Here is a 60,948-nt window from a genome sequence, read left to right as displayed (position 1 = left end):
TCATTGCAAAGTTCAAAAAGTTTAGCCCTAGGCACATTCAAGGTTAGATGGCAAAACATCCTTATACAGTGGTACCTTGGGTTAAGAACTTAATTCGTTCTGGAGGTCCGTTCTTAAAAAAACAAAAAAACTGGAGGAGAGTAGTGACACATAGCCATAGAATGCTAGAATTGTGGAATCATAGAATTGTAGAGCTGAAAGAGTCCCGATGGTCATCTAGTCCAACCCCCTGCACTGCAGGAATCTCCATGGAAGCATTCCTGACAGATCATGGTGGGAGCCACCACCAAGAAGCCTCCCTCCTTAGAAACTCCTTGATTTGCAATTACACCCCTGCCCTTGCTAATAATACAGTGGTACCTCTGGTTACGAACTTAATTCATTCCGGAGGTCCGTTCTTAACCTGAAACTGTTCTTAACCAGAGGTACCACTTTAGCTAATGGGGCGTCCTGTTGCGGCCAGAGCACAATTTCTGTTCTCATCCTGAAGCAAAGTTCTTAACCCGAGGTACTATTTCTGGGTTAGCGGAGTCTGTAACCTGAAGCGTCTGTAACCCGAGGTACCACTGTATTTTAACAGTCCTTGTGGCGGTTGTGTCTCTTGACCAAATTAATGCCTTTAGGAACATAAAGTTCTGTGGGATCATATCAAATGCTCCATCTAATGCGGCATTTGCCAACCATGTGCCTCCAAGAAGCCCACAAGCAAGACTTGAAGGTAATTGTTTAGACTGAGATAAACTACCTCTGAACCTGGAGGTTCTATTTAGTCAACATGGTTAACAGCTATTAAGAGGGCTATCTTCCTTCATCCCCTTTCTTTCTGATTCAAGTCTTCCCAGGCACAAAAGGAAAGCATCAGCAAACTCAGGATAATCCCAGGACTTCATAACATTTAGAGCAGCGGTGAAGAAACTCTGGCCCTCCAGATATTGCTGAACTCCTGTCCAGCCCAGCGTCAGGGATGAGTTCATGTAGCATCTGGAGGTACAAAGGTTCCTTGTCCCTTAGAGGGGAAAAAATGCCAAAGTAGGAAACCGTCTCCCACCCACTCACCCAGGGAGACTAGAATGGGGCAAGGGATGCACACAGATACAAAAAGGGTGCAGACAAGTATCCAGTTGTCTGGATAGGTCATTTCCAGGTTCATACTGAGGAGACCTATTTAGATATCCCCCGAGACAGAAGTGAGAGTTGTCCAAAGAAAGCAAAGGAGAAATCCAGGATTTTAATGTAGCTGGGAACAGATACAAGTATGCCCACAGAAACACACCCGAAATTGGAGAAGGCACCCCACTACAAACAGGTCATGCTCAGTGGGCACAAAATGCTAACTGTTGGGAGGAAATGGGGAGATAGAATGGAGTGGCTGGAAGCCTGAACAGCAGTCCATCACTGCAACCTTTTGCTGCAGGTAAAGGTAAAGGTAAAGGGACCCCTGACCATTAGGCCCAGTCGTGACCGACTCTGGGGTTGCTGCGCTCATCTCGCTTTATTGGCCGAGGGAGCCGGCGTACAGCTTCCGGGTCATGGGGCCAGCATGACTAAGCCGCTTCTGGCGAACCAGAGCAGCACACGGAAACGCTGTTTACCTTCCCGCTGCAGCAGTACCTATTTATCTACTTGCACTTTGACATGCTTTTGAACTGCTAGGTTGGCAGGAGCAGGGACTGAGCAGCGGGAGCTCATCCGTCGCGGGGATTCGAACCGCCGACCTTCTGATCAGCAAGTCCTAGGCTCTGTGGTTTAACCCACAGTACCACTTACTAATTTGTCTCAGATCCCTCTAAAAGCTACCTAAGCCTGCAAGTAGCCACCCACCAGAGCTGGGGGCAGCACATCACATAACCATTTTTGTGTTACTTCTTACATTTACATACCACATTTTTCTTCCAAAGAGCTCCAGTTGGGGCACATGATTCTCCTCCATTTCATCCTCACAATAACCCTGTGAGGTAGGTTAGGCTGAGACAGGGTGACTGGCCCGAGGTCACCCAGTGAGCTTCATGGCTGGGTGGGGATTCGAACCCTGGCCTCCCAGGCCCTAGTCCAGCACTCTAACCATTATGCCAGAGGTTCTTCCTTTTTATGTGTCCTGGGTAACCCCCCCAAAAGAAATATCCATCCATCTGTAGCATGTACATAATTTGATTTACAAGCCTCTTATCGTGTTCCCCCTCCCACACACAAACTCACCTGTTTGCTGTTGCAGGTTAGGAAGGATTCAACTCTCTCTGCATTAAGGTACAATACATTTCGGTATGTATGATTACAGTGTTGTTCTCTTTGATGTTTGTGCACGCTATTGGCCTCCTCTCACCACAAAACTTAGTAGGTATGTTTACAACCGGGCTTCAAAATAACGAGACCCCCAGACAACCGATTCTTAAGGCAGCTGCATGCATGCCAAAACTCTTTTTTTCTACTTCAGGGATGGACTGAAAGTCGATACGAAATGAAATGGTACTTTGGGTTTGATTTGTTGCGCAGCAAATGCTTCCTGTCAGCCTTGCCAGCCGCCAGCAAATCTGCATCAGTTCAAGAGCTGCTTTAGGAAACTTAATAAATTATCCTGAGGCAGCTGCCACAGTAGCAGGAGGGTCTCTTGCAGAGGGGACCCCCCCCCCAAAGAAAGCTTTACTATTAGGAAAGATAAATGGAAGAGTTTGTCTGGGTGCTTTTAGATAAGCTCTTTGCAGGATCATTGACCAGATTAATCCTGCCTATTCTAAAAACCACACCTTATTTCTAGGGCACTAGTGCCAAAACTGCTGTAGACAAACAAGTCCAAAATTGAACCTTGAAAATTTAGTGAAATGTGCTTGTGTGGTTTCTGAAATGAACGGTTTTTTTTTCTTTTCCTTTTTAAAGGGACATGGATATTAATGAAGCAAGCTTGCCATGTCCTTTTGGAGACACTCCTAGAAACATATGCAACTTCCAATCCTGTCCACTCATGTACCACAGCAATGATTATTTTTCTTAGCTTCTTAAAAACTTTTTTTAGGCTTCCCTCAGAATTTCAGGATGAAATGCTACTGTGTGCTGCCTTAAGCTAAGAGAGTGACTAGCCCAATGTCAAAAACCCAGTGAGATTTGTGGCTTTGTATGGATTTCAATCTGAGCCTGCCTGGTCCAAACCTGTAACACTAACCACTATATGGCACTGCCTTTCAGCTAACAGGCAGCAATCAGGAGGAAATGCTTCCCCATGTGAGTTGTCTCCATGCTGGGATGTACTTTATCCAGTGCTTTTTTTTTGTGAATCTAAGTTTGGCCTCATTGAGGGGCAGTATTTCAGTATGAGTAGGAAAATGAGAGTACCCCTAAACATTTTTTTAGAAAACAGCACTGATTTTATCTAAGAGATGCTGAACCCGTGTCCCTTCAGATGCTCTATTTATAAAAAAACATTTCAGGTATTTATATACTGCTTAATATTCAGAATTTCTAAGCAGTGTGCATAATGTATTAGATAATCATGCAAATAACAATTAAAATGCAACACAGGAACAGAAAACTATCTTAAAATGCCTTTGCTCCATCTAATCTCAGTTGGGAGTGAGTTCCCATCTACAATCAGCCCCAGCTAGCATGATGAATGGTTAGGGATGCTGGGAGCTGCAGTCTAACAACCCCTTGAGGGGTAAAGGTTAGCCACCTGTGCTTTATTCTGTTTAACTTCTGAAACTTGATCCAAGAACTTCACAGCCTGAACAAAGTGACAAGAGATGTGCAACACCAGCCCCTGTGATTGGCAAGAAGCACAGTGCCTCGATAGATGCATTCTTCAAGTTGTTTCTCAAAGTATCTGGGTAGCAGTGCTAATTCCATTAATTTCTCATTAATGTGATGGAAAATGGGTTATAATTTTCAGTCTCAAAAGAAAAACCCCCACATACCTTGGGGGAACAGAGAAACAAAACTGCTCAGGTAGGTAAAGTCTTTTTTATAACAACAACAACAAAACAACAGCATTTAAGGAGTAAGATTTAAAAGAGGACACCATTGCCGATTAATAGAAAAAGTACCCATTTATTCAAGGTATGACAAGTGTATTTACAGTATTTTTTTCCCCCAGGACAAGATTCTCATGTGATTCTTAAAGCAGCAATAAAGACTTACATTTAAATGTGAGAAAATGTATTTTGTTGTTACAGATTGTTTTTTCTGCAAAAGAGTACAACACATGCAGCCCAATCCTATGCATGCCATACTTGAAAGTAAGCCCCACGGAGTTCAGTGTGCTTACTCCCAAGTAAAAGACATAGGATAGTGGCCTTAAGGCTAAGGAGTCGTTCTGACCTCTATCATAATACCAACTTTGCACAAATTTATTTTGACCTCTATCATAATACCAACATCACAAAATATATATATTTTGTATCTGCCAAGGAACATTACCTTGGAAATTGCAGGTGTTATCTCTGCTCACAACCCACCTCTGCTACCAATTACAAGTCAAAGCCTTGAGAAGCTTCAGGATGTTGCCCCAACATAGATCTTCGGAATCCTCTGAACTCAGCGTATTAGTCAGAAGGGAGCTAACTTTTGAAGAACTTTCCATTTCGCTGAAGGGCAGTGAGAGAGGTACTACCCAGTCTTAAAGTCTTGCAACAATTTTTGTGCGCAGAAGTAATCTGCTTGCCTTTCTAATCATACAGGGCTGTGGGAAGTCAAAACAAGAATTGTACTGGGTGTTTGTGTCTTGACCACTTTTGCCCATGCTGTCTGTTTAAAGAGGTGCTTAAAGATTAATGCAACGCTCGCCACAAAACGGCAGGATTTCTATCAAATCGGGCCATTTTAAGAAGTCAATTGTCTTCGATTTTACTTTCTAGAGGACTACAGTGCTACCACCCTTCACTATTTAACAACATAGGTCCGTCCTACTTGCAAGGAAACCAGAAACCAGAGCCATGAGAACATGACATGGGCATGATTAATCTAAGGGTGCATTTAGACAGTATTTCTCTATGAAATTGTACCCAGTAGGAGCATTTTCCTCCTGTTCCCCTGGCTACAGGAAGAAAGGAGGAAAATTTGGCATTTATCTGAACATAGGAGCTCCCTAACTTGGTAATACCTGGCTGAATCAGGAGCATAGATGGTTCTCCTCTGTTCATTTAGATCCTACTCCTCATAAGTGAGGGGCAAGGAAGAGAACACAGAAATCTGTGACCCGCTCCAGAACTCTTCCTAGGTAGAATCCCAAAGTCAAAGCAACATCTGAACAGGCCCCTATTACAACTCTAGGAATGATGAATGAATTGCTCAGTTGCTCCAAAGCTTAAGCATATCCCTTGGAGCCCCAAATATGGGTTAATGGATTTCAGATACAGGAATGACTCACGAAGGCACTCCTGTGCAGTTAAACCTGGATGTGGGGATTATCAAGCATATGCCAGAGGTGTTCTGCTTAAACAGTAGTGCATACACAGCACCAGGAAAAAAGTTTGAGCTGCAAAACCTTACTTCATGAGCGTGTCCCATTTGATTCAACAGGATTTGCAATTTTTATTTTTTTCAGAATTGCAGCTGGAACCCAGGAACCATCACTTTTTTTTACAGGCAGCAACATCTGTCACAGTGAGATTGATATGGGGGTACACAAATGGCTTCAGGACTGAAGAAAACCAATTTCAGCGCTTTTTGGCAAAAAACGAAACTCTATTGCATTTCCTAAGAGACAGTTTTCTTTCTTCAAGAGGAAACCAGCAAAATGGGGAAGCTCATGCAAAGTTTGCTCTTTCAACCAGAAGCATCAATTACTTTTTCAAAGTTTTTTTTATTAAAAAAAACTGGCTTACCACAACTAAAAATGTCTATTTAAATAATCACTCATTCAATTAAAATGGCTACTTCTGTCAGGCATTAGCAGACAAGAGTGGTTTTATACCGGTGTTTCAAAATCAGTCTGCATCAACACAAACGCTCACGCAAGTCAGATGATAGATGTTCATCTTGATGGGGGCTTATATGCAGCTTTGCCTACAAACACCAGTTTGAACTAGGTATTTGTACAAGAGCCACAATCAGACATTCCACAGACGTGGTGGGAAGCAGAAATAGCTGTGCTTCCTTTCCGTTATACGTCTGCATCTTCTTGGGAGCAATGGGGACAAAGCAAGTTCTGTCCCAGTGTAAGTCAATTCACACTTCCACACTGGCCACTTTGGTGGAATGCCTGAAGTGGCCTAGAAACTCTTCAGGTGCTGGAATATGCATCCTTCCTAAATGCTGGGATAGGAAAAAATTAAGCCACAGCAATAAAAAATGGCCTTGAGATGTGGCACTTGATCAATGCTGCTATAATACAATTCTCCAAGACTTCCTCCCAGCATACTTAATATTTTTTTTACTTAGTTTTCCGAAAAAGTTATTTACATAATAAATTAGCTTTGTAACATGCTCTCCTAAAACAAGGATAGGATGCCCAAATCTTAGTGCCTTTACGGCATAACCAGGTGCTTTGCCAGTGTACAAAAGAGGATGTTACATGCTGCAGGATGTTACACTGGCTGCAGACAAGAGAGGACGAATATTCAGGAATGGAGTGTCTTTTCAGAGGTTCGGCTAGCTGAGCAGGTCCGAGTTCATAAAATGTGCTGAGCACCTTAAAACAAGTCATTTCAGGAGCTAAACATGATGCACACAAAACGTATTCAGTAAGAAAGGGTTCTATCCTTTTTATGAAAGATGTAACATGTATCTAGGAGAACCAGTCAAAAAGGAGTGTAAAATTGGTTCCCATAATCCCTGCCAAACTAAATGGATATTAAACTAAATGGATATTAAAACCAAGAGTGGTTTAAGACTGAAGTACAAAAAATCATTAGTTTTTGCATATTCCAAAAGGTAAATACACACCTAATCAGAATTTACCTTTGGCTTTAAACATTTTCCTACAAAGCAGTATTTCAGCCACACATTGATATGGTTTATACGGCATGTTCGTGCAGTGGAATCCTTTGCTATCGCACACAGTTAAAGACGACAATCCATCTTAAAACACACTGTGCATCATGCTTATGGGAACTCTTGCTTTCAGCAGAAGAAAAAATGTAGGAAGGGGTGATTTACCTTCTTTCAAGAGAGGGGAGGAGTTTGGCAGGAAGAAAGAGAGAAGGGTGACTCCTATTTGCTCTGCTACACCTTCAGAAGTAGGAGGTAAAAGTTACAGGCACTGTTAGTTCCATGGGGGAAGTTGCTGCATTTAGCTCATATCCCAAAAGCATTAAGTAGTCTTGAACAGTTTTAATACCACGGGATTCCCCATGACTTTTTCTTCAGTTCAATTCACAGAATTCCTGGTGCTTAAAGTCCTGGCTGCACACTTGCTCTTTGCTAAAAATGTATTTTGCAGACTATGGTGTAAATTAAAAACTTACGTCAAGACCGTTACAAACTCTGCCTCTGTACACAAGAGAATCTTTGTGCTGATCTTTTCTTCAGAAGGACCTTATAAATAATATAAGTTTAGAATCAGTCTTCGGCACACTTGCCATTATACCATGCTGTTGCTTTCTCCAACTTTATCTACAAGCTGCCAGGAAAAGAGAGAAAGGGGGTGGGAGCAGAGGAGAGAGAGAGTAATTAAGGTGCAAACTACTTCAAACAACATGTAGGCATTGCTGAGTTTTTAAGTAGATGGCCAGGTGTGATCATATTTAAATAGTACGCACCAAGGTCTCACGGGAGACCTTGTAATGCAATTCGCATTGCAACAGTGTTTAGGCGTGGTATGTTTTTATGTTGACACAGAGCAACATGAAGATGCAACAGAATGGGGAAAAAAATCCGAAAGAAATGCAAATATAAAAAACTGTTAGCTCAATAACCCAAAGAAAAAATAAAAACATCAGCCATTCATGCATTAATAGACTGAATATGATATTTTCAACTAACCATTACTGGGGACTGTCTCCTGAGCCTACGCAGGCTTTGAAGAAAACATCAACAATTAACTTTTCAATAAGGATTTAACTCCATGAAAACCGATTTATAAATGATATTCGTAAAGACCGAGAATGAGAAAGATGTAAAGCCAGATTATCAAGGGACTGAACACAACAATGGTTAAATAGATGTAACATGAGGAAAAAAATCCATCTATATTAATTAGGCTTTTGTATCAACCCTACAAATTACGGCATTGGCAAGGAAGTGTTTAGGGTGGGGATGCTGAGACTACTGCGTCAGCATAAGCTGGATGCACAAGCTATGAAAGGGCACACTACCAGGCGGAGAAAGGACATCATGGAGCAGAGATAGAATTGCTTCTGCCCCACCCTAAAGGCCATTGTGGCCACAATGAAGTCAGAAGTCCCTGTGCAATCTCATACTCCATACGTTTAGCACTGTCAGTTTATACTGAGTTGCCTATGATCAAATTCCAGCCACTGTGCTTATGATACCACATATGTTCAAGCATGCATAATGCAAAAACAAAAGCCGGCCATTACAGGCACAAACAAATACGGCAGCACCCACAAGGAGGACACCATGTTTGTTTACATGAATGGGCCTTTTAAAAAAGTATGTGCTATAACATAATGAACATCATGGCCAAAACAGGGGCTGAGTGGCTGGCAGGAGCAGTCAGTGAGCCACAGAGATGATGGTCCTCAACAGCTTCTCAGGAGATGGGCCTGCCCTCTTCCTTTAATTCAACATTGAACTGCCTAAACATTGAACAATACAACTATGGTGTTTGCTCAGTTTTAATGTGGTGTACACATAAAACTAGCTTTCAAAATTCAGTTATCAATATTAAAACTACTGGATCCAAATGTGAAGTGTCCATGAATACAACAGTTATCTGAGTGTCTATTGCAAAGGACTTTAGGGATTGTTCTGGAGTGCGCAACAGGGGCTCTTAATCATCCTGAGTGAACAGAGCATCCTAGAAGATACCCCAAACTTCTTTGCAGTGGCACACCACAAGGGAAGAGAAGTAGTGGTGGGTAAGGTGTCTTGTGGAAAAGCTTCCCTGATCTTTTAACTGGGAAGTCTGAAAGCCACTAACGTAAGACATGCTCAACATGGTGCCCTCTGGGATTTTTGGACTACAATTCCCATCAGCTCCACCCAGGGATGATGGGAGGTGTAGTTCAAAACATCTGGAGGGTAGTAGTGGCTTTCAGATTGCATCTTGGGAAAACTTACAGTTCCTCAGAGCATTAGTGTTGGAAGCTTAACATTTAGTCAGGTTTGGGGTGAAATCGCATTTTTTTAAAAAAAACAGTTTAGCAGATGGCAAATATTTTGTATTGGCATAGGTCACCTGGACAGGTGCTTATAAATGACATGATAACCTGTGGGTACCAACATGTTCATGTCGGAAATACAAGAGCCAAACAATTTATTTACTAAAACTGGTATTAAACTGAAGCTCCAAAACCAAATTCAGCTAATGGTGTAAGAAACAATGATTCATTGTGCCTAAGGAGCACGATAAAATAACACTCATTCTCTACAAGTCACAGGTGGAGTTGCCAAATTATTTGGCAACATATATTGAAGGCAAGGGAAATCTGTGTCTGTAAGTGGGATGAGATTGAAAAGGCAGATCCCAAAGACAGACAAATTGTTATTGAATCATCCTCTACTAATGTTTGGAAATCATGATGTATCATGAAGATTTGGCTAATACTGTGTTGCATTTGGTACGGAACCAGCATAATTTAGAATTCCACTCATATTTTTAGGTACAGAGTCACATATGCTACACATTCAGGTATGTGATAGCTCATATGTTGAATACATGTCTTTGCACAAAATAACAAGAAGGCAATACACCTCCCACTACCCCAGATTCTTTTAAAAGAGGTGTTCAACTTTTTTTAAATAAATAAATAAATAAATAATAATAATAGATGCTCTTCAGGACATTAATTAAAATATTTTAAGATATTTGCACAATCAAAATATTAAAAAGCCAATTATTGTATCTCTGCTGCATTTCACCTCCTACAGTCTACAGATGAAGTGGGCTGGCAAACAGGACAAACAACTTAGGAACTTTAGAGCAGGGATCCCAAAGCTTATGTGAATTAGTTTTAATACTTACTGAGCTAATGCCAGGTAAATTCAAGAGATAACCAAGGACTGGCACTCTTCTAATAAAACCAACCACCACAGGGAAAAAGCCCCTTTAAATAAAGAAAGTGTCACAGGTTAGATATGGCAGCATTACAACCCAAACTGATCATGTTTTGTACCAAAAAATGCACTCTCTCTCATACGGCATTTGCTCCTCCACCCTTTCTGGGTAAGTAATATACTCTTAACAAAATCCTTATACATTTCAGGCAACTTCAAATGTCAATAGACTTCCTACATGGAAACAGCTCCTTATAGGAAATGAATGAAAGCCATATATAGATGGCATAAATATACGGTAATTTGGTTACTTGGTTTGGTTACTTGTGTACAGTACAGTGGTGCCTCGCAAGACGAAAATAATCCGTTCTGTGATTCTCTTCATCTAGCGGTTTTTTCGTCTTGCGAAGCAACCCTATTAGCGGCTAAGCGGATTAGCGCTATTAGCGGCTTAGCGGCTATTAGCGGCTTAGCTGCTAAAAGGCTATTAGCGGCTTAGAAAAAGGGGGGGGGAGTGGGGGAAAAATCGCAAGACTAGCAAGACGTTTCGTCTTGCGAAGCAAGCCCATAGGGAAAATCGTCTTGCGAAGCAACTCAGAAACGGAAAACCCTTTCGTCTAGCGGGTTTTCCGTCTTGCGAGGCATTCGTCTTGCGGGGCACCACTGTATATGCAGTATACCTGCATATACTGTACACAAGTAACCAAACAAACCCCTGTGTTGCAAAGAGAACGTCAGCAATGTCTAGGCAACACGATGGCTATGTACATACACAATAGACAATCTTTTATAGAATTCCTTCAAACCATAACAAGTCCAAAATGAAATCTTAGTCTCAAAGTCTCTGAAAGTCTTTAAATGAAGCGAGGTACCAGACTTTGTACGATGAAAGACAAGCTGTAAATCTTTGTGTATTCAGCAAATATGATGTCCAACACTGAACAGTGATTCCGGATATAGACTACTATATCTGTAGCCAAAGAAGCATGGTTATGTGAGAAATAAGTTATGTGCAAGAATCCAATTCAAGTACAACTTTCTAGGTTCTTTTCCTTTATATGGAAAAGCAATTGCTGTGTAAAGAGCATGAGAGGTAAAATATCAAATCAAGTAGAGTAAGATTAATAACTGGTAGGAATCCTAAGGCAAACCTATGTATCTGCCATCGATGCATCCCTTACAAAGAAGGATTAAGGGATTCATGTGAAGGCTTTTGTTCTGGTTAACCTCTGTTGGGATTCCCATACATGCTCATCATTTGATGTCTGCAGCATCAAGTGTCAGCTTGTGTGAATGAGCCATCACATATGCAATCAAGATGCAACGACTCTGATTCATATGCTTCTGTCCCTGTGTTGAGAATCTCCCCTTGCTGACCTGAGCCATACATACTACCTCTAACTAACAGTAGTTGGCATTTACCAGGCTCCTGGTTAACAAACCAGTTTCAAACCCTGTTTCCAATTCCTGCTGAAGAGGAAATTCTGGTTACAATTGCACCGGTGTCAATGAAAACTGTTAAAGACTGGATAGTGAATTTTGAAGGGAAAGGGACAATTTCCTCAAGTGTTCTGCTTGATGAATCTCTCTCTCTCTCTCTCTCTCTCTCTCTCTCTCTCTCTCTCTCTCTCACACACACACACACACACACACACACGTCAAAACTATTTTTTCATTGACTGCCAAAAGCACTCCACCTTAGAAAAAATCATTACTGCCCCAAACAAAAGCAAAGACCAGCAAAGAAATCTTACCTGAATAAGAGGAAGAAGCCATAAATTTCAAGGACCATTCCTATCAAGGGCCAGCCAATAAGAACTATAAGTACACCACCCAGAAAGAAGCCTGTGGCTTTCATTTTGTGTTTCTGGAAGAAGAATCTGAATGTCCTTTCTAAACCAATCACAAAAGCCAGGCCAGCCACAAATAAAACCTACAAAAAAATAATTTCATAATGAATAAAAAAGTATTTGAGCACACCTTCAGAAATTTTAAAGGGGGCAATAGACTATATTTTACTAAAAGTAGATTGTTGAAATTAATGACCCTGACTTAGTCATATTCATTTCAATTTTTCAATGGGTTTATGTTGGGTAAGACTTAGCTGAATTCCACCCTGGGTATTCATAGAACATTAAAAAAAAAAAAAAAAAAAAAAAAAACAAGAGATGTCCAAAACCAGAATGCAGTCTCTTGTTACCACTATGACACTAATTAACTCTGGAAGGAAACATGAATGTGTCAAAGGGATTTTTCACAATGCTGGCACAATACAAAAGCAGACTTCATTGCAGCAAATAAATTAATTTGTAAGCACTTAATGTGAGTGGTAGTAGCATGACTTTAAGAACAATTTGTGCTGGAAAACGGGCATTACATTGAAAAAAAGTTTCTGTTTTAATCAAGCGGGGGGGGGGGGGGGGGCTGATGTACCTGGACTTCATCAAGGCGTCCAGCCAAGTCCCAAACAACTGTACTGTAAGCTTACAAAACAACTACAGGGTGGTAATTAACTATGTTGAAACATGGTAGTAAGAAGGGTAACAATAAAGTAATGATAGTCTAACTGGGTCAAAGGATCTACTGCCATTCTGCAGGGTCAATCCTGGTACCATTTTTTGAAACCCAAATTACTGGCCAGGTTCTGGAATAGCAGAAATCCATATTGAATAGGGAGTTCTCATCAGTTTGATCAATCCTATATTTATTCCAACAAAATATGCACTTTTATTGTGAGTGCATCCTCGTGATAAAGAAGGACAGCTAGAACCATAGAATCATAGAATAGAATCATAGAATCATAGAGTTGGAAGAGACCACAAGGGCCATCGAGTCCAACCCCCTGCCAAGCAGGAAACACCATCAGAGCACTCCTGACATATGGTTGTCAAGCCTCTGCTTAAAGACCTCCAAAGAAGGAGACTCCACCACACTCCTTGGCAGCAAATTCCACTGTCGAACAGCTCTTACTGTCAGGAAGTTCTTCCTAATGTTTAGGTGGAATCTTCTTTCTTGTAGTTTGGATCCATTGCTCCGTGTCCGCTTCTCTGGAGCAGCAGAAGACAGCCTTTCTCCCTCCTCTATGTGACATCCTTTTATATATTTGAACATGGCTATCATATCACCCCTTAACCTCCTCTTCTCCAGGCTAAACATGCCCAGCTCCCTTAGCCGTTCCTCATAAGGCATCGTTTCCAGGCCTTTGACCATTTTGGTTGCCCTCCTCTGGACACGTTCCAGTTTGTCAGTGTCCTTCTTGAACTGTGGTGCCCAGAACTGGACACAGTACTCCAGGTGAGGTCTGACCAGAGCAGAATACAGTGGCACTATTACTTCCCTTGATCTAGATGCTATACTCCTATTGATGCAGCCCAGAATTGCATTGGCTTTTTTAGCTGCCGCGTCACACTGTTGGCTCATGTCAAGTTTGTGGTCAACCAAGACTCCTAGATCCTTTTCACATGTACTGCTCTCAAGCCAGGTGTCACCCATCTTGTATTTGTGCCTCTCATTTTTTTTTGCCCAAGTGCAATACTTTACATTTCTCCCTGTTAAAATTCATCTTGTTTGTTTTGGCCCAGTTCTCTAATCTGTCAAGGTCATTTTGAAGTGTGATCCTGTCCTCTGGGGTGTTAGCCACCCCTCCCAGTTTGGTGTCATCTGCAAATTTGATCAGGATGCCCTTGAGTCCATCATCCAAGTCGTTGATAAAGATGTTGAATAAGACCGGGCCCAAGACAGAACCCTGTGGCACCCCACTAGTCACTCTTCTCCAGGATGAAGAGGAACCATTGATGAGCACCCTTTGGGTTCGGTCAGTCAGCCAGTTACAAATCCACTGAGTGGTAGCATAGTCAAGACCGCATTTTACCAGCTTCTTTACAAGAATATCATGGGGCACCTTGTCAAATGCCTTCCAAAGACTTATCTAGAAATGAGTTTCTGGCATATGGGAGCTACACCAACTGCCAAGTGGAAATAAGCCTTTTGACTATAGAGACTTTTAATTCACTACCTCTAGCTATTTGTAGAAATTAAATATTTACAGGACTAATTAATGTGGCTAACTCATTAGGTGGCAGGCTGGTGCTTAAGGCTCCATAACCTAATGTTCTACTCAGTTACAATGAGATAAATTGGTGTTGCTGCTCCTGGGTGCTTTATAACAGTAACCCGCTTATGGAATGCCCTTCTTTGTGAAGTGTGTCTGTCCCACTCATTCATTTTTAGGCAGCATTTTAAAACGTTATTGTTCATCAAAGTGTTTGGTGGTTTAAAGTAATTTTTTTCTACAGACTTAGACAATATTAGTTCTGAGGATGTTTGCTTTGTTTTCAGATGTTTTAAACATTTAGAATTGTTAGATACCACCCAGGGTACAAAGCTGCTGACTGTTCAACGTTTTTGGAGAGGAAAGGCATTAACCAAGCTACAACACCATCCTCAACTATATATGGTCAAGGTGATCCTATGATTCTCTAGTGTGCCCTAGACGAGGTGTTCCTCAAGATTTAACTCCCCCCCCCAAGGTTATCCATCCCACTACACTGTATATTCAGAGAGAAGCACATTCGCAATTCATGTAAATATCACTCATGTAAAATATCACTTACATTCCCAATAGCCAAAAGTGCTTTGTCAAAAAATAGGATCATCCCAAAGAAAAGGAAAAACACTCCAAAACCTGTGAGACCCATTCCAATTTCTGCAATAAAAAAGGAGAGAGTTAGTATTATGTAGGCGCCCCCCCCCCCAAGCACATAATAATTAAATACACAGAACTTTCTTTTGCAAGCTACGGTCACAACATTCGCCGATGTGTATTTAAAACCAGCTCTCCCCCACAGCTGCACATGACATTTGCCCTCTTTCAGGCAGGAAACATGCAATGATGCAGGGAGCTGCTTCATAACATAAGAGTTTTCTTGCTGGATCTAAGGGTCCATCAGGTATTGTACTCTGGGCTCATCCAGACTTCCTTTTGCGCAATGTATCTAGGTGCAGCTCTGTGTTTTAAAGCTCTCCATCTGAGTGCTTTGCTTTCTTTAGCCCTGGTGCTTTCCCCGTGAATATCCACTCTTTACCACTGAATCCACAAAAGAAAAAGTACTCGGACACTGAGCTTTAAAGTAAGAACTTGTGCCTAGAAAGTGCAGGGCAAAAGGTACGTGTAGATGAGCAAACACATTGGGTTAGAGATTCAGCTGTAATCATATTTTTTCTTATATTTTCTGCTTCACACAAACACCATTAATTTAATATGTTCGGTAACTGTATTATGATCTCTTCAGGAGAGTAACTAGGATGCAGTTTATACATGATTGAAGTAAAAAGAGATCATCCAGTGCATTCTCTTTCAAAATAGAATTGACAATATCTTGTTTAAAGAAAAAGTGCCATGTCTTCTCTTCTCTCTCAAAGCCCTGCGAAATGCACAATACTACTAGTTAATTTGAGAAGCTTGTTTCAAACTGCTGCGTTTTCTGGAAACAAAAAGGCTGCACTATTAGGGACGTTGGCAACAAGTAGAAGGGATTTTTCCCCCAGAAGATTAGTGTCAAGTGTATTTATGTACCTGCCCACAGCAAAATGGAAATAGTCCTTACTGAATAAGCTGAGTAACTTATAAGTATCAGTTTCACCAGAAAGCTAAATCTCCGTTTAAAAGAAATTGGTTTTCATTTTCAGCCAGAGATTATTTTTGCAAGTTTCATTCAGTCCAAATACTCTACAGGATAAATTCAAAGCCTCTGCAGTCACTATCTCATCTAAACAGCTGTACAATGACACTGTCAAGAACTAGGTTTTTAAAAATTATTAATGAATTGCTCTATGAATCACAACAAAAACAAGATGGATCCTGTCTTCTGTCTTGGAAAAGTTATAAACAGCTCTTAAGAGAGGGTCTGGACCAATACCCTAAGAAAAAATTTAAACTATTTTGATTTTTCCAATAAAAAAAATCTAAATGGAAAAAATATGCCCTGCAAACAGAAGTCTGACTTCTTAACACATAATGTATGTGTTAAAACAGACATAGTTCAAACAGTTCAAACAAGATATATGATAAATTTTGTATTCAACGATTACCGTCTTTTTCCATATATAAGACTATATTTTTTCCTAAATTTTTGAAGTTTAAAATAAGGTGTCGTCTTATACACAAATAGTGCATGGTGCATTTTCTTAAATATGGTATATCTTATTAAGGAGTCCTCAGTTGATCAATATATTACACAAAACAGCAGTGCTGAAATCATGGAAGAAAGGTAAGCAAGCCCCTGACGGAACCCGTAAGTCCTAACCCAAAGTACCCAAAATTTTAGTAAAATCACAGTTCTGCTGAAAGCTAAAAACAGTGATTAAGGGGGTAATCATAAGTGGTAAGGGATGCAAACCTTCTCTGACCCATGTATTAGAGCAATGCAGAAAGATATGTTTTTGAGGTGTACCCCAAAATTTAAATTAAAAAACAAAACCCACTGTGATCCCATGAGGCCAGAAGGTTTTGTTTCCGCCTCCCCACCCTCATGCCTTACTTTTTTTTAAAAAAAAGCAGCCATAAGATCTCCTGTTCCTAAACTCTTAATGCCAAAAGTGTTTGCATCCCCCAAATTGTGTTCATTTTAAAAATAAATAAATGACCACACCCACTTTTACACTTCAGCTTGAGGATTAGCTGTGGGTCAGTATGGCCGTTGGCCCAAAAAAGGTCAGCCACCCCTGAGCTAGGCAGTGCTTTGAGGATATTATTTTTCTATGCAGCAAAAGTACATACACTATTCCAACATTCTTTGCCATCCACAAATAACCAACTACAATTAAAGTTAAGCTTATACACTTTCATCTCTGAGGATCACCCCATCCTTAGTGGCATCAACCAACTAGCGTTCTACAAGAAACCTAAATTACTGCTGTACCATAAAAAGCAACCCAATGCTTATAATCTCCCCTCAGGCAAAAAGCCAACATTTAAATACTGTATAAGGAAAATGGTCATGTTTTTGTGCATTGTTAGAAGACTATACAAATGCTTCTGAACACTCCTTTAGTTCTCACATGACTATGCAAGATATTTGTGCAGAAATAAAGCATACAAAGATGCCTCTATGGTAATTGTGCATAATTTTAAATCTTGGCTTTAACTGGCACAACAAAGCAGATGCTGGCTTGGGCTTTCATATTCATATTCCTTTCAACATGTCTCAACTGTGTCATTGCATCACAAGTCTCACCACTTTCACATTAATAGTGTACGCCTCCTAATTATGCAACATCTATGAGTAATAATGGGATAGATTTATTTTAAAATAAATCATCAACCAATGCAGTACTAGTTTGTTTAACTGAGAGAATCACACACTGCACAGAAAAGGTTGCTCCTCTGAAGTTTTTCAAACTGCGGGCAGTGTAAAATATATGTCTACTCAGAAACACACCCCATTTAGTTCAGTAGGGATTATTCCCAAGTCAGGGTGTACTGAAGTACAGCCAAATAAACCTACACCAATCATTCTACTTGGAAATGGCCTTGGAGAAAATTCAGAAGTATGGTGAACAGGTAACTACAGCAGTTTCGCTGGAAGCTATAATGAAATCTTCTAAAAATCTCTCCCCTAGTATGTGTCAGAGAATGTAGCGTTGGAAAGGACCCCAAGGTTCAAAACAATTAAAAACTTTATCAAGAATATGTATATCCCACTCTGAGTTGCTAGTATTTTTATAGCTTTGATGTTTTTGATTCTAACAGACCTGAACCTCTGATGTCACAATACTAAAGCTTGATCACTAACTTGGGAAGACCAGGGTTATTACTGTCCTCTGGGCAAATGAATTCCCACAAACTTCACACATGAGAAATTGCCCATTCTGTTAATCTGACAATCCATACTGCAGTACAACTCCCAAACTACATTTCATTTGTCAGAGTAGACTTCCAAACCACAACTATGCTCCAGGCAGACATTCCTAAAACTCCCAAATTCTTACACTCCTCTGCCCCTTCATTCTACCTTCCCCAAAGCATTCTATGCCAGATCCCTGCCCTAAAGATTTTTCTCCAAAGGCATTTAACTTCTAAATGAATGTGGCATTTGCTCACATTCTTATCAACTGAACTTTCTCTTTCTTTTCCCACTTAGTTCCACTTACCATTTTCCAGCTACCTGAACATGTAAAATATATTGAGATGTTTATTGTTCCAAAACAAAAATAGTAAAATACAGCAAGAAGTTACTTTCTCAAGCTTTCTTTTTTTAAAAATGTTGTTGCTGCCGTTTTTGTAGGGACATCTATTGGCACCCTGTATTTAAGCACTAGCTTGGCAGTCACAGGTGACAAGGAACTTCATGCAGGTGAGGGAGAAGGCTGGCAGAGAATGGTCAGAGGACTCCATCCCTCCCAAGTGCTCAGTTTAAAAACTAAGCAGGCTGGAAACAAGCAATGGGCATTTCTCCCATCATGGAACCCAAGCTGGCATACATGGGGCAAAGCACCGAGCAGACCCAGATCTGCTTAGCTTCCCTGGGCTGATAATCTTAGGGAACTTCATGACAGTGTGGTGCAGCGGTTACAGAGTGCTGGACTAGGACCTGGGAGACCCGTGTTCAAATCCCCCACTCAGCCATGAAGTGTGATGCTGTGCCTGTCACTCGCTCTCAACCTAACCTCCCTCACAGGGCTCTTGTGAGGCTAAGGTGGGCTGAGGAACTACATTGGCTACTCTGAGCTCCTTGTAGGAAAGGTGGGATATAATGCAATTAATAACCACGGAATCCTACGATTGTAGAGTTGAAAGGGACCCCCAAGGATCTTCTAGTCTTTGCAATGCAGGAATAGGCAGGTGGCCCATTTGGGTGACAGGGAACTAATAAATCTATTAATAAAAATAATAAACAGTATGTGTAACAAACCCACCCACCACAAATCAGCACCATGCTCTAATCATCGGAGCTAACTGGCGTGACCTACTGTATAATAGCAGTAACAGCACAGTAATTCAAACTGCTTTATTCCACAAACCCAAACACATGTCCTATTGCTATCTTTCAACAGCATCCCTACTTGCAAGGCTCCTCTATTCCCCAAACCTGAGAATATCAAGTTATATTTCTCTCTCTCTCTCTCTCTGGAACAGCAGCGATGTTTGCTCAAAGCGTGTGCTTTGGGTTTGCTGAGGAGAGGGGCGGTCCCCCCCCCTCCTGAACTCCCCCTACCCAAGTGGCCCTAGTAATAGTACTGTAATGGCACTACTGGTGGGCGACTCATTGGCTGAAGGGTCTCCCCAGCCCCCTCCTCCCCGGCCCGTGACATAACTCTGCGCCCGTCCCCCTCAAAGCCAACGGTAACTCTTCCTTCCCCTCCCCTCCCCCCACGCCCCCCCTCCACACACCCCTTCACCCACTCTGAGTGTCCGTGAGGGAAATCATGGCGACGGCGGGAGCAGCGCGGAGTGCGCGCTGACAGGACTCTTAGCGGGAGAGGCGGGAGCCGCAGGCGGAAGAGCGAGCGGAGCGAACGGAGCCGCCTCAGTAGCGAGCAGCGGTAGCAGCAGCCGCCACGTCTTCCGGAAACACGCAGCCCCGCCTCGCCTCCCTTCCCTCAGCTCAGGCTGCCGGACCCTCCCGGCTGCCGCTCCTGCCGCCGCCGCCGCCAACGAACCAAAGCGCCGTCCCATTGGGCAGGGCGCGCTGAGCCAATCAGCGCCCGGCTTATTTCCTATCTCCCCGCCTCCGCCACCTCAGAGCCACCGAGATGAGGATGACGACGGAGGAGTAGTGAGAGCGCGCGCGTGGCAGCGGCTAAGGGTGGGAAGGGGCGGAGCGGGGCCGCCTCGGGCCAATCCGGAGAGACCGCGGCTCGCCGGCGATTGGGTTGGCTGCGCCGGAAGTGGGCGTTCGAGAAGGGAGGGAGTGGGCGGGGCGAAGGTGGAAGCCGGTTGGAGCTTCCGGAAAGGAGAGCCCTCAGTGTCTTGAGGAGAAGGAGAGAGGCAGGAGTGAGGAATGCTTGTTCCTGGGTAGGTAGATGCGGGCGGAGGGAGTCGCTGGGAAGGGCCGCGTCCTTATGGGTGGAGTGGTCTGAGGGAGGGGCGGAGCGCCTGCTCTGCCTGTGGAAGGTAGTAAGGCAGCTTCCTATGTTTCTAGACTAGTGTTGTTTCTCTTCGTTTCGCTTTCCATGGAATTGCAGGGTTGAAAGGGACCACGAGGGCCATCTAGTCCAGGAATTATTATTTTTTTTGCCCAGTGTGGGACTTGAACTCACGACCCTGAAATTAAGAGTCTCATGCTCTACTGACTGAGCTATTGGTGTGCCTCGTGCCTCTTCTATTGTTGTTGTTTTATTAAAAAAAATTAGTATTTTTTATTAGTTTTCAATTACATTCCAATAATAGCCTCATTATATAACAATACCAGTTTAATGCTGTATTGTTTTTAACACTCGATTGGGAGCCGCCCAGAGTGGCTGGGGAAACTTGGCCAGATGGGCGGGGTATAAATAAATAATAATAATAATAATAATTTATTATCACAATACCAAATTATCGTGTCTCTTCTATTGTTAAGCCTGTGGACGTGGGTTCCTTCTGTGTATTGGTGATACACGAGCCGCTTTAGGAGATGTTAGCTGGGCCTAAAGTGTTCCCTTCCATTGTAAAGAGGGCTAGAGGGAAGAAAGTGGAAAGAAACTCAGCCCAGTCCGGGAATTCGGAGGGCACCAGGTTAGCGAAGGGTGATCCAGCAGGACAATTGATTCAAAACTCCCTGCGGGGATATGTTGGAAAACTGGGTGCTGGAAAGACTTTTGGTTTCATGAATGGCGAGTTCTTATTAGGAAAGTATTTCACATATAGCAGGGATGGGGATCCTGTGCCGCCTCTGATGTTTTTGCACTCCAACTCCCATCATCCCTAATGATGGTGGCCCCCTTGACAGTTGCCTGATGTCACCTGTCAATCATGTGACATCCCTGTCCCTGCAAACTCTGCTTTTTTGCCCAGGCAGCTTGAAATCAAAACACACTGAGGAGTAACAAATTTATTACGGGATAAGTTTCTCTATATAAATGATAAATAATTTATAGAATAAATAGTACAACAGGAGGTTTTATTATGCAGTCGAAGATGTAAAATAAATAGCAATGTAACATGAATAATGTACTAAATAACAAATTTATTAGTCTCTAAGATGTAGCAAGACACTCTTGTTCTTTTGTGTAAGAGGACAAGTCCTACATAAAACATGTCAATTAAAAAAAATCCTTGCTTAACTACGGGTCTCTATGTGTGATGCCCTCTAGTGGCTAAAATATATTCCATAAAGATAAGACAATTTTATATCTGTGGGCTAAGCAAATCCAAGTATAAATGGGCAAAAATAGTTGAAAGCAAAAATCTGCAAAAGGCACCTTGAAGGCATTTTGTCCCTGAGCTCAGGGCAGTATAAATTTTGCTCGTAATAAATTAAATTATGAGTGACTGGCCCTAGATCATAAGCAATACAATCCGATGCATGTTGATACTCTAAGTTTAATGGGGCTGAACTCCAAGATAAGCATACATGGCATTGCAGACTCAATGGGTGAGTGGCAATTTGAACATGAGCCTATCCTATACATACATAAGAAAAAAAATGTGACTATAGTCCATAGAAATAGAAATGGGAGGTGGACAATAATGACATATTGAGTGTGGTTCCATATTGGAGTGGGATCTTAGCGTGGCTCTTTCTAGTACAGATGAAAGTGTTTATTTCTCTGTTTAAAGGCTGCATTTTCTGTTGCATGGCTGCTGTTACATCCCAAAGAGATTTATATGGTGCTAATGAGCACAGGGGGGGACGCGGGTGGCGCTGTGGGTAAAAGCCTCAGTGCCTAGGACTTGCCGATCGAAAGGTCGGCGATTCGAATCCCTGTGGCGGGGTGCGCTCCCGTCGCTCGGTCCCAGCGCCTGCCAACCTAGCAGTTCGAAAGCAAACCCGGGTGCAAGTAGATAAATAGGGACCGCTTACTAGCGGGAAGGTAAACGGCGTTCCGTGTGCTGCGCTGGCTCGCCAGATGCAGCTTGTCACGCTGGCCACGTGACCCGGAAGTGTCTGCGGACAGCGCTGGCTCCCGGCCTATAGAGTGAGATGAGCGCACAACCCCAGAGTCTGTCAAGACTGGCCCGTACGGGAAGGGGTACCTTTACCTTTAATGAGCACAGAGGTTCTGCAATAGAAGCTATTCTGCTTGCCTGCAGGCTTTCATAAAATTAATAATATGCTTTCAAAATTACCTTTACAGAAAGAAATTATTAGAAAATTGCTTTGGTCAATATTTTACCAAGTGAGGTGCCTTTCTAACTTTGAAGATGACAACAACACTGTCAGGTAACCAGATCTTTGGCTACAGTTTATTTGTTCCATTAGCAATAAACCTATGTTGTTCCTCTGATATCCTCCCCCATTTATTTTCTGGATAAAACCTGTGTGCATGGGCCATTTTGCTTGTTGTTCTGGCTGTATAACAAATTGCTTGAATACGAAGGCAGTGCTTGGGGTACCTGGTAGTTTGAGATAAAGAGCTGGGCATGGAAGTTTCTAAGAGCTCGGGAGTTCAGCCCCATGTAGCATTATTCTCTTCAAAGGGAACCAGCCAAAGAAGACGCCCTCTCCTGATTTAGAGTAAGGTTTAAAGAAGAGTTCCTAATAGGAAGAGTAAAAAGGCTCTGCTAAACTCCTTTTGAGTCCTGGGGTGGGTTAATGTGGCCTAGCACAAGATAACAAACATATGTTAGAATGCATGGCAATCTTTCTACCTTAGTGCTGGAAGAGGAATTGGCATCTGTTGACAGTGAACTGCAGGCTCTGGAGATCCAGGTACAAGAACTTCTGGAACATCAGCAGGAGCTCATTCAGAAAAAGACAGTGCTAAAGAAGAAAATAAAACAGTTTTCTGACACAGAGAGCGGGAGCAGCAAAGATACTGAATCAGCAGCAGAAGACTGGAACAAGGAAGGTCGGCACTTACTATTTTTAAATTCTTGGGCTGTCACGAAAACTGTTGTCGAACAGTTCAAAACATTACTGTTGCTTGCTGTTAAAATAGCATGAGATGTGACTTTGCAGCAAGGTAGTTTCTTGTAGCTTATTTTGAAGGGGTGTGTGTGTAAAGATGTTTTTCATTATTATTATTATTATTATTATTATTTTTTAAATGAGCATCTGTTAAATGAGATAAAAGCATTAAGGTTGCCACGGCTGCCAGAATAAATATTCTACAGATAGCATGACTTCATCTTCCATAGCTTCATTTAAGTTTGCAAATTCTTTCCCAGTACACCTACCTACCATAATTTAGTTTGGCCCACAAATGGCCAATGGAAAGCCTTCCACTCAGCCATGCTCTTGGCTTTTAGCAGGTCTCTTCATATTTGTCTTCGGGATGGTGGTTACACTGACATAAATGTATGTCTCCTGTACAGTGGTGCCTCGCAAGACGAAATTAATTCGTTCCACGAGTTTTTTCGTCTTGCGATTTTTTCGTCTTGCGAAGCACGGTTTCGGAAAAGTTTTGGAAAAGCTTCAAAAATACCAAAGTCTTCAAAAACCTCAAAAAAGGCTACCACACCGCGTGCTATGAGTTGCTCCTCGAAGTCAAGTCGCAACTGTATTAACGGTTTTAAGAAAAAGGAAACAAACTTGCAAGACGTTTCCGTCTTGCGAAGCAAGCCCATAGGGAAAATCGTCTTGCAAAGCAACTCAAAAAACCAAAAACCCTTTCGTCTTGCGAGTTTTCCGTCTTGCGAGGCATTCGTCTTGCGAGGTACCACTGTATTTTCCCTCCACTTCCCAAGAAAGCTTTAGCCTGCTGGTCTTAGGGTTCCTAGTATTCACTCCCAAATGAGCATTTGAATTGCAAGGAGAAGACAGAAATCAGATCCCAGGTAACTCAGGCTGCATTCCTACACACACTTACCTGGGAGTAAGTCACATTGAACTCAGTGGGACTAACTTCTGAGTAGACATAGGCTCATTTGTTGTTCACCACAGACCTATGTACACTCACGCAGGCAACGCTTACAATTTAGGGGATTAAAGTCAACTTGGAAGACAATGTTCACTATTATACCTTGGTGGTGGGAGGGAATCCCTTAACGCTTTCTGTGTTCAAATGAACTCCAGTGTTGTTTTTAAATGTATGACTGCTATTTCATTTTCACAGATTTTTCATGGTCTGCAAACGTCAGAGATGCATTACAAAATAACTTTAAGCTTCGAAAATTTAGGCCTTTGCAATTGGAAACAATCAATGTTACAATGGGCGGAAGGGATGTATTCCTTGTCATGCCTACTGGAGGGGGAAAGAGTCTGTGTTACCAGCTGCCAGCAGTATGTTCTGACGGTATGTACTTGTAAAGGTAAAGGTAAAGGTACCCCTGCCCGTACGGGCCAGTTGTGTCCGACTCTAGGGTTGTGCGCCCATCTCACTTAAGAGGCTGGGGGCCAGCGCTGTCCGCAGACACTTCCGGGTCACGTGGCCAGCGTGATATCGCTGCTCTGGCAAGCCAGAGCCGCACACGGAAACGCCATTTACCTTCCCGCTAGTAAGCGGTCCCTATTTATCTACTTGCACCCAGGGGTGCTTTTGAACTGCTAGGTTGGCAGGCGCTGGGACCGAGCAGCAGGAGCGCACCCCATCGCGGGGATTCGAACCGCCGACCTGACGATCGGCAAGTCCTAGGCGCTGAGGTTTTACCCACAGCGCCACCTGCGTCCCTATGTACTTGTACTTATAAGCAAAATGACATTAGTTAAAGTTGTTCAACTTATGCCATAACTCGTTGGTTATACAGGGCTACAGGAGGAGGGGTGAATTTGCAAGAGCAAACCATGGTTAAGGCAGTTTTCCTACCTCTCTTGTCCTATTTGCTTTCCAAGGTGACTAGTCCTGCAAATGACATCCTTTGAGGCTGAGAGCTTAGCTTTTCAAGCTAAATTGTGGTTTTACTGTATATTTGTAACCGATAACAGATTGTGTTTAGCACTAATTGTGGCCTCAATATGACTGAAGCTAGACATATCTGCCATCAGAGGTGTGTGTGTGCAGAATCCTGCCATTTGACATGTGCTGAAACAGAACTTTTTCGGTGACTTGAGATGAGGGGTTATTTTTCATTTCAGGCTTCACACTTGTGATTTGTCCTCTGATCTCACTAATGGAAGACCAGCTAATGATGTTGGAGCAGCTGGAAGTTTCTGCGACTTTACTAAACGCCTCAAGCAGTAAGGTATGGCTGGCTGCCCAGCAAGGTGGCTGGCTGCCAAACATGGGCATCAGTCTTTGTCATCCGAGAGAAATGCTGACATGCTTACCTCATATATTAAAAGCTGCGGCCACAAGTCACTGATGGCCCTTCTGCTTATTCGTATGACTTGTTCAAGTTGTATGTGAAAGGGCAAAAATTCTCCGAAAAAGAATGTTCATGAAAACCCTCTCTAGAATGTTGATATTGAAGGGGTTCAGTTCACCTGTTCTTTTGTACACAGTCTCAGTGGGGTTGGGTTCCGTGCTTAATTTCTGGAATGGGATTTGCTGTCCTGAAAGGTTAACTTTTGACTTAGAAGGCGACTTGCTTCCCCCATTATCCCAGGTATATGGAGCCATGCGATAGGAACTCATTGAGAAGAGAAGGGCATTCTGCCTGTCTGCACTAAAGCTTTACAGTCTGGACTGGCTATAGCTAGTTTGTGTCTGAATCTTAGATAAACCTCCTTTAAGGCGTCATTCTGATCAGAGCAGGTCAGCCCAGGAATGAAAGCCAATGGGGACATAATTGAACTTGAGGCTAGGCGTATTTGATCAAGTTGCATGGTTCAAAAATCTTTTTAAAATATAAAAACCCTATATTCATCATTTGGTGCACCATGGCCACAAGTTGCTTTTGAATCTCAGTTTGACAAACGACTGGTGCTTAGATAGACGCATGATGCATGTATACCCAATTTTGTGGGTTTTGATAGGGCAGAACTGGAAGTTGTTTGCATTACATTTTCTGAAAATGCATAGACATGCATTCCACACGTTCCTCAGCTGATGAAATTGATCATAGCTTGGGAACATACAGTTTTCACCTTCATAATATGAACAAGTCAGGAGCTTTCTTGATGACTGTAAGGCAGTGAACTTTACTTAAAGCTAGGTTACTTGCACTGAGTGTTTATGAAAGGTTTTCTTGCCCTTAGCAGAGGTTGTCTGCTGAGATGTGATTCTAGATTTACATACTTGTAGAATTTGTATCACACCCTTCGTTGCCAAGTGATCTCGAGGTGGGTTGCAACAATAAAAACATACCAGATAATGCACCAGTAAGCTTTAAAACCAAATAAGCAGCGTATCTCTGTACAATTCACATTCTCTGTTCTTCGTTGGTGCAAACCAAGTGCAGGACTGATACAAGTCTTTGAGTTGCCAAGAGAAGTTACCTTATCACTTTGCAAGGGGTACTTAAGAAAGGAAACCGCTGTTTTCACTTTTCTTAAGGTCTTGTTTAAATGGAGTGAGGATTTGTCATGGCTGTTACTCAGCTTCTTTAATACTGGCATATGTTGCCATCTTGTTCTTGCTTCTCCTGGCACAAAATCCATAAAGCAGCCCTCCTCCTTCCGACTCAGGCTGATTTGACCCATAAATAGCAGAGTTGTTAGGTGCCCCTAAAGTTTTGTGATGAAATAATAATAATTTCTATGCCGCCTTTCATCCGAGACTAACAGGGCAGTTTACAATACAAAAACACAAAAATACGTTATATAGTAACAAACAAAAACAATACCCCACAGTTTAAATGGCCACAGATTTTTATAATTCAGCAAAGGCCTGGGAGATTAGAGAAGCGGTTGTTGGTTATTAGTCTGCGTTGCCCTTTTGATGCCCCCCGGTATGTGTGCCAAGCACCCTTTTTTTCTTCCCAAATAGGAACACGTGAAGTGGGTTCATGCTGAAATGCTGTCCCGCAGTTCGCAACTGAAACTCATTTACGTGACCCCAGAGAAGATTGCGAAAAGCAAGATGTTTATGTCAAAGCTGGAAAAAGCTTACCAAGCAGGAAGGCTTACGCGCATTGCAGTGGATGAGGTTCACTGCTGCAGCCAGTGGGGACATGACTTCAGGCCTGGTATGTCTGTCTAGAAGGAATTCCATGTTACCAGGAAGAGCTTTGACTCTTCTCCACTAGAAACTATTAAGCCTCATTGCTCTTCTCACTTCATTTTTTTAGTTGCATTGATCAGTTCCCTGTGCCCAAGGTTCTTTCTCCCTCCCTGGACCACATCTATCACTGCTGCAGTATCCTGCCACATGGAAATATTGGTGGTGATGGAGAAACTGCTTTTCAGAGAAACACATCTGCCATTACTGTTTGTTGTTTTTAAAAGGGATTTTAAAAAAGTGTTGTTCTTCTGCAGTGTTGAGATTTGCCTACAAGTAGCTTAAGCAGAGCTAGACAGAATATAGTGGCAGCAAATATTGGGGGTTTTATTTATATATCTTTAAAATATTCCTGCTTTTTTCCCTTCCACTTCTGTTCAGATTACAAGCTGCTTGGTATCTTAAAGCGGCAATTTCCTAATGCTCCATTGATTGGGTTGACAGCGACTGCAACAAGCCACGTTCTGCATGATGCTCAGAAAATTCTTTGCGTTCAGAAGTGCATCACTTTCACGGCATCATTTAATCGGCCCAACCTATATTATGAGGTATCCCTGTTGAGTCTGTTCTTGCCTTTGGGATGATTGCCTTTTCTAGGAATATTTGAGAAGTTCGCTAAGAAACCAAACATGGATGTGTAGCATTTAAGCTGGTTTCATCACATTCATAGAGAGTTTTAGTTTAACTCCACCATTCTTGTACTGGTGGAGTCATGAATTCTGGATAATTTCACACCTATCGCACTAGACTATCTCATTTATAAACTTTCATTGTTACAGTTGTTTACTTTTGTTGTAAGTCATGTTGGGCACATGCATGCTTTTCTGCAAAACTTACCAATTCAATTTCTTAAATACTACTGTAATGTTGGGAATTGAAAGGCAGAGTCTTCAATGACTTGTTGCTTTTCAGAAGTGTATATAAATATGGATCTGGGTGCATTGTAGCAAAATAACTCAGTCCATCCCCGCATAGCCTGAATATCATATGGAAATAGGCAGATTTGCTCAGATCACTTCTTTGCTTCCAGGACCAGATGAGCTAAGAACTTGGACTTCCTAGTTGAGACCTTCTTTAAAAAAGAAAACAAGGGGTAAAGATGTGGCCACCCAGATATTGCTCCCATCATCCTAGGACATTGGTCATGCTGACAAGGGCTGTTGGGAGATGGGATTTGATGTTTGCAGAACACTGAGTTAAGGTGGTCTCAACCAATCATAGCAGGGAGTGTTTCTATTCCAAAATGTACACAAGGCTAAAATCACTTAGCAGTTTTCTGAAGAGATGGAAAATTTAATTTGTATATGTGTGCTATTGAATGCCTGTTTCTCAAAATATGCATTTTAGGTTCGACAAAAGCCATCAGCTGCTCAGAATTTCATTGAGGACATAGTTAAACTCATCAACGGAAGATACAAAGGCCTTTCAGGTGAACTTTGTAATGAAAATGAGTGCTGACTTCTTAAAGCACGGTAGCATCTGTAGGAGACCACTCCTTGTAAGGTAGCGCTCCCAAGTCTTCCCAAGCCCTGCTTAAGTACTGCATAGCTTGGAACCCATTTGTTGATTTCATCGGTATAAAATTATTTTGATACAGGAATTATCTACTGCTTTTCCCAGAAGGATGCTGAACAGGTTACTATGAATTTACAGAAGCTGGGGATTAAGGCAGGTGCCTACCATGCCAACATGGAACCCAAAGATAAGAGCAGAGTTCACAAGCGATGGTCTGCCAACGACATTCAGGTGAGCTGTGCGAGAACGCCATCACTTCCTCCATTCAACTTGCATCCCTCATGTCCTGATGATCCTCATTGCCTTTGGGTTTCAGGTGGTAGTGGCCACCGTTGCCTTTGGCATGGGAATCGACAAGCCAGACGTGAGGTTTGTAATACACCATTCAATGAGCAAATCCATGGAGAACTACTACCAAGAAAGCGGGCGTGCAGGTATGCTCAACGGAGAAGAGATTCTAGGTAGATGCTTCTGATGGGGGGAAAGAAAAATCTGCTTCTTAATATTTCCTTCTAGGTCGGGATGACCAGAAAGCTGACTGCATCTTATATTACGGTTTTGGGGACATATTCAGAATCAGCACAATGGTGGTGATGGAAAACGTAGGGCAACAAAAATTGTACGACATGGTTTCATATTGCCACAACATGAGCAGGCAAGTGGTTTTGTCTGAGGTTGTCCTTTTTTTGTTTTAAGCTACTTTTCCCCTTGAGTTTACTGTAAAATACAGTGTTGGCCAGGATGTTGAAGTTAGTATCCGAAAATAGCAAGCCTCCAAATATATTATTTACTGTGAAAATTTTTTAAGGAAAGCAGGGTTGTGCAGTAGGTCACTTTTGCCCTGCGAGGCATCCTATGCTCTTTTGCTGTCTGCCAGTATGTTGATATTTTTATATATATATATTTTTAATTCTCAGCGGTCCAACAGAGTCTTAAGTGGTTGCAGAAATAACTTTTGCTATTGAATGTTTTGTGCTACTAGACTATGCTGCCCTGGGTAGGAAGAGCAGGATATAAATTTAATAAATGAAATGTTAATCTCTGTTTTGTTTTTGTTTTTAAAAACCCAAAAGTTAAATGCGAAGCACCATGTTTTCCCAGGTCAACAAGGTCAAGCCCAGACCTATAGATGCCTGCCGCTGAGACTGGCTCCTTATTTGCAAAAACATGGTATTCAGAGTGCCAATGCTACATTTGCATCAGAACTGCCAGTATTTTGAGAAAATCCAAACTCGATAGCAAGGAAACCTAATTTTTCCAGGGTGACAGGTTTCTTCAATTCAGAAAATACCCACCATGTTCACTTTTCATATTTTAGTAACTGCAGAAATATCTCAGACATTTAAAAGAAATGATTACAGGCTTGCATGGGTTGTATCTATGTGTCCGTTTACACTGTTGTTTCTCTCTGTAATCTCATATTAAGGGCCGCGCACAGAAAATTGGAATCTACTTCTCATGTGTCAAATAGTTCCTCTCCGCCTCAGAAATCTGTATATTTCAAGTGCACACTTAATGTCTGTAGTGAATTTAAATTGCTGAAAGGCATTGAGTACCAGAGAAATCAAGCTCCTATTCAAATTAATAGACTTTAATTTCAGTGAGACTTGTTTATCCCACATTCTTCCATCCATTCGGTTATTGAATACAGCACATGTCTTACTTGCAATGTTTACTCTGCCCATTGTCTTATAGCCTTTCCATAGGAGCCACATGCATTGGGTCGCATCCTAACCTCAGGTATTTGTACTTGCAGATGTCGCCGAGTTCTCATAGCACATCACTTTGACGAGGCCTGGGACTCCGCCAACTGCAACAAAATGTGTGATAACTGCTGCCGAGAAGAGCGTAAGTAAAAAAGATTTCAAACCTGGAAGGTTTGAAATAAACCAGACTGGCTCCCTCTTAGTGCAGCTCACTCCCAAGTGCATTGCAAGGATTTGTGTTCTCCTGCGCCAGCTGCGCTGAGGAAGGGAATCGCTTTCTTGAGCATAAGCTACCCATGACTGGCTATTGTTGCAGAACAGCAAGTGCCCTTTTCTTCAGCCACATTGGCTTGCGTCAGGCCACACCCACATGGGTGGGACTTGGTCTCACTCCAAGGAACAACTTGCACAGCTCTGTTATTACAGTTCAGTGACAACTTTCCTTTAACGTGCATGCCAGCGATTTTTCCAAAATATTGGTTGGCCCAAGGAAGGCAAGTGTACCATGCTGAAGAGAGCCGCATACTTTGTACAGTCATACCTTGGTTCTCAAAACGCCTTAGTACTCGCAAGTTTTGGCTCCTGAACGCTGCAAACCTGGAAGTAAGTGTTCCGGTTTGCGAACGTTTTTCGGAAGCCAAACGTCCGACGCGGCTTCCGCTTGACTGCAGGAAGATACTGCAGCCAATCGGAAGCCGCACCTTGGTTTTCAAACTGTTTCGGGAGTCAAATGGACTCCCGGAATGGATCAAGGTACCACTGTAATGCCGACGCTTTTTGTTTCCTTTAGCTTGGCTTCACCATTCATTCACTGAGAACGCTTTGCTAATGGCAGTAGGTACTCGCATCCTCCAGCTATGGGTTGAAAGGTTCAAAGTTAGAGGTTTTTCATATGTGGAAGCCTGTCTGGGATAGGTTGAATTTGATGCCTGTTTTGGTCCCTCCAATTCCTGCAGCTAACAATTTGTGTTTTTTTCCATCTCTCCCCCCACCTCCCACCTCCCACCTGGTGACGCTTAGCATTTGAGAAGATGGATGTGACAGGGCACTGCCGGGATCTTGTCAATATTTTAAAGCAAGTGGACCAAATGAGAGAGAAATTCACTCCTCTGAAGCTGATTGATGCCTGGTTAGGGAAGGGTTTGTCAAAACTGGGAGTAGATGTTGTTTCTCCCAAGCTTCCCCGTGATACACTGGAGAGAATTGTTGCCCATTTGATACTGCAGCAGTACCTGAAGTAAGTATTGAAACAAGAAGCCTATTTACATACCTTCATGCCTTGTCTAACACCCTCCCCACCCCCGAAATGTTATTACAGCTAACCTGTGGCTGTATAGATTTCGTTGGGCTCCAACACCCACCGGTCCTAACCAACATAGCCAATTGCTAGGAATGGCAGGATTTGTAGTTCCAGCAACATCTAGTGGGGCAAAGGTTAGCCCACTCTGTTCTGTTAGCTCAGTGTTAACTGTGCAAACTCAAAGGAAAAGATTTTATGGAGCGCTAGGCTTAGCAATAGACCCCAAAATACAGTGGATGCTCCCCCATCCCATTTCCAAAGCCAAAGATCCATAAAACATGAGCCTCATTTCTGCTGTGTTTCATTCAGTTATTCCCCACCCTTTTTAAACTGCTCCACCTCTCCCCTTCTCATACGCAAAGGCTTAATTTCTTTCAGGGAAGACTTCAGCTTCACAGCATTTGCTACAATATCCTACGTGAAGATAGGACCCAGAGCTGATCTTCTGAGAAACAAGACTCATGTTATCATGATGCCATTGATAATGAGCAAAAACAGTATTGCTAAGGTATTATTATTATAACTGTTATTTTTCTAGGTTTAATACTGTGTTAGGCATCTAATAACAGTAACTTTGTCTTTACATGGTCATCCCCTTTTCTAATTTTCATGGGAGCTTGTTTCATGTGTGTTAGCAAGTGACAGAAATCACAGAGAGACGAATTAGAGCTTTAAAAGCTTTCTGTCCAAAATAATTCTGAGCAGGCAGCACAGTGTTTTTGTTAATGCTGACCCCCCGCCCCCTATGCAAGAGGGGTCAAACTATAGTTGAATGTTCCACGATAACAAAAAATAGGGTTTGTTGCTATGGCTGAAATTTTTCTTTCAGCAGTGACAGACTTTACACGGTCTGTTTTGTTGTTGTTCGTTGTTGTTTTTTATACCCACCTAGATCACTGTACTCTTTCCACTCACCCTTTGTTGGGTTTACTTGTGTGTGATTGCGTGTGTGCTCTGTGTCGATGACTGTGAGTGCACTACGTGAATGAGCAGTATAGTTGCTGTGAAACTATGTGGTGTCCACGCTCCAATGTGCCACTCCTCATAGAGCCCTGTTCTACCAAAGCGGAGCCATCAGGAGAAATAGGAGCAGTGTCAGGAGACGATAGGTGGAAAACAGACTGGTAGAGCTTCATCAGTGCTAGGATGCCTGAAGACAAGGGAAATTAATAGGAGGGCTCTCAGGACCCTGGATAGATCCCAGGAGAGCCGACAACCAAGGAGCCTGATGTACTCCCCACTTGCCCCTTCCTCAGTTGTTCAAGTGAACATTGATGAATGGGGAGGGGCAATAACCTGTGGCTGCTGCTGCTGCGTACATCCTGTGTGGGCAAGTGTGTAAACTGTGGGATGTGAAACACAAGAGCAGTCAAGTACAACATTCCTAGAGTGAACATGTTTACACATGGGGAGTGTCAGGGAACTGCTGTCAGCTCAGAGGCGAGAGGTGGAAGGGCAGTTGTGTTACAGGGAAGCTCTGAAGATCGTGCGAAGCAGCTCTTCCTCCGGTGAGGAGGGAAGCCCCGACTCCAGTGGGGAAGGGATGCAAGGATCAGAAGATGCTAGAGAGAGCTGCAACACCGAGCCTGAGCAAAGCAGAGGGGAGGCAAATCCCCCTTTGCCAGCGCCCTCTCTGCGCAGTTGGTTCGCGTGCAGAGAGGGGAGGAGAAGGATGGGGGTCAAAAGACTGTTATGCTGGGGAAGGTTTAAGGACCGCCCACTCCCAGATTCTGCTAGCGATTGAGCAGACATGGACTTGAGACGCTCTGCACTGTAAATGTTTTTGTACAGATAATAAAGCCTGGAAAAGACTGGTGGGAGTCTTGCCTGTTTGCTCTCAAGCAACCACGCCGGCACATAACGGGGAGGAATGTTTGTCCAGCCAGCAGATAAACTTCCTGTTTCCTTCTGGGCTGGGACAGACTTCCTCTGCATGTGACTAGAGGTGGGCGTGGCCTCACCTGTGCAGGTAACAAAAGCATAGGACTGGCCGCCATCTCTCTCTCAGACTACTTTCATTGTAGAAGCAACATCTGCTTAGCCAAAGATGCTCTCTTGGCTTCCAGCCAAGAGAGGATAAAGGGGCTGTCTCCTTATGAGATAGTTTCCAGGTGTATGTTACTTTTCTAAGATAAGTCTGCCTTCTGGGATCCAATTGTGAACAGAAAGTCAGTAAACTCTTTTTATACTTTTATAGAAGACTGTGTCGTATCTTATCTTTCATGAGGGAATAAGGGGGAAATACTAGAACAGTTATTATAGAGGCTTTAGCGAGCCTGAGCAAACATATCCGCTGTCAGTTTAAAAGGGGAATGTTACTCTGCTAAATTGTGAACTTGTTTATACAGGTTGGAAAGGCTATAATCAAACAATATATCCTCTCCTGCATTCCTGAACGTTCCCACATAAACTTGGCAACACCCACTTTTGTGCAGACCCCCAATGTCCAAGGACGGATGACTTTGCCAACCCCACCCCAAATTAGCCGCTCCTGCAATACTGGAAGAGACAATGGGGGAAGAAGTAAAATTTCTACATCTAGTTTGAAGTCAGAGAGCATGCATGCTAACAAAAATTGTTTTGATTGTCAGGTCAAATCTCCATTATCCAGCCGAGGAAGCTCATCCGGAAAGAAACCGAATGTTGCACGTAAAAAAAGGGGAAGTGAACATAAACCGCCTCATTCAGAGAAACACATCCAAGCAAAAAAGATTAAAATGGAAGAGGAAGAGGATGACGACGATGATGATGATGACTTGCTGTTCATCGATGATTCCTAGAGTATTTTGTTTGTATGTTACTTTTCAACTTCAGAATAAATTGGGAGTTGCAAGAAATGCCAAGCAAGCGACGGGACTGGAGAAGGGCAGGATTTGCCCCCAAGGCTGCTAGGCCCTCACTCATCACATTTCCAGGCTTCTGGCATTGTGCTGGTTTTTCTAGGTATCCCTTATCCTAGCCCATGTTTTGGATTATAACGCAAGCATGATGGCTGGCTGGGCAGGGAGGCGATGGGTAGGACTCTTGCTTTCCACCAGAAATATAAGGCAGTATGACTTTGTTCTTAAAATCCATTATGTAACCTTCTTAAACTGCCTTGAATATCTTGTTCTGGGTCGGAATGTAAATACACATTCACCACAATTCATGGAATTTGTAAGGACTAATAAGATATTGCATGACTTTGCATACTCAAAAATGTTGTGTATATATGCTACGTATTAAAATGTTTTTTGTCCCACAAAGTTAGTCCTGCCTCTCCTGCTGTGATATGTGTGGACCAGCTTGATGGTTGGAGTGCCCACCTTAAAATAGTGGTTTTCTTATTCACTGCCACAATGTGGGGTGGGGGGAGAGACAAGAGAAGATTTGCCTGCATATGACATATGTGCAGACATGTCCAAAGTCTGTTTCGGGGACCTAATGGCAGTTCCGGCCCCTGTGGCAGTTTATTTCCTGGGATAAAATCCAAAAAAACCCTCAACAACTTCAATCCTTTTTTTTTAAAAAAAAAAGCTGAATAACTTCAAAAGGTTAACAACTTTGGTCAGCCCTCACGGCCCTTCACTTCATCAAATCTGGCCCTCTTTGAAAAAAGTTTGGACACCACTGAGTCATACGTTGTTTGTATAGCTATGGAACCCCCAAGTTTCACTGCACTCTTCAGCGCTAGCTAAAAACATTCTCGTTCAGGCAAGGATACCATGATACTTAGAAAACTCAGGTAATTAGAATTGTCTTAGAATTTTAACTTTTGTATGTCTTAAAGTATGGTTGTGGTTTTATTTTTTTACTGTTTTATCCTTTGTGAACTGCTTTGAATTTTTACAATCAAGTGGTGTATAATTTTTCTGAAAATGAAGAGTGTGAATAAGTCCATCAGCAGCTGGAGCATGATAGTGCTGTGGGTTAAACCACAGAGCCTAGGACTTGCCGATCAGAAGGTCGGCGGTTCGAATCCCCGCGACGGGGTGAGCTCCCATTGCTCGGTCCCTGCTCCTGCCAACCTAGCAGTTTGAAAGCACGTCAAAGTGCAAGTAGATAAATAGGTACCGCCCCGGTGGGAAGGTAAACGGCGTTTCTGTGCACTGCTCTGGTTCGCCAGAAGCGGTTTAGTCATGCTGGCCACATGACCCAGAAGCTGTACGCTGGCTCCCTCGGTCAATAAAGCAAGATGAGCGCCGCAACCCCAGAGTCGGCCACAACGACCTGATGGTCAGGGGTCCCTTTACCTTTACCTTTAATTCAAAAGCAGGGTATTGGTACCTGCAAGGGCATAAATGTCTCTGCTATGCCCCGTTTGTCAATTCTAGTGCTATGTTTTTGGCCACAGTGAGCTGAATGGACCTTGGGCTGTTTCCAGAGGCAGCTATATTGTAAAACCTGGTGACATACTGTAATAGAGGCAAAGTGCATAGTGGGAACCTAATTACTTCCAACAAAGTAGAACAGTTACTCTTTTTAAAATGACCTTCATTGGGTAGCTTCTTCTCCCAAGCAAAGTTACTTGACCGAACCAGAACACTACAGTGCAATTCAAGTTATGGAAAGATTTTAATTTTTTCAAAATAAAAATACATTTTAAATTGTCATCCCAGCATTACCCAAGTCCTGAAATTTCATTTTGAAAGCTGACGAATCAACAGGTTCTCTCACTTACCATTTACATGTCCTGGGACTCTACTGAGCAGACCCTGAGGAACCCTCCTCACAGACCTATGTTTAGTTCTGTATCACTGGCTGCAGTATTCCAGTATTCATGCTTGCCAGGGGGTGGGGATAGAAGCAAATAGATAGTCACAATCTATCCAAAGTTCCAGCACTTCCAAACCATTTTTTTTTGGGGGGGGGGGGGGGCGGGAGAGAAATAAGCACTTCTGTTTTTTAAAAATTATTTCAAAATGCTTAAACTTTGGCTAAATTATGCCTATAATTTTCAAACTGCAAATAATTGAATCTCTTATTTTACATCTGTTTATGTAAACTGCTTTTGCATGATGCAAGTAAAATACAAAACATTCAATATGTAAGTCCCGCTGAACCTTATATTGCACAAGAGGTGGCTTAACCTTATCCGGTTGAACTTTACAATGCCTCATCTTAAGTCTGTACTAGATAATACACTTCCCCACAGTTCAGTGCTTGAATGTTGGTAGACCGTGTTTAGCAGCAAAACCTGAAAATACCCACAACCAAAAGGAAATTACAATCATCTATCCTTATATGTGTAGTCTGCCTAGGGGAACCTTATCTCTTTTTATTTCTAAAAAAAGTAGTCACAGACACTTTTTTATGTTCAGTCAAAGTAATCCTCTATGTCTATCCTTGGATCCAAAAGATCTTCCCCATAGCGTGACAGATCCATTTGGTTGAGAATCAGGTTTTCAAAGGTTTCTTCTAGGTCTGTTTCTCCAATCAATACTGCTCCCAGCATGCGCCCATTCTGCATCACGACTTTGACGTACTCCTGCCCTTTAGTGCACCTGAGCATCAGTTCATGGTCTGAGCCCAACCCTTGCACGTTGTACTTTCCCAGCAGCACCACCTGGGGGAATGGGGAAAAAAATAAGTTGTAGTCTTGAGAGTCCAAGTAGTGCAGAAGAGAGCCCTCTGCCTTAATCTAGTTACTCTAGTACTGATTTGCTTTGGGTCTGCCTTGAGAGTAGCCTCTACATCTTTTACAAAGGAAGCTCCATGTGGTGAAATTAGGTTTTAGCTACATAAATGTACTCTTGAGATTTGCTATCATGAGGACTGGAGTTGTGCATATTTCCCAAGTGAGACAGTGATACAGCACCCACAAATCATGGCCTACCTATGGAAATCTAAACCTACTGCTATTGAAGATTAGGCGATATTAGTAGGGCAATTTACAAGCATACCTGCAGTAAATAATTGCAGTGATTTTGGAAATGGAAGAATCTGGATTACAGTGTTTTGAGGCAAGCTGTATGAAGACACTTCAAGGGTAATAACTCGTAGAGACTACTCTGCATTTATAAATTCCTAAACATGGTAAGTTCTGTGCTAACCAGACACTGCTGCTTATGGATGGATTTCCTTGAGCTAAGTTACTCATTTTGTAGGATCATATACTGTACTGACAGAAAGCAGTCTCTGGACATCTTGCAGACCAGTATTTTACTCTGAAACAGCGTGTGCTACATGGCGCTGTGGGTTAAACCACAGAGCCTAGGACTTGCGGATCAGAAGGTCGGTGGTTCGAATCGCCGCGATGGGGTGAGCTCCCGTTGCTCGGTCCCAGCTCCTGCCAACCTAGCAGTTCAAAAGCACGTCAAAGTGCAAGTAGATAAATAGGTACCGCTCTGGTGGGAAGGTAAACGGCATTTCCGTGTGCTGCTCTGGTTCGCCAGAAGTGGCTTAGTCATGCTGGCCACATGACCCGGAAGCTGTATACCGGCTCCCTCGGCCAATAAAGCAAGATGAGCGCTGCAACCCCAGAGTCGGTCACTACTGAACCTAATGGTCAGGGGTCCCTTTACCTTTACATGCTGGGGGGGGGGGGGGGAGGAAGCCAGTTAGTGTGCTGCTCATCAGTGCAGAGAGAAAGCTAGGCGTGGTAGCTTTCTGCAGAATTAAAATGGAATCCCTTGCAATCAAGGCATTCCAAAACAGTGAATCACTGCAGTCGTTTATACACAGTTCATTACCTTGTAATTGAAAAACTTTGTCACATGAGCAAAGAGTTCGAAGCAAAAGTCCATGTCTGTAGGTTCCCCTAAAGTATCCGCAGCCATACATTTTGCAGCATACCATCCCATTTGCCTAGCCTGGGTCCAAAGCCTCATCTGAAAAAAAGAAGGATATGGGAATCAATGAACCGAGATTGCAAGCGAGCGTTTTAGAACAATGAGCATGTTTTCCTGGAGCCCAATCTCAAGTGCTCAGCTTATCAGAGAGCTACTATAAAGTATGGCCCTTGCTAAAAACATGGGAAGCATTGATAGTTACCCTTATATGTGGGATCCACAAAATAATAATAATAATAATAAATCACTGGCTGAAGTGATCCTGTTTGTCATGCCTTTCCCAGGATATTCAAATAAATAATCATCCTATTCCTCTTCACTTCCAATTTTCCAGCCTCAAGGACACATGGAAGATGAATGAAGATTGTAGATTGGCAGACAAAAGGAGTTGGCAGACAAAAGGATTGGCTGGAAAAGGAGTTTCTGCAGGTGGCTGTAGAAGCAGCTACAACAAATCGCTGCTACAGTCCCCTGGAGACTTCTAGCAGATCGGGATACTTTATTTAGTATAATAATAATAATAATAATAAATGTTTATTTATATCCCGCCCTCCCCAGCTGAAGCCGGGCTCAGGGCGGCGAACAACAATAAAATAGTACAATATTCTAAAATCATTTCATTATAAAATTAATTCAAATCAAATTAATGGCAACCATTGGGCTAGAGTTCTGTGAAGATTGCCAAAGGAGGGAGTCAGGCTGTGCCCTGGCCAAAGGCCTGGTGGAACAGCTCTGTCTTGCAGGCCCTGCGGAAAGATGTCAAGTCCTGAGGGCCCTAGTCTCTTGTGACAGAGCGTTCCACCAGATTGGAGCCACATCCGAGAAAGCCCTGGCTCTGGTCGAGGCCAGCCTAACCTCTCTGTGGCCTGGGACCTTCAAGATGTTTTTGTTTGAAGACCGTAAGTTCCTCTGTGGGACATACCAGGAGAGGCGGTCCCGTAGGTACGAGGGTCCTAGGCCGTATAGGGCTTTAAAGGTTAAAACCAGCACCTTAAACCTGATCCTGTACTCCACCGGGAGCCAGTGCAGCTGGTATAGCACCGGGTGAATGTGATCTCGCAGCGAGGACCCCGTAAGGAGTCTCGCCGTGGCATTCTGCACCCGCTGGAGTTTCTGGGTCAGTCTCAAGGGCAGCCCCATGTAGAGCGAGTTACAATAATCCAGTCTGGAGGTGACCGTCACGTGGATCACAGTGGCTAGGGCGAGAGAGGTAAGGCATCCTCTGCAAACTGGGGCCAAGTCCTTTGGCCAGCTGTGGATCTGATACTTAAGTTTGATACTTAAGGCAGGTGTGCATTCCCTTCTGTTCTGTCATTTAACTGTACTGCCAGATGTACAATGTGTTTAGGACAACGTGAACAAGGAGAAAGCCCTGTCTAATTATATACCGGTAATACACTGATGGGATTAAATTACCATGAGGAAATCTCGTTAAACCTACACAGGGATCACCATCTACATTGCCTTACCTGCTGCCAAACTGGACTAGGCTCCCATGACATAGTGCAGATGTCCCCGGCCGCGTAGATATCTGGTAGAGAAGTGTGCATGTATTTGTCCACTGTCAGACCCCCATCTCCACCTAGAACAAACTAAACATTTAAGAGGTAAATGCAGATTTCTGCCAGAAGGTGGGTGGGTGGAAGACATAACTTTGCTGGTCTTAATAAGATCTGAGGTTGGGGGCTTGTATGTGTCTTTTAAGGGTGTTGCTATGAAGAAGCCACACCCTTTGGCCCATCCCAATTTAGCTATCGGCATCCCAGTCCTTAGAGCTGCCGCGCTTGGAAAGATCTCAAGTCTCTGGCCGCACATCCTCTCCAGTCATGGACTCTTGAGACAAAGATTAAGTGTAAGGTATTGGTTGTGTTTAGAATAGATTTATGAAAGATTTAGAGAATTTATTGATTAGAATACTTGTATGTGATTGTATGGGGGAAATACGGAACAACAGATACAATTTTGCTTCAAATGTATATAGGAAGTGCAGTGTAAGCGATGGAAGTCAATCAATGAAATTTTATTATTGAGATATTTGTAGAATAAATTTGGAAGAAATTCTTCCAATTTTTCTTCTTTTTCTCCTTATTTTTTCTTTTTTTCTTTTCTTCCTTTTTTCTTTTTTTTAATATATGTGTGCTTATCTGAAATATCTATGTATGCATGTATTTGCAGTATTTTCTTTGTATTTTGTAATAATTATGTTAAATAAATTTATTTTTAAAAAGGACTCTTAACTGCCCCAAATATTCAGACTGCAGTTTAACAAACAAGAGGCAGGGCTTACTAGCGCCCACACTGCAGGAAGGACACAGTGTCTAAAGGTGGTGCTACGAGCAAAGATTTCCCCAACGCAGACTCCCAGAATGAGGGGTTTGTTAAGTTCCACATGCTGCCCTCTGGGTCTCAGTTGGCAGAGCACGAGACTCTTAATCTCAGGGTTGTGGCTTCAAGCTCTACATTAGGCAAAAGAGTCCTGTATTGCATGGGGTTGGACTAGATGACCCTTGGTCCCTGCCAACTCTACAATCTATGATCCCACAGGACTCTAATCAAGCCAGAGCCCTCACCAGCCCTATTTCATACCCTTCTTGAGTGTTCTGGCCTGGCTGGAATGTGTCCTTCAACTCTGATAATGCCTAGCTTGCCAGAATGGGGGCTACAAATGGGGTGTGCAAGTGTGCAGAGAATCTAACCTATGGTAAAGGATAAAGATACCCCGGACCATTAGGTCTAGTCATGACCGACTCTGGGGTTGGGGGCGCTCATCTCGCTCTATTGGCCGAGAGAGCTGGTGTACAGCTTCCAGATCATGTGGCGAGCATGACTAAGCCACCTCTGGTGAACCAGGGCAGCGCACGGAAACGCCGTTTACCTTCCTGCCGGAGCGGTACCTATTTATCTACTTGCACTTTGATGTGCTTTTGAACTGCTAGGTTGGCAGGAGCAGGGACTGAGCAATGGGAGCTCACCCTGTTGCGGGGATTTGAACTGCCGACCTTCTGATCGGCAAGTCATAGGCTCAGTGGTTTAACCCACAGCGCCACCCGCGTCCCTTAACCTATGGTACAAAAGTAAAGAGGTTTTTTCTGTTGCTCAACCCAATTCTGGCATGTGGCCCTCGGACGACTTCCCAGAAGGGAATGTGGCCCTTGGGTATGGAAAGATTCCCCTGTTACACTAATACTACATACTAGGAAATGGGTGCTATTAATGGAGCTAAAAGGAAAACACAGCAAGCCATGATTATGGGGATCCTCTTAAGCTGCATAACATTTTGTTCATTCGGTTCAAATTAAGGTACCCATAAACTGCATACTGCACAGCTCAATATCTCAGGGGACTTACCCACCCCAAATTTCAAATTAATAGTATTCATATTAATGGGTTGTCCCTTTTTTTGTTGTATCCTTAAAAGCCTTGTATAGAAAAACAATTTCATATTCTCAATGTTAATCCTTACGTTATTGCCGTCAAGGAATGGCTGGACATTTGGAACAACTCCGGTCGCACTGACAATGAAGTCGCAGCCATATATCTTCCCGCTGGTCAACTCAACATACACCGGCCACCTCTCTGGAAGAATGGAAGTTCAGGCATGTGAACACACAGAGACCAGATTATGTGGATTAGGCACAGAATCAGAAGTTTCCAGGTGTTAAGATTCAATTTGTTCCTCCACTAGGATTGCCCTGGATTGCAAGCAGGGGGAGCTATCTTCTAGTGGCCCCCTAGAGCCTCCTTAAGATGATATACCACATTTTTCGCCCTATAGGATGCACTTCCCCCCCTCCAAAAATGAAGGGGAAATGTGTGTGCATCCTATGAGGCGAATGCAGGCTTCAGGAAGCTATCCGCAAGGCTTGCGGGCAGTAGCCTGCAGCCCGAAGCATGGGGCACTTCGGAGAGCGACAGTTGGACACCAGGGATGAGGAACCTCTTTCACCCTGAGGGCCATGCACCTGCCAGGTGGGGCCAAGCACAAATGGGAGAGGAGTTTGTAAGCCATGCTTTCATTCTGCAAATAAGACCCTGAGCTGTCCTGCACTCTACACACACACACACACACACACACACACACACACACACACACACATATATTATTAAATATATATATATTATCTCAAGGAAGATAGATAGATGATAGATACAATTAAATTAAATTTTCTGTTTTACAATTTAAAATATTCATTTTACATCCTTAAGATATCAGTGACCTTCCTTCTTCTCTTTCCGTGGTTCATTTTACATATCATAAATCCCTGCATAATTTACAAAAAACTATACCAGTCAGTGTTCCATTATTGAATCCATCAAAACTTATTTACACTGTTGAATTTATCTTGCTGCTGCCAGCGTTTTCAGCTGTACACAATTATTTTCCATATATTCAATAAACGTTTTCCAATCTTCTCTAAACATATGTTATTCATGTTCTCTTATTCTATATGTTAAGTCTGTGAGTTGTGCATATTTTGTCAACTTGAGTTGCCATTTTTCTTTGGTTGGGGCCTCGCTCGTTTTCCATTTCTGGGCTAATGAAACACGGGCCGCAGTAGTTGCATACATTTTTTTTTTTAAAAAAAGTCTTGCACTCTTCTTGACACACTGTTTACCTTCATCCATTTCTGCATTCCTCTCATCTGGCTGAACTCTGGGGAAAGCCAGAGACACCTTCTCTGACTGCTGGAACTCTTCCCGGAGATAGATCTTCTTCACTTCGCAAAGGCTTTCAATGTGAACTTTGTGGGACAGCTGAAAGATAACAAATAATTCCATTTGATAACACCATTCCTACTCAAGTTATGTGCGACTCCTACAGTGTGAGCCTTAACAAACTCATTTGTTTTGTGCCAAATTTTATTAACGTTTTTGATGCTCTACTTTCTGGTCAATTCAGCTTGCTGCAAACTTTCAAGTGATTTTTATGGTGTGATCTGGCACGGTATTAGTTACAAGCTTCTATTCTGAAAACTTCCTTGGCGTATTGCAGGGGCCTGCAACCTTTAAGACAAAAAGAGCCACTTGGACCCGTTTCTGAAGAAAAAAAAAACTGGGAGCCGCAAAACTCGTCATTATAAAAATAACTTTTTTGTCACTTTTTTATTATTTCTTTGTTTGACCCCTCAGAATTACTCCTCCTCATAGAAATAAACGTTAAATTAACAAGTTACCTTTTTTTGTGTGTGTGTTCTTCACTCCCCTTCAAAACAGTGACCAGCGTACATGCCCCCTTTCAATGCAGTGACCAGCGTACATGCCCCTTACAATGTAGCGGGCGGGCGGGAAGGTGATGTCGGGACGGTGCGTGACTAACGCATGCACCGCCCCCATGCGACGTCACAGCCAGTACAGTGCCCGCCACAGTGGGGAGTGTCGGGGCGCACAATGCGCCTCCTCCCCTCGCTAGTATCCGCCCCGGAGCCGCGGCAAAGGTGTAAAAGAGCCACATGTGGCTCCGGAGCCACGGGTTGCAGACCCCTGGCGTATTGGATTTAAAAGTTGTCTTCTTAATGTTGGTAATTACCCACTATGTAGGAAAACTCCCTCATGAGGGCTATGCCCTAAAAGTCACTCTGCAAATCCCTAAGAAAGTACTAAATAAGTAAGAGGTCTGGATAAACTTCTCTGTGGCTCCTGTCCAAAAATGTATCTCCGTTGAGTCCTGGTTGATCGTGCCTCTAAATCAAGGAGGGAGCCTAGGAAGCAGACTCCCCTCTTCAGACATAATTGCCCAAGGTACAGAAAGCCAGCAGGAATGAAGCAGTAGGGCCAGGGTCTCACTGCCTCCCAGTCACGATTGCTTTTTAAAATATATAGTTTTATTAATTTCCAATATATAACAATTACAAAAAAGAGGCAAAATCTAGTTCATCTTGCCAAAGTCCAATCTGTGATTTTGGTAGTTGCCATTCTTCAGAGTTATCAGTAAAGTATTTTATTTTACCTTTATAACAAAGGTCAGATTGCCCTTCTTTAAAATGGGTAAGAAGCCCATACTTGGGGTACATTCTGCATGTTGACTTGTAATGTATCTCATTTCTGTAAACACCCTCGGCCAGAAGGGCTTTATATTAAGCTCCTGATTGTTAATGGGGCACAGGGGAACACCCAAAGTGAGCTTAGGAGAAGCAGCCATACCTCTTTTGCTCCCTTAAGACATAAGCCTTCGTGCCAGTCAGGGCCTAAGGCGCTGCCGATTTCCCCAGGGTTTGCTGCAGCACTTTGTACTATCTCACTTCCTGGGGGACAAGGAGGAAAGAGATAAGAACATATGCTATAGAGCAAGTACAGGCAGCCTATATATTTTCTGGGTACAAAGACAATACAGCCTCTCTTCAGCCAGGCAGGGTTAATAATAATAATAATAATAATAATAATAATAATAATAATAATAATTTTATGTATATGCCACCCATCTGACTGGGTTGCCCCAGATGAGGTCTTTACAAGGTCCTTCTTCTGTACAAGGTCCTTCTGTACCTCTTTTTTTTAAAAAATATATTTTTATTAGCAATTTCAGCATAATGAATTACCAAACCATATAATCACATACATTATTTCCCCCCTTTCCTTCCATCTGTTCCTCCCCCACACCAGAGACTTCCCTCAGCTCCTCTCTCTGATTTCTCAGCACATTTTATTCTCTGCATGTTATAAAATTGTACGTATCCTTACATTATCTTTCTAACATGACAAGGAGTCCAGTTCATTTTGTTGTCTTTTTAGATAATTTGTAAAAAGCTCCCATTCTTCCTTAAAGTCACAGTTGTCCTTGTCCTGCAATTTATATGTCAATTTAGCTAACTCTGCATAGCTCATCAATTTTTCTTGCCATTGTTCTTTCGTTGGGATTGCCTCATTCTTCCATCCTTGTGCTATCAAGACTCTTGCCGCTGTTGTATCGTACATAATTTTTTTGTTTTCCTTGGCAGGTCTTGTCCTACAATCCCAGGTCCTTTTTACTTCTTATTTAGTCATGCTGGCCACATGACCTGGAAAGCTGTCTGTGGACAAACGCCGGCTCCCTCAGCCTAAAAGCGAGATGAGCGCTGCAACCCCATACAGTGGAGCCCCGCAAGACGAATGCCGTGCAAGACAAAAAACTCGCTAGATGAAAGGGTTTTCCGTTTTTTGAGTCGTTCCGCAAGACGAATTTCCCTATGGGCTTGCTTCGCAAGACAAAACGTCTTGCGAGTTCTTGCGAGTTTGTTTCCTTTTTCTTAAAGCCGCTAAGCCATTAATAGCCGCTAAGCCACTAAGCCGCTAATAGCCGCTAAGCCGCTAATAGCCACTAAGCCGCTAATAGCCGTGCTTCACAAGACGAAAAAACCGCAAGACGAAGAGACTAGCGGAACGGATTAATTTCGTCTTGCGAGGCACCACTGTAGTCGCCTCTGACTGGACTTAACCGTCCAGGGTCCTTTACCTTCACTTATTATGAGTGCAACCCAACTTCCCACCCTGTTCTTGCGGCAGCTATTCTCACTACACAAACTCAGCCACAACGCAACCTCATGTCTTACAGTTTGCAAATATTTGAAGTGTGCAGGGTTGGGCCGATGCAACGGTTTTCATACAATATAAGCCAATATACACGCAAGAGCCATTTTATAATGCCTGAGTAGCTCTACAGTACCGGGTACTCCACCTGCCGTCGTATATTTTGTTCTTTTACAAGCCATCGGAGGCTCCGGTTTCACGGCACTCAGCTTTGGGATCAGGAACTCAGCCGCTCCTGCATCAAAGAAAGTATTCCCAATCGCTTTGTCTTTGATGGCCCAGATGACTTCGCAACCTTCGATTTCGTACCTAAAAAGAATCACGGCAAGAAAAATTGATGGACTATGCAGAACTGGCAAAACTGACATACAAGCTACGGGACAAGGATAACTGTGACTTTAAAGATGAATGGGAACCCTTTACAAAGTATCTGAAGACGCAACAAAGCGAACTGGACTCCTTGGCTGGTTTTGAATAAACATTCATAAACTTTTTATTGATCATAATCAGCTAAATAGTTTGAGGATTTATACAACTGTGTAACATGCAGAAAACAGCATTTTTAGAGAAATCAAAGACTGGAACTGAGGGAAGTCGGGGGTGGGGGTGGGTGGGTTCTGTGGGGATAAGGAGGGGAGGGAGGTGGGGAATAAGGATGATATGTTTCTGGATAATATGTTTTAATTTTGAATAAAAAGTTATTTTTTTAAAAAAAGAGTTTTTTATTATTTTTAAGCTATTTTGTTTCTGGTGTGTTACTGTAATTAAGGTGGGGTTTTTTTAAAAAAGAAAAGAGTTAAAAAGCAACCTGGTTTACATGTCACTATGTTTCACATGAACAAGCAGTGGCTAGTGCTCCTGAAATCACAGGTATTTTGCTCCTCCTCCACTGCTGCTACGTTGCTGGGAAATAAGTCAAGGCCTGGCCTGATGTGTCATCCAAACCTGGCCTCCCAATTTATTTCTCTCCAAACGAACTATAAAATTCTAAGCCAAGAGAAACCCTGGCTTCCTCTTTTGGTTTGTTTTCATAGAATCATAGAGTTGGAATAGACCACAAGGGCCATCGAGTCCAACCCCCTGCCAAGCAGGAAACACCATCAGAGCACTCCTGACATATGGTTGTCAAGCCTCTGCTTAAAGACCTCCAAAGAAGGAGACTCCACCACACTCCTTGGCAGCAAATTCCACTGTCAAACAGCTCTTACTGTCAGGAAGTTCTTCCTAATGTTTAGGTGGAATCTTCTTTCTTGTAGTTTGGATCCATTGCTCCGTGTCTGCTTCTCTGGAGCAGCAGAAAACAACCTTTCTCCCTCCTCTATTTGACATCCTTTTTATATATTTGAACATGGCTATCATATCACCCCTTAACCTCCTCTTCTCCAGGCTAAACATGCCCAGCTCCCTTAGCCTTTTGGAGAGGGACAAGCCGGTGTTTGGACAATTAAAAAAACACCCCAAAGACCATGGCTTGTTTCTTTGCAGGAACAGGCATGGAGCAAAGTGGCCATGATTTCAGCACTGCTACTTCACATTAAATCATAGTTCATTTTAACTACGGTTTAATATGATGTGCAAACCTGGCAAATTTAAAAAAAAATGTTAAGTTCTCACACTGCATTCAGCGTTCCAAAAAGGCAAGGATGTACAATAGATCTATAGCTAAGATAGTAGTAGTAGTAGTAGTAGTAGTAGTAGTAGTAGTAGTAGTAATAATAACAGCAATCTATTATTTATACCCTACCCATCTGGCTTTGTTTCCCCAGCCACTCTGGGCGGCTCCCAGCAGAATAATAAAAATAATAAAGCTCTTAGCTTCACTTATTTTTCAAAAGAAGGAAGATTAACGTACACTAATTCCAGGGCAATGCCACCATTTCCCACAATGGTTATTCTTTTTGCTCTTGCCAGATGTTTCTGAAATTCCTGCACTTGACAGAGACAGACAAAGAGATCATTTTAGTAAAGTAAGAAGCTGCCATCTATTGAGTGATTCAATTGGCCTGTCAAGCTCAGGATCATCAACCTTGACTGGGAGTGACTCTCCAGGGTTATGAACAACAGCCTCTTCTGGTCCCACAGGAGTTGCCAGGAACTGAACCCAGGATATATTACATACAAAATAGATGCTCTACCATTGAACTATGGCCCTTCCTCTGTTATTGCAACGGAGCTGACCCCATAACAAACCAAATTTAATCACCAGTTAAAACAAAGAGGGAGGGGCACCACTCAGCTCCCTATTTGGGGGCAATATAGTTCTCTGCTGTTAAAGTCTGAGCTCCCTTCCACTCTCCTGCAAGAGTATATAGCTGAATAAAAGCAGTGCTATCTATCTATCTATCTATCTATCTTGGCTACAAGTATGTGCAAAATCTTCTTTTCTCTCTCTTGTGGTTGTCTTTCTTTCCACATTTTACATTTCCAATATTTCTGTCCCATTAAGCAATGCTGCAGAACTCCCCTGCTTAGAAACACCTGTCAGAGATGTTCCCTTTTGACTTTTTAGAAGCTAGTGAAAACCCTCTCTCTTTTTCTGTGTTCTGGGAGAGTGACCCTGGCACACTTTTTGTGTTGCATGGTTATTTCTGGCTTAGACCTCACCAAATTTATAAATCTATGTCTGCGTCAGAGACTGCTGAAAGCACACAAACAGCATTACCGCTGCGCTGTCTGTATCGCGGATTCCCAACACGAAGGGGTTTCTTTCAGTAATCAGCTTTGGCCTTGCTCCAGCACACAGACAAAGTTTTTCATAGATGTACTCCTGACCGTCTTCGGTGATTATTTTCTGCAACCATGTTATAAAATGGAAAAGAAAGAAGAGAAGGACATCTTTGAAGGGTCCAGTACAGCATGCCATTGATCCTTTTTTTAAAAAAAACCATAGACTCATAGAATTGTACAGTTGGAAGGACCCAAGTTTCCCCATCCTCATTCTACATTAATCTCAGAGTCATGGGTTCGAACCCCAGGTTGAGCAAAAGATTCCCGCATTGCAGGAGGTTGAACTAGAAGACCCTTGTGGTCCCTTGCAACTCTACAGTTCTATGATGGGGCGGTTTCACATTGAAACAAGGAAGAACTGCCCCTGTCCTGTGCAGATCGGCTTCAATGCTTGAAGCAACAGAAGCATTTGCACACAGGAGAATGGAATGAGAGAAGCTAGGAGAAAAGAACCTGAAGCAAATTTCCCACATGTTCTCCAAAGAGCTCCAGGAAGAACAGCGAGAACTTCCTGCCTGCGATACATTGCACCATTCCCCCTCTTGTAGTTCACCAGCAATCCCTCCAAAGCTACTTCTTCAGTAGGAAGTCTGCAAGCTAGCCGGCTTCCAATGCAGCTGGATGAGCAAGCACTTAAGATTCCAGCTGTGAATTCACACAGAGGAACACAAATAGGAAAGCCTTCCTCTGGGTGGCAGTGTAGGACGTTCTGCAAATCTTCTCCAAAGCACTCGACTATGCTCCTGGCACCTAAGAGCTGGTTTGATGCAATAAAATGGATCCCCTCCTCTCACTCAGACATCACTTGGGTATTAAAATTAAACAAGCGCTGTCTGGCGTATGAACTGCTTTGTCAATATCTGCTCCTGACGACAGCAGCTTCTCACACCACATCAAAGACCTGCCCTGGAAACCCCACCCTCAACTTCCTGGCCTGGGGCGGGGGTGGGCCTTGCCCCAGTGTGCATGCATTAGTTTCTGCCACAACCATCTTAATGTCTGCATGAAAAGTCAGCTCCCGTCTCATCTTTATAGGTTGTAAACCAGTGCATGTGTAAGTCCCACTGACAGGGCTATGTCCTAGTAGATTAGAATCACCTGACTCCACCGGTGCAGGAATATCTGGAGGTGACCGTGTTGGTCACCTAGTCTACAACAAGAGACTTGATTTTTCATATCAAGACATCTCCGCTCTCATCCTGGAAAGGGAAAGCCATTTCTAATTCTAGATAAAGACAAAAGGATGAAGGGTCCTCTTACATGTTCTTCACTCTTCAGCTGTTTCACTCCAGACTGAATAACCTTAATGTTAGGGTAGCGTTTTTCTAAGATGCTGCTTGCTTGTTCTTCAACATCAAATTCTTCTAAAGTCCTGGAAACCTGTCAAAAACAAACAAACAAAAATATCCTTCAGATGCAAGTCAACTTCCTAAGCAAAATCTACTGATGCACAAATGCACCAAAGAACCCCTCGGGTTCTTGCCAACCCTGAAGGCAACCTTCATAGATGACACTCCCTCAGGTCTGGTTCGAAAACACACACCCCTACCCAATAGCTGGACCGGCAGCTGCAACTGCAGTGGGATGCTGCTACTAATTACATGTTAACTGGGGAAATTCAGGCTTTCCCAGTCCTAGATATTTGCAGGGACCTGCAAACAGCAGCAATAGCTGCAATGGAGAACACACACAAAAACATCCTCAAAGCCAATCTCATCCAGCATCCTGTTATCCCAGGGACCCACCTGCTCTTAATGGGAAGCCTGCAAGCAGGACGAAGTGCAACAATGCTCTCCTCACCTGTGGTTCCCAACAACAGTTTTTCAGAAGCACACTGCCTCCGACAATGGAAAGAGAACATAGCCACCATGGCTAGTGGCCAATGATAACTTTGTTCTCCATGGGTTTGCCTTTGAAAGTTGTCCAAGTTGGTGGCCACTGGAACATCCAATGGGAGCAAATTTCCTACAGCTCATCTATGTGCCATGCAAAGAAGTACTTTCTTTGAATGGCCCTAAATCCTAGTATTAATAGTGGGGACTACTACAGGAAAAATGGGCCTGCAGTGGCCATTGAAACAGGGTTGCAACAGCAGAGTAGATTACGGTGGTACCTCGGGTTAAGTACTTAATTCGTTCCGGAGGTCTGTTCTTAACCTGAAACTGTTCTTAACCTGAAGCACCACTTTAGCTAATGGGGCCTCCCGCTGCTGCTGCGCCACCAGAGCACGATTTCTGTTCTCATCCTGAAGCAAAGTTCTTAACCTGAGGTACTATTTCTGGGTTAGCAGAGTCTGTAACCTGAAGCATATGTAACCTGAAGTGTATGTAACCCAAGGTACCACTGTACTTCACCTTACCCCAAATCCCCAAGAAGCAGTTATTAGTTCTCGTCTCACCTGCTTGAAGTTCGTTACTGCTTTTATAAGAGGAGATGCTGTGACTAATAAAATATCATCAGAAGGAAACTCTGTAGCCAGCTGTTCAAAGGGGTAGAAAATATTAGAAGTTATTTTTAAAACGAGCAACTCACACCTACATTTTTCCAAACAGACGATTATTGAAATTCATCTACCCCCCCCTCCCCCAAATAACTGGTATTAGCATCCTACGTCTGAAACAGAGGTCCTATTTAGACACAGTGGGAAGTTTTTTGCTTTCTTACTGTTCAAGGAAAAAGCCTATGTTAAATCATGCTGTGCCATTAATTGGAACATGGCAGATCTTGTCCTAGGGACGGGGAATGGGTAGACTAATGCTTAATCAAAGTTACACTAAAATGCTTGCTTTCTGCGTTGTTGCTTTTAATGGGGAACCGTGGGAAGCCACCTCGGAAGCTACGCACCGCATACCCATCTTCTCATTATACGTCTATGAAACAACCAGGAAGTTTCTGTAGGGAAAGGGCGTTGAAGGGAAACGGCCAGAGGGCGCATGCGCAGAGACGAAAGGACGGTACTTCAGCCGCTCAGCAAACGCCGCTCCAGCGGGCGCATGCGCAGAGACCGCGAATATAGTTTCTGAGGCGCAGGGACTGTACGTTACCCGCTCAGCGCACGTCACTCCGGCAATGCCACCTCCCACCACAACGAAGCGGCTCCGCGGGGCAGCGAGCTGGGGCGACTGGGCTGCCATAGCCGCGTCTCGGGCCTGCGAGGCTCCGGCCTCCTCCTCGTCTGGGCGACTCTTCACCTGCTTCGTTGGTGTAGCCTGGCTACGGGTCCCCGCGAGGCTCCTAAAGATTCCGTTTGGCGTTTTCCATTTGAGGAGGCGTGACCAGAAGAACAGATCCAACTCTCCGCTGCCCCCTATGGGCCATGCGTTTATATTACAACTAAAGGAGCGCAGAAGATTTTTGGCTGTAAGGGAAGATTTAAGGAAAACAAACCCCCACAATAGCTGGACCGACAGCTGCAACTGCAGTGGGATGCTGCTACATGTTAACTGGGGAAATTCAAGATTTCCGAATCCTATATATTTACAGGGACCTGCAAACAGCAGCAATAGCTGCAACGGAGAACACACACAAAAACATCCTTAAAGTCAAATCTCATCCAGCATCCTGTTATCCCAGCCAAAGGGAGATTTAAGGGACTGGATTTATTTATTGACTTTGGAAGCCGAGCTTTGCATTGGATAGATTATACAAAAATTGTCGCCAAGAGGAAAGGGTGGTTCTGAGCATAGGCTGAGTGCTGCAGATTTTATTTTTATCTTGCAATAGATTTCTCACCTTTTTCTCCCAAGGAGATCAAAGTGGTGCTGGTGGTTCTCATTTAATCCCCCACAACAACCCCGGGTTAGGCTGAGAGGCAGTGATGGTCCCAATGTCACTCAGTGAGTTTCATGACTGAGTGGGGATTGGAACCCTGATTTCCCAAGGTCCTAGTCTGGCACTTTAACCACTACACTACACTGCTGTAGATGACTTTGAAGGGGTATCAGATGAATTCAGGATTCTTCTGTTGCATGATGGCAAAATGTGCCAGAATCCTAAAGGGATGTATGTATGATGTATGGAGGGGTGGTCTTGAGCTCCAGGGCAGGAAATTTAAAATCTCTCTACAGTGGTACCTCTGGATGCAAACAGGATCTGTTCCGGAGCCCCGTTTGCATCCTGAAGCAAACACAACCTACGTCTGCGCCTGCGCAGGTCATGATTCACCGCTTCTGTGCATGCACATTTTGAGTGTTTGCGCATGCGCAAGCGTCGAAACCCGGAAGTAACGCACTCCATTACTTCTGGTTTGCCGCGGAGCGCAACCCAAAAATATTCATCCCGAAGCTACTTCAACCCAAGGTATGACTGTATAAGGACAGGCACACCTTTGTTCTGGGTCCTCCTCCTTTCCCGCGTGTGAGGGGAGCACCCTGTTGCAACAGTTCAATAAAGATCAGGCTTACGAGCTGCTTTGCTTCTCAATATTCTCTGGTTGGCCTCTGTTATTTTCTCCTGCCAATAGGGAACCCATGTAAGGACTTTGTACGGGCTCTTGGATACCCCAGAAGGGAAAAAGGGGAGATTTTATTCACAACAGGCCTTTCCTTTTTGCTGAGGTTTTTCCTGTTTGCCTTTCCTTTTGCTGAGGTTCACAAGGCATCTGATGAGATGAACCTTAGCAAATGCAGCCCAGAGTTCCTACCCCCACATTGCAGGGAAATAGATGTTAGAAAGACAGTGGCTTACATCAACCCTTCATTGTATATCAATTTGTTTTTTATCTCCTCGCTGCAGTTTCAGGGGGTAGATGGTCACATCCTATATTCATGATTTCCACATATCAAGAGAACAGGGAATATGGGAAAACAGTACAAATTATCAGACTCATCCTCAGGATATCTGGATTTAAAGGTGAATCTTCCTAGATCAGACTCTGCAAACCTGACACTCTAACCATTATGCAATTGGGCCCAAAGCTGCATGGAAGGCAGAAGATTGTCAGGGACAGCGTCTCTTATTTCCTTTAACAGGAGAAGCTGCACTTTGAAGAATGTTCCCCTTCATGTATCTTTTGGCAAGAGTAAAATATTTAGATATGTACAATGGCGTTTAGTGTTAGTTGGGAAAGAAAAATAGGTAAATAAAAAATATAATTCCCTGGATGCCAAGATCCAGGTTTGGTGAGAGAAACCCCGTAAAGATTTAAAACAACAAGACATGCATTATTCCAAACAGACCACAAGTCTCTAAAGAAAACTTGCCCAGTAGAGGCAGAAGTTTTTACTTTTCAGAGGTGGGCGAGTGGAAAACAATATCAGGAAATGAGTTATGGCCCTGGAAGCGACAGCTGTTAGTCATAAATGGCTTTTCCTTTGTTTTCTATTATTTAAAGAGCAAGTTTGCTTTCCAGGGCTGAATGCAATTTCCCAATCCAAGAAACTGCTAGACAGTTCAGCCATAAACTAAATATTACTCTTCTACACCTGCAGCCCCCGCTGCCAACACAAACGACCCGACCTGAATAATACAAGAAATTGGACAGGCACGCATTGTAAGAGATGAAATATACCTCTGAAGTTTTTCTCATCAACATAGGACAGTCAAAAGAAATTTCATTCAAGGGCAGATTGATGCATTTCAGTCCTCTGTCATAGTGAGTTGTTTGCGGTTCTGTCAAGTTTGGGCAAAAAGAGCCTAAGTCAGACCTCCTGGGACAAAGCTGTACAAGGTGGGCTTCGCTGAAAATGGACCCTTCAGACTTTTGCAAGGGCTGAATCTGGTCTGCAAATATGAAAGCCAAATGCACCTTTGTGCATAGAAAGGCAGACAAAAAATAAGTAGGCATTTTAGTCTGACAGCAGCAATCAGCCAAGTTTCTCTCTCTCGTCTTTTTCTTTTTTGCCATATGTTTCAGCAGTAGCTCTCTTCCATAGCAAACACACAAGTTCCAGATGTCTTCCTTGCCTCGCCTCTCCCCACACCTCATGAAAACTACTGCATAGGGGAAGTTTGCTGTGACAATAGAACAGTAATACTGATAATGGCCCATAGCCATTATACCTGAAGGAGCACCTCCACCCCCATCGTTCAGCCCGGTCCAGTGCCAAGGGCCTTCTGGCGGTTCCCTCACTGCAAGAAGTGAGGTTACAGGCAACCAGGCAGAGGGCCTTCTCGGTAGTGGCGCCCTTTCTGTGAAATGCCCTCTCATCAGATGTCAAAGAAATAAACAACTATCTGACTTTTAGAAGACACCTGAAAACAGCCCTGTTTAGGGGATTTTTTAACGTTTGATCTTTTATCGTGTTTTTAATGTTCTGTTGGGAACCACCCAGAGCGACTGGGGAAACCCAGCAAGATGGGCGGGGTATAAATATTAAGTTTATTATTATTATTATTATTATTATTAGTCTTCCAGCTCTGGTCTTCTCAGGACAGGCCATGTAAGTATTCCTAATGTAGTTCCTCTCCCCCACCCATTGATTCAGATACCAACAATTAAAAACAATGGGCTTTCTCACATACAGCCCTCTTCTCTCAGAAGGAAAGCAATGCCCAACCAGGTGAAAACAGAATAAATGAGGGAGGGAGGGAACTGCAGCCCAGTATAGGAAAAGAGGTGGTATGGGAACACCTAGCTACTTTAAATTAATTCAAATCTCCAGGGCCTGAAGAGCTGCACCCAAAGGTACTTACCTGAGCTTGCAGATGTAATCTCAGAGGCTCTGTTTATAATCTTTGAGAATTGTTGGAGAACAGGTGAGGTCTCTGCAGACTGGAGGCTACCAGCTGTTGTCCCCATCTTAAAAGGTGTGGGGACGGAGAAGACCCAGGCAGCTACCAACTAGTCAGCTTGACATCAGTAACCAGGAAAGGTCCTAGAACAGATAATTCATCGGTTGGTCTGTGAGCACTCAGAAAAGGATGCTGTGATTACTAAGACCCAGCATGGGTTTCTCAAAAACAAGTCATGCCAGACAAATTTCTTTTTTTTGATAGAGGTACAAGCTTGGTGGATCAGGGGGATGCTGTGGACATAGTGTATCTTGATTTCAGTAAGGCTTTTGACAAAGTCCCCCATGATATTCTTGTAGAGAAGCTGGTAAAATGTTGGTTGAAGAGGTAACTGTTAGGTGAATTTGTAACTGGTTGAATGGCCGAACCATTAGTACTCACTAATGGTTCCTCATCATGTGACTTGGACAAAGCAATTGAGGGGATGCTCATCAAATTTGCAGATGACACAAAACTGGGAGGGTTAGCTAATGTTTCAGAACACAGAACCAGGTTTCAAAATAACCGTAACAAATTAGAGAACTGGGCGCAAACTAAGAATAAACCTTCAGTTCTAAATTTAGCTATGTTGGGTTTGGGAAAACCCAACTCGCTTTCTTTCTGAATGCATGTACAGTGGTACCTCGGGTTACATACGCTTCAGGTTACATATGCTTCAGGTTACACACTCCGCTAATCCAGAAATAGTGCTTCAGGTTAAGAACTTTGCTTCAGGATAAGAACAGAAATTGGGCTCCGGCGGCAGCAGGAGGCCCCATTAGCTAAAGTGGTGCTTCAGGTTAAGAACAGTTTCAGGTTAAGTACGGACCTCTGGAACGAATTAAGTACTTAACCCGAGGTACCACTGTAGTACAAAATTTAAAAAGTTTCTCACTGCAATAAAACACAATTCAGTCTTGCGTTTGTAGGATGGATACAATTCATATTCCCAAAATGAATAAACAATGATCTGGCTTCGTTCTGCGCCCCCATGAAACTCTGAAAGTTGGGGGGGGGGTGCAAACAGCTTCTCCACTCCTCATTTAAGGTTCCCTGGTTCCCCATCCCTGGTCTTAAGTGCCCCAATTCGACCATCATTTTCAAGCATCCTGTGTTCTTTTAAGTGCTTTTTGCCCAATGAAGAATTCTGAAGAATCAGAAGCATTTCAGTATTGGGTGACATTTTCCTTGGTCCTACTAAACCGGGGCAGCAAACGTTGTTCCCTCCATGTGTTGCTGGACTCCAATGCCCATGAGCCACAGCCAGCATGGCCTATAATCCGGTGTGATGGTAGCTGTATTCCACATCAACTACCAAAGGGATTACCCACCTGTATGTTCCTTTTTTGTTCCTTTCTTGCCCGAAGAAGCAGCGCTGTTGTTGTTGTGGCGGCTGCCCATCTTCTCTCCAGTTCCTTAATTAATTCCCTGCCTGCTTCTGTGCAATCTCGAAACTGTCAGCGTTCAAAGGGAATCTCCCCCTGATATTTTTAAGCACGAAATCCCTGGCACCCCGGAGCGCCTTTGCCATTCTTGTTTGCAATTTCCTTTTTGTTTTTATCTGCTCCGCCACCGCCACCAATTCTCGGCCCTTTCACCGGAGACATTCCGAAGCAGAGATGACATCATCTATCATGTTGTGAGGAGGCAGCTCTTGACAGTTCTATTTTGCTGTTTGTTATCAAACTGCACCAATGTCACTTGGCATTACTTGTTTCTGTCTGGGGAAACTCAAATTGAATCTGCCAGCAAAATTTGCAATACATGGACTCGGTCATTGCTCTTTCCCAGGTGCTCATCTCCAGTTCCCAAGTGGGTGTTGTAGGTTGACCAACACTGCTATCTTCTGTATGCCTACTCAGAAGTAAGCAGGACTGAGTTCATTCAGACTTGCTGCCAAGCAGTGGCGTAGCGTGGGTTGTCAGCACCCGGGGCAAGGCAAGTAATTTGCGCCCCCTAACCCGTGGATTTGCCCTAACCCCAGATGTTGCGCCCGGTGCGGCCGGCCCCCCCTGCACCCCCCACGCTACGCCACTGCTGCCAAGTATGAATGTCTAGGATCGTGGCCTAAGCTGCAACAGATCAAAAGCAAAGAAGCTATGGTACAAATACACCAACATGTAGTTTCTGCCTTGAAAAATGTTTCCTTTCATAGGGAAGAAAAGCCCTTTTATTTATTCTGTTTTTAATAGCCATTCAATTGGATCTAGACTTATTTACACTTATTTTGCATAGAAGTGAATGGGCATTAAATAATGACCAACTTCTCCCACTGATTTCAGTGTAATGTAAGTTCAACGAAGGTTGCAATTCTAAGGACACATATTCGGGAGACAATGTCATAGGAACATAGAAAGTTGCCTACCAGAAGCGTTTTTCTTAGGGATTGTAGGACAAGACCTGCCAAGGAAAACAAAGAATTTATTCATGTATGCAACAACAGCGGCAAGAGTCTTAATAGCACAAGGATGGAAGAATGAGAAACCCCGACAAAAGAGCAATGGCAAGAAAAATTGATGAATTACACAGAACTGGCTAAACTGACATACAAACTACGAGATAAGGACAACTGTGAATGGGAACTTTTCACAAATTATTTAAAAAGACAACAAAATGAGTTGGACTCCTTGGCAGGTTTTGAATAAACATACACAAATTTAGCGATTGATAACATGGTAGATGGATAGGGTAAGGATTTGTACAAATTTATAACACGCAGAGAATAATATGTGCTGAGAAATCAGAGAGAGGAGCTGGGGAAGTCTCTGGGGGAGGGGAGGGAGAGTTTGGGGGGAAAGGGGAGAAAATAATGAATATGATATGTTTTGATGTGTTGTTATGTTGAAATTGTTAATAAAACCATTTATTAAAAAAAAGGAACATAGAAAGTTGCCTTATGTCTCCCGCTCGGACTACTACAATGCACTCTATGTGGGGCTACCTTTGAAGGTGGCTCGGAAAGTACAACTAATCCAGAATGCAGCAGCTGGACTGGTGACTGGGAGTCACCGCTGAGACGATATAACACCAGTCCTAAAGGATCTACATTGGCTCCCAGTATGTTTCTGAGCACAATTCAAAGTGTTGGTGCTGACCAATTCAGAGTAGGCCCACTGAAATCAATAAACCTAGGTTAATAGTCAGGGGCAGCCCATTTTGCCACCTGAGGGGAAACACTGAACTCCGTGATGGGGATTGCATTCCTTTTAGCCTTGGTACTTGTCTTCTCTGCCCCAGAAGTGGGGAAGACAAGCAGCAATGTCTTGCACTGGAATGTCTTTCTTTTGCTGAACTCTGTGGTGGTGGGGGGTGCGTCTGCAAGGCCTTGGTGATCGTCTTCACCCCAGGGGCGGAGAAGATGAACAGCAACACCACACACCACACCACAATACCTCCCTCTCACTGAAACTCACTGAGAGTGGGATGTTCCAGCCACAGTGGAAACAGTGGGGGTCTCTTGTGTTTCCACCGCCTGAGGCAGCTGCTTCACCCTGCCCAGTGCCATATTTACGTATAAGCTAAACAAGCTATAGCTTAGGGCCCCACTCTCTTGGGGACCCCCCAAAAAAATTAAAGGGGGGGGGAACTGGATGTACATTTCCAAAATATAAGATAAAAAACAAATAAAATACATATTTTGTTATGTTCAAATGGCTTTAGATACCTATTAGGTCCATAAATTACCATATAGCATATATTCAACACAAAAAAACAGACAATTTGCTGTTGACAAAGGACAGCTGGACATATAAAGGGCCCCACTATTTTCAGTAGCTTAGGGCCTCATCAAACCTAAATCCGGCCCTGACCCTGCCTCGTGGGTGGGTCTGCCCTTTTAGTCATAGTTTACTCTGCTGAGGACTAGCACTAGATACAACCCTAAGAAAGAAAACTTCTGTAATACTTAGGTGGCGATTTCTGGTTTCCAATTTTATGGGGTGTTGGGTTTTTTTAGTATAAATATACTTGTAAGTTGCTTTGAGTTTTAAAAATAAAACTGCGTTTATGAGTATTTTTTAAAAAAATAGAAATAAATCATGCCGTACCCAGCTGACATGCATTTTCAAGACAACAAGATCCTTCCCTTTAACTCGGCAGCAGTTTGGTTCCTAGGAACGTTAGTGGCCATCCCATTTGGGTACACTGGGGGGGGGGCGGGGGAGAGAGAAAGAGCGTTGCTGGGAAACTGGCTGGCATCACCTGCAAATTATCCCCTCCATTCCTAGCACCGTTTTTAGGCTATTTTGTGCCTTAAGGGGCAAGGTTAACTATTTGCACACGTAAACACACACCCAAATCGCTGACTTCCAGCTTTCAAAAACAGACATCTTGTAGAAATGGTAAGGGGGACCCCTGACCATTAGGTCCAGTCATGACCGACTCTGGGGTTGCAGCGCTCATCTCATTTTATTGGCCGAGGGAGCCGGCGTACAGCTTCCAGGTCATGTGGCCAGCATGAATAAGCCACTTCTGGCGAACCGGAGCAGTGCACGGAAACGCTGTTTACCTTCCCGCCGGAGCGGTACTTATTTATCTACTTGCACTTTGACGTGCTTACGAACTGCTAGGTGGGCAGGAGCAGGGACTGAGCAACGGGAGCTCACCCCGTTGCGTGGGTTCGAACCGCCGACCTTCTGATCGGAAAGTCCTGGGCTCTGTGGTTTAACCCACAGCGCCACCCGTGACCCTTGTAGAAATGGTAACGTTCTCCAAAATATAAAAGTGAAGTAGTATCATCAATTTATACGATACAGCAAAAACTCATCTGTATAAAGCTGTGTCCTTCAAAGGTCAGCACTGGACCCCTCTAAGGTCTGAGCCATAGGCAGCTGCCTAGTTGGCTCTGACTGTTTCCATCAGTAGCTATTCCATTTGGCTGCACCCAAGGGAAAGGTGAGACAATGACCCACCTTGTTGGCTTAGCTGCTATCTACTGTCACATAGCTTCTCTCAGAACTGTCTGTCCATGTCATGGCCATTCAACCTAGTTGCATCAGAGGAAGCCCAGTAAGTTAGATAGCTGGGGTGGGCTGGACCAACTCTCCCCCACCCAGAAATGTCTCATGCAGTAAACGTTCCAACTGGTCACTGTATAACCGTTATGGGACAGTGCAAAGGAATCAGAATCCACTTCTCCTTGCCCTCTCTCTTCCTTCTCCCTCTGGTATCAGGTCTTGTGAACCATTATTTTAAAATGTAAACCATCTTTTAGTGCTTTGCTGGAAAGTTGGAATGTGTGTTGTGAATGAGTAACTAATTGTTCAACTTGGAAAAGGCTCCACAAGGAGCAGAGTCAATAACTCAAATGAACTACCATCTGTGGTGGAGTTATGGTCCACTGTGCAAGCCTTATCCATTCACCTAAATAAACGTGTACGGGGAATCTGCTGGTTCCCCTTGCCCACACTGCATTAAGGATCACGTTAGGAGA

The 60,948-nt window shown here is 43.3% G+C and overlaps 3 protein-coding genes across 5 annotated transcripts; 1 reads left to right on the top strand and 2 right to left on the bottom strand.

Annotated features, from left to right (window-relative positions):
• Positions 1–4,015: 4,015 nt before the first annotated feature.
• GOLT1B (golgi transport 1B) lies at positions 4,016–19,773 on the bottom strand. The gene is made up of 5 exons (XM_028746197.2): positions 19,508–19,773; positions 14,718–14,809; positions 11,859–12,037; positions 10,073–10,154; positions 4,016–7,546 (listed from the first exon to the last, which is right to left on the bottom strand). The coding sequence occupies exons 1-5, from the start codon at positions 19,530–19,532 to the stop codon at positions 7,508–7,510; spliced, it is 417 nt and encodes a 138-aa protein (XP_028602030.1). The 5' UTR covers positions 19,533–19,773; the 3' UTR covers positions 4,016–7,507.
• A 249-nt stretch (positions 19,774–20,022) lies between these two features.
• Positions 20,023–35,051, top strand: RECQL (RecQ like helicase). Its single transcript, XM_028745944.2, has 15 exons — positions 20,023–20,119; positions 22,384–22,469; positions 22,903–23,097; positions 24,304–24,483; positions 25,263–25,369; positions 27,055–27,253; positions 27,667–27,833; positions 28,633–28,714; positions 28,883–29,031; positions 29,117–29,234; positions 29,317–29,455; positions 30,557–30,648; positions 31,527–31,743; positions 32,185–32,314; positions 34,398–35,051. Exons 2-15 carry the CDS (start codon positions 22,451–22,453, stop codon positions 34,584–34,586), a joined length of 1,983 nt encoding a protein of 660 aa, XP_028601777.2. The 5' UTR covers positions 20,023–20,119; positions 22,384–22,450; the 3' UTR covers positions 34,587–35,051.
• Positions 35,052–36,341: 1,290 nt separating this feature from the next.
• Positions 36,342–52,043, bottom strand: PYROXD1 (pyridine nucleotide-disulphide oxidoreductase domain 1). Of its 3 annotated transcripts, none has more exons than XM_028745945.2 (12): positions 51,851–52,043; positions 51,205–51,285; positions 50,067–50,186; positions 48,742–48,870; positions 47,932–48,005; positions 46,228–46,388; positions 44,718–44,818; positions 43,193–43,331; positions 42,040–42,152; positions 40,046–40,168; positions 38,478–38,615; positions 36,342–37,351 (listed from the first exon to the last, which is right to left on the bottom strand). In XM_028745945.2, the coding sequence occupies exons 1-12, from the start codon at positions 51,938–51,940 to the stop codon at positions 37,103–37,105; spliced, it is 1,518 nt and encodes a 505-aa protein (XP_028601778.2). In that variant the 5' UTR covers positions 51,941–52,043; the 3' UTR covers positions 36,342–37,102. The 3 variants fall into 3 exon arrangements, with proteins under 3 accessions (XP_028601778.2, XP_077791411.1, XP_028601779.2); XM_077935285.1 differs by having other exon boundaries at positions 46,216–46,388; positions 51,851–52,042; XM_028745946.2 differs by lacking the exon at positions 51,851–52,043 and adding an exon at positions 51,651–51,662 and having other exon boundaries at positions 46,216–46,388.
• Between the last annotated feature and the right edge of the window lie 8,905 nt (positions 52,044–60,948).

Source organism: Podarcis muralis, chromosome 10 (assembly GCF_964188315.1).
Source record: "Podarcis muralis chromosome 10, rPodMur119.hap1.1, whole genome shotgun sequence".
Lineage (NCBI taxonomy): Eukaryota > Metazoa > Chordata > Lepidosauria > Squamata > Lacertidae > Podarcis > Podarcis muralis.
The sequence above is the reverse complement of the archived record's forward strand: the minus strand, read 5'-3'. Positions and strand labels throughout refer to the sequence as shown.

Excerpts from the sequence above, each read along its gene's own strand:
- GOLT1B (XM_028746197.2), bottom strand. The coding sequence starts at position 19,532 with ATGATTTCCCTCACGGACACTCAGA. Across the intron at positions 14,810-19,507 it reads TTCCCTCACGGACACTCAGA|AAATTGGAATGGGTCTCACA; the intron begins GTGGGTGAAGGG and ends TTTTTATTGCAG. Across the intron at positions 10,155-11,858 it reads GGCTTCTTCCTCTTATTCAG|GGGCTTTTTCCCTGTGGTGG; the intron begins GTAAGATTTCTT and ends CTTTATTTAAAG.
- RECQL (XM_028745944.2), top strand. Across the intron at positions 29,456-30,556 it reads TATTGCCACAACATGAGCAG|ATGTCGCCGAGTTCTCATAG; the intron begins GCAAGTGGTTTT and ends TTGTACTTGCAG. Across the intron at positions 30,649-31,526 it reads TAACTGCTGCCGAGAAGAGC|CATTTGAGAAGATGGATGTG; the intron begins GTAAGTAAAAAA and ends GGTGACGCTTAG.
- PYROXD1 (XM_077935285.1), bottom strand. The coding sequence starts at position 51,940 with ATGGCAGCCCAGTCGCCCCAGCTCGCTGCCCCGCGGAGCCGCTTCGTT. Across the intron at positions 51,286-51,850 it reads GAGTGACGTGCGCTGAGCGG|CTGGCTACAGAGTTTCCTTC; the intron begins GTAACGTACAGT and ends CCCTTTGAACAG. Across the intron at positions 42,153-43,192 it reads GAATGCAGAAATGGATGAAG|AGAGGTGGCCGGTGTATGTT; the intron begins GTAAACAGTGTG and ends CCATTCTTCCAG.